The sequence below is a fragment of the Salvia hispanica genome, chromosome 5, assembly GCF_029641045.1.
Source record: "Salvia hispanica isolate PSC_SH4W2 chromosome 5, Shi_PSC_v1, whole genome shotgun sequence".
Taxonomy (NCBI): domain Eukaryota; kingdom Viridiplantae; phylum Streptophyta; class Magnoliopsida; order Lamiales; family Lamiaceae; genus Salvia; species Salvia hispanica.
This window is the reverse complement of record NC_142696.1, coordinates 33,817,113-33,889,201: the sequence shown is the minus strand read 5'-3', so window position 1 is coordinate 33,889,201 and position 72,089 is coordinate 33,817,113. Positions and strand designations below refer to the sequence as shown.

General features: G+C 38.6%; 3 protein-coding genes across 3 annotated transcripts in view; 1 reads left to right on the top strand and 2 right to left on the bottom strand.

Moving 5' to 3' along the window:
- LOC125191203 (zinc finger CCCH domain-containing protein 20-like) overlaps positions 1–704 on the bottom strand; it is a 1,320-nt gene extending 616 nt beyond the window's left edge. Inside the window, exon 1 of the mRNA XM_048088712.2 lies at positions 1–704. This exon is cut by the window's left edge and continues 616 nt beyond it. Within this exon, the coding sequence (XP_047944669.1) occupies positions 1–639 (639 nt within the window). The 5' untranslated portion in view covers positions 640–704.
- Positions 705–16,729: 16,025 nt separating this feature from the next.
- Positions 16,730–18,827, bottom strand: LOC148926694 (uncharacterized). Its single transcript, XM_089058305.1, has 3 exons — positions 18,288–18,827; positions 17,054–18,073; positions 16,730–16,819 (listed from the first exon to the last, which is right to left on the bottom strand). The coding sequence occupies exons 1-3, from the start codon at positions 18,825–18,827 to the stop codon at positions 16,730–16,732; spliced, it is 1,650 nt and encodes a 549-aa protein (XP_088914431.1).
- Positions 18,828–41,905: 23,078 nt separating this feature from the next.
- Positions 41,906–46,196, top strand: LOC148926693 (uncharacterized). Its single transcript, XM_089059218.1, has 3 exons — positions 41,906–42,028; positions 45,576–46,085; positions 46,167–46,196. Exons 1-3 carry the CDS (start codon positions 41,921–41,923, stop codon positions 46,194–46,196), a joined length of 648 nt encoding a protein of 215 aa, XP_088915344.1. The 5' UTR covers positions 41,906–41,920.
- Positions 46,197–72,089: the final 25,893 nt, after the last annotated feature.

Here is a 72,089-nt window from a genome sequence, read left to right as displayed (position 1 = left end):
CTGCAGCTGCCGCAGCGACGCCACCATCTCGCTCACCGTCGGCGACATCGGCGGCGACTCCGTCATCGGCGGGGAGACCGACTCCGGCGACGCGATGAAGGCGCGTGGGCTGAGGACGCGGAGCTGGTCGGGCGCGTGGGCGAAGAAGCAGACGCGGCGCTTGCAGGCCATCCCGTCCTTGCATGGCTGCGTGCGGTAACGCGCCGGGTGGAGCCAGCACTCGAAGACGCCGTGGGAGAACTCGCAGGCGTCGCCCTTCCGGCAGGTGCCCTTCCGGAACTCCGGGCAGGCGGTGCCGGAGTAGTGGAACTTGCGGGGGTCGCGGCGGCGGGCCTTCTCGCCCGGGTGGGCGAAGGGGCACTCGGTCCAGTCGTGGGAACGGCCGCGGGCGCACTTGCGGACCTTGAACTCGAACATGCGGAAGTTATCGCATGAGTGCGCGTCCACGGGAACGAAGTCTGCGCCGTCCGAATCAGCATCCGGAACGACGTCGCTTGAGTTGGAAGGTAAGTAGCGCTGCAGCGCCTTCAAGGAGTCGGTCTGGAAGAATAAAGAGTAGTCGTCGATTGCATTGATTGCGGTGGTCGGATCATCTGCCCACGGCGGAGTATGCCCAACGCTTCTCTCTCCTACCATCATTTCTTCTTCGTTTTTTTGGTGGTGGGAGATGAGGGTTTCTATTTTGTTGCTAATTGAAATGGAGTGGTTGAGTTTGTATATAAACTGCTCCAGAAGTGGGGCTAAACCGTGGTTAGGATATAACTGAACCATAGTTGGGTGAAAAAATCTCGGTTTAAAAATGGGGGATTCTTCAGTACGACGTCATTCGTGGACTAAACTAAGAAGGCGGAACGTGATATCGACACGTGTAGTTTACTTTAATTGGATTGGTCTGTGATTAATTATGTGGTTAATGAGAGATTAATTTTTGCAATTACTGTACTACTCCCTCCGTCCCCGATTAAGAGTTACACTTTTTCATTTCAGTCCGTTCCCAATTAAGAATCACACTTCATTTCTACCATAACTGATAGTAGGTCCCACATTCCACTAACTCACTTCACTCATATTTTATTATAAAATTAATATAAAAAAGTGGGCCTCACATTCCACTAACTTTTTCAACCAACTTTTTTTTACATTTCTTTAAATCCATGCCCGATCAAACTGTAACTGCTAATGGGCGGTGGAGGGTCATATAATGAATAGAAATGCATAAAGACTGTTTGGATGAAAGTGAAATTGAATTATTATCGCACTCGATTTGACATTATATGGGACCTTTCAAATAATGTGTTACTCTTTTACCCTTTATGTATTATCGTCTATGGAAATTGAAATATGTTCCTTTTCTTGTCGTGGTACGAATCTTTTAGTAGTAGTACACGGATTATATGAAATACAAAGACATTTAACTAAAAAAAATGCACTTAGGTGCGTTTCCTGTTAATAGAGAAGCAAAGGATTCTGAATAAAGCATCCAATGGAATGTTACTGTATTTGATGTGTAGCAAGACCAAAGTCGGCCAATTTAATACTTACCTCCGTCCTCCAAAATTTGCTACACTTTGATCCGACACGAATTTTAAGAAATGTAAAGGAAAGTGAGTTGAAAAAGTTGGTAGGATGTGGGTCCTACTTTAAAAGTATTAGTTTTATAATAAAATGTGAGTAGGAATGAGTTAGTGGAATATGGGGTCCACTACCAAAAATGGTAAAAGTGAAGTGTATCAAATTTTCAGGGACGAACCCAAATAGTAAACTGTATCAAATTTTCAGGGACGGAGGTAGTAGTTGAGGAAGACCTCGAGACTAATAAGATATTCTCAGGTTTTAAATCTGTATGCACAATGCGTTTACCACGAAAATACATGACTACTTCAGCAATGATGCAGGTGATGATGTGGTTGAAATATGATACATGAAGAAATATGGAGAGATAAATCATGAACTAAGGATTATATTATCAAAAAAAACCAATTATGCTTAGACTTCCTGAAATTCTTCATAACTATTATGAACACAAAATTTGTTGTGATTTATATGAAGATTTTATTTTGAATGTCGTAAATACTGATAGAATCATAGAACGCCAAATCACAGCCATGAACCCTAATTTGGTCTAGTTCTACGGTTCTGCAATAAAGAGTGAATTTGAGTATAATGAAACTCTATATATGAATATTTCAAATATGACGTTTTAATGTTTGCAATCAAAATCAATTAGTTATGCTTTAACTTGATGTAAGCAAAATTTTCACCCATCCTACTAATTGGATTTTATTAGTAGTACAAGACAACAAACTACAAAAAATGCACTTAGGTGAATCCACCCGAGATATTTGAAACCAATCTTCCTCATCTCTCTCCTTGGATTTGAATCCATGCTATGCATTTAGCCAAATCAACAGGAGATGCAATTACAAACGCACCAATATTATATTTATAAATTATGATACTTACTAAAATATTAACATTTTTTTATATAAAATTATTTCTTGTATCTAATAGCATCTGATTATGGCTGAATGCAGAATAGTGATTCAAATCCTCTTTCTTTTCTATATGAAATGTATGTCACATCTCTTATCCCTCTATCCTTGGTATGCACAAAGCATATTGATGTCTTTTTGAGTTGTCTGTCCTCTTTACTTCATATACATGATCAGCTCGACTTACCACGAAGACGATGACATGTTAGAAAGAAACTCGTCTACTAGAGGGAGAATACTAGTTTATTTACTCATTTATTTGATTTTTTTTTATGATTTTGGCTTTAGTTTTGAATAATTTAAATAGATGGAGGGGGGGGGGGGGGGGGGGGGGGGAGGTTGTGTATAAAAACCAACTGAATATTGGCTCAAATAATATGATAAATTAAATATATAGGTTTGTCATAATTTTTTTGTGAGAGAAATTTTCCTAGACGACAAATACAAAATAACCAATTGTTCATTGGAAATGAAAATTAAAAGTTTGAGAGTAATCTGAAAATCGTAAAAATTCACAAATTCTTTTAGAGTGTACAAAATAAGGATATAGACAATGCACTTCGAATGTATCAAGTGCGTTAATTATATAAATATCTCCGAAGGAATTTAAAATTTGGGGTTATCAAATTTCAAGTGTTTTATTTTTACTATTTCTGATCTTTTATTCCCTTTTTGCTTTTTTTTTATAGTTATGATATTAGAGGGCATGTCAGTCTTTTCACCAAGAGTAAACTGCACAATATAGGATGTATATCTGTGGAACTTAGTAAAAATAAATTGCATTTGAGGTGTCTAAGAGCATCCGCAACGCTGCCTCGTTGCGGACTCGATCTCGTCTCGACGAGACGAGATGTCTCGACGCCCGACGCGTTCCGGCGAGGCAAGTCTCGAGCTCGTGAGACACGCGCCCGGCGCCACGTGGCGCGCGCGGGCTGCTGGCGTGACGCCCACTCGCCGACCCGCAAGTGGGCGTCGGATTTATGACGTCATAATTCAATTTTTTTTAAAAAAAATCAGATTTTTCAAAAAAAAAAAAATTAATTAAAATAAAAAACAGTAATATTACCGTTGAAGGTAATATTTTTAATTTTTTTTTTATATATATTCTATATATACTCTTCTCCATTCTCCATTTTACACACAAACACACATTTATTCTCTCATCTCTCTTTCTTTCCTCTCCAATCACTTCTATAAAATCATTCCTTTATTTTTTTCTTCTCCCAAATTTAATCAATTATGGATCCATTTGAGCAAATGCGTTGAATAATGGAAGAATCGCTAGAAGCAGATCGATGTAGGGAGGAGGAAGCCGCCGCGCCTCCTAGGCGACGCCGGACATACATCCACCATAACCGGGAGGAAGCCGCCGCAAGGTTGGAACGTGATTACTTCAGTCCGAACCCGGTGTGGGGAGATATCTACTTCCGTCGCCGTTTCCGTATGTCACGCCCGCTATTTTTGCATATCGCGAATACATTGGCGGCACGGGAAGAGTTCTTCAGAGAAGGGTTCGACGCTGTTGGCCGTCCTAGCCACACGACGCTCCAGAAATGTACTGCGGCGATCCGTCAGCTTGCTACTGGACAAACGGCGGTTGCGTTCGACGAATACCTGCACGTCGGAGAATCCACTGGGTGACTTTGTTTGTTGAACTTCTGCAAAGGCGTCCGGGCAGCCTTCACCGCCGAATTTCTGAAGAAGCCAACCACCGCAGATTGTCAGTTTCTGCTCCGTCTTCACGAACAAGTGCACGGATTCCCCGGGATGCTCGGGAGTGTCGATTGCATGCATTGGCAATGGAAGAATTGCCCTGTGGCGTTGAAGGGGTCATACACGAGCGGCCACAAAGGCACCCACCCCACCGTTATACTCGAGGCCATCGCCGACTACCGGCTATGGATTTGGCATGCGTATTTCGGGGTCCCCGGCTCGAACAACGACATCAACTTGCTCAACAACTCCGACCTCTTCGCTGAAGTTCTGAATGGTAAAGCGCCGGGCATCAACTTCGTCGCTAACAATCGCCAGTATAAAATGGGGTACTATCTTGCCGACGACATCTATCCGAAGTGGCCAACCTTCGTTAAGACGTTCAACAGGCCTACGGACGAAAAACAGTCTCTTTTTGCGCAGAAGCAAGAGTCTGCTCGCAAGGATGTGGAGAGAGCGTTCGGGGTTCTCCAAGCTCGATGGAACATTATCAAAGCCCCGGCTCGACAGTGGTTTATGGAGAATATGGTCGACATCATGTATACGTGCATAATCTTGCACAACATGATTGTCGCCGACGAAGGACCTGAGGTGGGAAATTGGTTCGACCCTGAAACCCCGGGAAGCTCAACCGCAAGTAGTCCGCCTCGAACGGGAGTACATCCGTCTTTGCAAGAGCGGTTGTCTATTCGGGCAAGGACACGTGATTCTACCGCCCACGCCCAACTCCAGGAGGATCTAATGGAGCACATTTGGGCAAAATTTGGCAACCATTAGATGATCATCACTAGAAAACTCCTTCTTCTGCTTCTTTGCCTCCATTTTTTTTTTATTTGAGTTTAAGTGTGCAATTTGTAATTTCTAGTTTTTTAATTATGTCTTTTTTTTATTTTTTTAGGTATTTTAAAGTGTAATTTTATTTTATTTATAATGAAGTGTGTTTTTTATTAATTGAATTTGTTGGAATTAAAAATAAAAAATGGGGAATGAATAGTTAAGAGATGGTTAAGAGATGGAGGGTTGCAGGTGCTGTCTCTTAGTTAAGAGATGAGCTGAAAAGTACAGTGGGGCCCATGAATAGTGAAGAGATGAGACGGTTAAGAGACGGATAAGAGATAGCGTTGCGGATGGCCTAAACAATATATTTTAATTCATTTGATGTACTTTTTTACAATATTTTCTTTCTCATTTGCCTTTTTTTCTAAAAGCATTATTGACCTTTTTTTTTGTCACATTCTCTCTATTTCTTAACACGTTAAAAAAAATATGTCACATAAAATAGGATAGAGGGAGTACTTAATTAAATTATTTTTTTGTTCTATGTTTCATTTAGTGTTTAAATTAATTTTTTGTTCTATGTTTCATTTAGTGTTTTAAATATTAATTATTTGAAATTATAACTAATATTTTTAAGAAAGATAAATGAATTAAATGAGAAAGAATGAAAATAGAGAAAAGATAAAGATGAGAATAAAAATCATAAATATATTGAAGGAGTACGAAGGGATGAGAGGTATAACTCATAAATAAATTAAAAAGAACCAAACAAATAATTTAGATATACCAAAATACGCCATAAATAAAAAAAAAGTAAAGAAAAGGTATAAGAATGTGTCAAAATAATAAAACAATACCTCATTTTATGTTATGAAACATTGTTATTTCGACAAGAAATTTTATGTAGTATTGTTTTGTGAATTAATGAATAGAGAAAAAATTAAGAGAGATGAAAATATAAAAATGACGTTGTTTTTATTTTAAAATACATTTTATTTTTAATGAGACTATCCAACATGAAAAAATAATTTACTTTTAATGGGACGTAGATAGTATCAAGTATTGACCTAGATATAAGAATTTGTCTATCTAAAAATCCTAGAAGTATTGACCTAGATATAAGAATTTGTCTATCTAAAAATCCTAGAAAGTTAAATTAAGGTATAGCTCAATAATAGAGCACAACGATTTTTAAGCCGGTCGGTCCTACTTCAATAGATGCAAGAAGAAACATTTATTTGTTTAGTTATTATTTTAACCATAATAAGCATAAAGAGTGTCCACGTACAACTTATTTAGGTTGCCACTTATAAAGGCATGTGCCCAAATCCAACATGTAGATAGCAGAATCTATATCTTTACCGGCTCTAGCACCAAACTTTATAGTTCCATATTTATGGTACATTAAGGTTCTTTTTGCACAACCTAGCTAGTCCTATTCTCGATAGAGCGATGCATTCAGCTATAATATGGAGTAATATAATTTCAATTTATATAAAAATCAATTTATTAGAAGTAGTTTAGTAGAATATTTAACTCGATAGTGTACATAAAATATCTTTATTCTCAAGTTTCCGGATGAATATTGTGAATGTTAATCTCTTTGTTTAGTACTCCCTCGCTAAGATGACACATTGCTTAGCCGGCACGGGGTTTTAGGAGTTATTGGTTAAAGTGTTTAATTGAAGAGAGAGAAGGTGAGTGTAAGTATTAAAGTAGAGAGATAAAGAAAGATGTATATTTTAATAGGAGAGATAAAAGTGGTTGAGTGTATTAATTGGAGAGAGAAAGTTACCAAAAAAGGAAATGTGTCATCTTAGTTGGGACAAATTAAAAAGAAAAACGTATCATCTTAAGCGGGACGGAGGGAGTATAAGAGAGCAAAATCGGAGCTAGACGAATAATCGAATTTGGAATCATTAAATCTTTGTCGATTTGGTTTAATTCAACCGAATAATGTTGCAAGATAAAACAAAACGTAGATAACTCGAACATCAATTCAAATTGATGAAAAAAAAGAAAGACATACTACTATATGAATATCGTGATTAATAGTAATTGTTTATAGGGGTAACAAATTGTGGGAGTTTTAGTTGTTAAATCTAATAAAGCCTAACCTTTACTTCAAGGGTTGAATCTTTATCGAGCCAATCTAATAACTATCCAATCCAATGAGGCATAACCCATACTCGACATGGATCTGTTAAGTACATTCTAATATTAATTGATAAGACGTGATAACAACACAAACTTGATTTTCATGATTAAAACTCGAAATTAAACCATCAAACTTAATTCGCACTACTAAACCAATTTTTTTCCCTAATTAACATAATAAAAACCCAATTTACATAATTTAAACCCTATTTACTTAATTTGAACCTCATTTGCACAAATTAAATCCCATTTATACAAAGCTAGACAATAAATTTAGATTATATTTTTTAAAAAAAAATATTTAAGTAAAAATACTCCATCTGTCCCATAAAAATAAATATTTTTGGGATAACATGAGTTTTAATGGATAATTGGTAAAACATGAGAGATAGAAATAAATAATTGTTGGAGTATTGTCAATGGAGAATGAACCCCTTTTAGAGAAACAAAATTATTAAAACAAAATAGAAGTAGATTATTTTTATGGGATGTACCAAAATATAAACATCGTCTATTTTTATGGAACTGATGAAGTGTTAATTTTTAGCAGATTATACTCAAACTCAACCCAAAACTACCAGTTTTCTAAGGAGTCAACTCGAGAATGACATAAACTCAATAAACCTTGACCTAAATTCATTAATTTTGTGTATATATATGTCGAGTTTTCGTATCGGATAAAAAATTATCAATTCTAAATTTTCAAACCTAGTATTCTCAAAGCAACTTCACCTAAAGTAGAAAGTGATATTACCATCCAACTTACTCTCTCTAATAAAATTGTGGGATGATGATTGTGTGCAGCACGACAAAATCGTTAAAATAATGTCCAAGGGTTACTTCATGATTACCAACCTAGTGCCGGGTGGAAGAAGGAATTCGAAAAAGTTGAGGGGCATCGCGTGGAATAATTGGCCTAAAAAGGGGGCATGCTGGGTTAAATAAGGAGAAGCTGAGGGGCGTTGTGGGGAGAATTGGTCAAAAATAGGGGTACTCGGTGGGATTAGAAAAGGAATTAAAGAGAAGTTTGAGGGGGGAGAAAGATTGGTCAAAAATGGTTAAGGGGGAGTGGGTGTCACGTGATAAATCGAGGAGGAATGTTGCCAGTAAAGGAGGGGACACATGCAAAACGACACAACAATAAATGGGGGTGGTCCGATGTGACGCCGTACGATGAGGCATCCCACGTATCCCTTCGCCCACGTGACGCCTCTCTTCTTTAAGGCTCATGGGTGGGCCCCATTTTTATTTCCACGGTCCTGGCAATCTCCACTTGTCCAACACCGTACGCCTCGTGCCCCTCGCCCCCACCCATTTCGGGACACCTTGCAGCTTCTAATTATAGTTTTCTTGTTTTACCTCTTTTAGCATGTGGCGTAGGTAAACTTCATTTTCTAATTTCAATATTCGTGCTTTTAAATCATTAATATAAGATCTTGCTTCTTTTGGGAACAAAGATTTTGAAATGTTTTTAGAACGCTTTGGCAGTATGTGGTTTAATGTTAATGACTATTTAAAAAATTTAATTAATTGGAATTATTTTACACTTCAACCTAATAATTATCTGTTCTAGTCTAACTGACATATTTTATTTTTGTAATACTCCATATTAAATGACATATTTTTAAAATAAAATATTATTATTATTATCTTTTTACACTTAACTCACGTAACAATTCTTAGAATAAGACAGATAGAATAATAATGTTAAATGAAGTTTTTGTTTCTTGTTGTTCTCTTTTCTTTTCATTCTCGGATCTTTGTTTATTGTGACCAAGCAATCAACAAATTCATAAATAATGGTTAATTAACAACAAATAGGCACGAAAGTTGGGAGATGCAAAGGCCAATGCTGCTCCGATGGAAAGTGGGAAGAAGTATTTAACAGAGAGGAGAACTATGTAATGGTGATATGATTTGTTGGGGGTTTCAAAAGGCCTAGGGATGGTAACATGCATTGAGTTGGACTCTTCTAGGAGAGAATCGCGATTAAGACAATCTACGCAAGTGAAGTCATTGCTGGGAATGGTAATTTGTTGAACTTTCACATTTACCATTCTTAGTTGTCTTTGAGCATTTTCTTTTAAATAAAAACATAATAATTCTCTCCCTATTCTATAGAAGATTTCTATATCTTTCATAATAGGAGATTGTATGAAATGATGTTTTATGTATTAAATGTAGAGAAAAAATAATATTTTATTTTGAAAAATGAAGTATATTTACTAAGATAGACCAAAAGAAAAATGAACTATTTTTATTTGAACAGGAAGAACTACTTTTTATAAACACAGATTTTTTGAAATCACACTGCTTTTCTTTCTTAAAAAACGTCATATGTACTATATATATCCTCTATTCGGGCAGGATCTCCTGCTTTGCACAATAGAGACGGTGGCTTATACACACACACAATAATTTAAAAAAAAAATTAAAAAAGAGAAAACAATATCTATGTTTGGTTCTTTGAAAGCTATGTTTCAAAGCACAGCCCCTACTGTGCATAGCAAGGGATCTTGGCCTCTCTATTCATCCGGAATGCTATGGTTTGAGCAGCCAATAAAGAATTACTACTATAAACTTAAAAGGTCCCAATCTTATACTCCAAACTAAGATTTATTCCACATGTTTGAAGACTTCATGCTTTTATCAGATAAAAATTTACTACTACCTCGTCCAAAAAATAAATAAATTATAAATATATGAGTTTTAATGCGCAATTGATAAAGTAAGAGAGGGGACGGAGGCGATGAAATAGTATTACTATATTATGTGATCCATATTTAAAATAATGTGCCGGGTTAGTATAAAATGATAAAATTTATTTATTATTTATGGGCAGATGTAATATTACTTGGTTAATTTTTTATTTAAATAAATTGTAAAACCATCTCCAACCATATTCCAAAAATGAATTTTTGGTGTAGAAATTTTCTCCAACCATACACCAAACTCAAATCCATTTTTGGTGTTTTTTGTGAAACAACACCAAATATGGTGTCACTATAAAAAAAAATTTAGACAAAAACTCAAAAATGGTGTAAATTTTGAATTTGGTGTAAATTATTGAAGCAAAATTACTTTTTAGTATGATGTATACTCAAAAAATAAATTTAAGTTTGGTGTAACGATGGGAGATGTCGAAGCACTTCTTTTACTCTTTCAGTCCTTGCGCGTATGCTGATAACGACAGGTTGTGCTCTGCTAAACAAAAACATATAGTATTTGCTTGCTGCTGCTTCGCCTATCTTTTGGAAGATGTCGTCACATATTTATCTGTTTAGAACTAATAAAATTTTATACTTCAGACTATGATTTTCAATAATTTGGATACTGACGCTTGAGATATATGTTGTGTTGTAGACAACTAGAACTCCATATATTATTCTCTCTTAAAGAATCATTTTGCTATTTTTCAATTTAAAGAAACATTTACTTTATTTAAATTTTCTCTTAACACTCGTATTTCTCTTAAAAATACAGCCTTCATATAATAACGGTTACATCATTTATATTGTAATATGATTTCACTTATTTTAGTTAATGGTGTACCGTTTCAATAATTATTGAGAACAATTGGTTACAACTTACATCACGTTAGATCAGCGGTTCCTAAATTATATATTAATGCATTTACAATCTTTACATCTCTACAACTTGTCCACTCCCTCCATCTCACAAGAATATGCAATTTCAGTTAGACATGAATTCTAATAAACAAATGATAAAGTAAAAGAAAAGCAAAAAGAAAAAGTAACTAAAGTATTGTTAGTGGAAAATGAGTTTACCTCATTAGAGATAAACGAATTTCTAAATTAAGAAAGTGCATATTATTGGGACAAACTAAAAATAAAATAGTGCATATTTTTATGGTCGGAGGCAGTATTGTATAGATGACGTAACCGTTTCAATAATTATAGAGAAAAATTGGTTACACCATGTTTGATCAGTGGTTCCTAATATATACTCCCTTCGTTCGTGGAATGTTGGCCAATTTTGCTATTTCGGTCCGTCTTTAAAATATTGTCCACTTTGCTTTTTTTCTATTTTTGGTAAATGAACCATATTTTCCACTAACTCATTACACTCACATTCTAATATAAAACTAATATATAAATATGAATCTACATTCCATTAACTATTTTATCTCACTTTTCTTCACATTTCTTAAAACCGTTGTTAAATATAGAAAATACTTCGTGAACGTAAGTACTGCCTAAATTACATGCTCACAACTGGCCTTTTTTATTGTATAGACTGCACTTAGGCCATAATATAGGTTGCACTTTATTCATTTACATCAATGCAACATGCATCATTATTTTTGCATGTGGATCGAACACCAACAATGCCACATACTTCATTCACATTCGAAAATACACTTAAAATTATATACTAGCATTTCTTTCGACATTATTTATGTATATTAACTTATGATATTTTTATTGCAATACCTGTTTCTATCTAATGCAGCCGCTATAATATTATAAAGATTGCTTATGTTTATTGCAATAGCAGATCGTACGGAATGCAGACTCTATAATGTTGCAATAAACTACGAAGTAATCAACATTGAAATAATATAATATATCCAAAAGTAGCGAAAAATCAACTTACCTATGAAAAAAATGAATGGCACGCTTCAAAATTAGGATATGGTATAACCGGATGGAAGTAGATTACATCAATAATCTTTCTTGGTTAATTCAATTATATATACATCTTTTTCTAAATTGCCACATGACAAATGCTGGCTTATATAAGAAAATGCAAAAAACTGAAGTTCGAAAAGTAGTATAATATCCATCTCATCTATACATCAAAACTCTAGCAAAATAGCGAAATAAATTAAGTTATGGAGGGCCCTGAATTTCCTATCTTCTTCAATAATATAATATGTTATACATATATTCAACTATAATGACCAAAAACAAATTGAGTTGCTTTTAATTACCTCAAGGTGAATCAGGGGATGCTGTGGGAAAATATCGGCGAACACACTTAGAAAAATTTTCGACAATGAAGAGTATAAAATCGAAAAAAGTTTACATACTAATAGATCTAATTAACATCAAATTTTTCTTCAAAGTTTTAGTTGGGCGGTAATGAAACAACCAAAGTATCCTTAAATTTACTGTTAAAGTTTCTAAATCTGGTTGTCTTGTATCGTCTTGGTAATAATCATGTCTGATCATTTATATAAGTCGGATAACCCTCCCCTATCTATTAAGGGGTGGATCCATATGAAGTGGAGTATTGTCTCAACTCCAATTAGTTTGAGATCTTTTGAGAGTGTCCCAAAAATTCATCCGCGTGGACTCAAAGGCTTTGGATGAGTAAGGGAAGTTGGAAGCTATATATAAGGGTTGTTCAGCTTCAATTAGTTTGAGGCCTCTGGATAGTGATCCAAAAACAAATCCATGCGAACAAACTTAATTCAAAACGAATAATATCAAACTAATATACAGTCGACTGTCGTAACACGACGTTCATTCCAGCCACAACCACACATTAAAATCTCTAAATCTTTCTAATGGTAAATTTGTAATTGTAACAGGATCGATACTATAGGATGACTTTTTGTAGTGGGTTATTTTCTATCTTGACTAAGATAGCAAGAGAATATGATGAAATTCTAAGCCATGGCGTGATTTCTTATACTTTATATTGTCCAGTGATAAAATTTAACCCATAATATATTGTCATAATCACAATCACCAAGAAGTAATATCAAATGACTAGGGATCTGTCTACGTTGATGGGATTTGGAAAATCTTGGGGCAGTTTCGACTGATAGTGAAATCCAATAAACAAACAAATAATGTGTGGTCATTTTCAATAGCTCCTATTTCATACATAGTACGTTTAAAAAACAAAATCTGAACCTAAATTAGAAATCCAAATTGTGAGCACAAACCTAATTGCAACAAGGCTTTCAGGTCAAACTAAGTAGTAAGTATTATATATATATGCCTCAAATATCTTAAATAAGCAATTTTTTTTTTTAAAAAAAGAAAAAGTATTCTGGAAGTTTTCTTGGTATGTATTATTGTATCATAACATGTCATGTCGCAATCTATTCTGGTTATCTATGTTTGTTTACTGATAGTAAAATGTTAACAATATCTTTGTAAAAATGAAGTTAGGTAATTTGATTTATACATAATAGTGTAATCAGCTAAAGTCATTATATAATGAACTTCCCGTTCAATCAAAAGAAATCATAAACTTTCTCCAGAACCTTAGAAAATCAACGAGGCCACTAATAAAATTTGGTGAATATTATTAGTCATGAAAAAGTAAAAGCTAGGCACAATCTCCCCGTTTGGCCAAAATATAGTTACAAATATCTCGTACTCTTACGTAAATTTTAGTCATGGTTACATATGGCTGGTCTCATTACATATCTCGCACTACATACATTGATTTTAAAGCATTTATATCATTTTTTTTCTTTGATATATACAGTATAAAAATGCAAATTTAATAATATTTTTTCAAAGGGTAAAAGTTACGCGTGCACTAAATTCTATAGTTAATAGTATAGGATAAGGTTAAATACGAAAATGCGCAGTGAAACAGGATGTTAGAGACGGCCATGACATGACAATACTATTGTTTCTTTTCTTTTATTTTCTTTTGTTTTTTGATTTGCAGAATAAGAGGATTGTGTAGATTCAATGGCAACCCCATTATTATAAGAGACACAATTCCGTTACGTAGGTTCGAGTCCGGTCTAGCTAGTGAGTTAACACTACAAAAAAATCACTGTTTCCCGACCAAAAATAGCAAGACCTTCATATGTGCTCGGAATATAGCGAGCACTTTATCTTGTGCTCGGCAAATTTCCGAGCACACCTAACTGTGCTCGGCAATGTAAAAAAATGATGTATTAACTTGCGAGAATTGCAATCACAGGCAATGTGATCGATTTTGGTAATTTACTTGTGCTCGGATAATCCCGAGCACCTTAAAAGTGGTTGGAATACTGTGCTCGGCATTTTCTAAGCACAAAGATGGTGCTCGGAACTATTACTTAATAATATTGATATTATATGTTCAAAATAAATTTTAATATTTATGGTGAATGATCCACAAATTTTATGAGATGTTGCTAAAAAAATATTGATATATATTAACAAAAAATATTAACATGCCTTAAATTATTATTGTTATAGAATAATTATTAATTATTTTTTTATAATTCCCCGAGCACATACACGACGCTCGGCATTGTCCAAGCACAAAGATGGTGCTCGGAACCATTACTTAATAATATTGATATTATATGTTCAAAATAAATTTTAATATTTATGGTTAATGATCCACAAATTTTTATATATGCAAATTTTCTGAGATGTTGCTAAAAGAATATTGATATGTTCTAACACAAAATATTGACATGTTTTAAATTATTATTGTTGTAGAATAATTATTAATTAATTTTTTATAATTCCCGAGCACATTCACGGTGCTCGGCATTTTCCAAGCACAAAGATGGTGCTCGGAACCGTTACTTAATAATATTGATATTAAGTGTTCAAAATATATTCAAAGTATGCAATGCAAATTGTTGATAATTTTTTTTTGGTAAGGCGAGCACCATATATACGCCCGGAGTAGTCCGACCACTAAAAATGTGCTCGGCTATAAAAAAGACTTGTTTAATTACTAAAAGTATGAAAAAAAAAGACTTGTTTAATTGTTGATTGTCCAACCACAACAAATGTGCTAGCCATATAAAAAAGAGACATGTGAAAAAATATTTTTACGTGAAATTATTCAATAATAAATGTGCTAGCACATTTATTATACAAAATGTGCAAGTCATATAAAAAGTATATTTTTTCACATGTCTTTTTTTATATGGCTAGCACATTTGCTATTTTTATATAAATAAAGAGTGAACTAGATAAAAAGTGCTTAATGTTTTCAAAAGTTATATTGCAGGCCTTTAGAGAAAAAAAATACCTCCACATAATCCTACTCTTTTACATAATCACAAATCAGATATTTGTAGCCATTATATTGCCCAAATGCCTTCAGGGGCATTTTAGTCAAATAAGAAAAAGCTGTACACCTACTCCACTGTCTTGCAGCAGACCTACACTCTGCAATGTCATCATATTTGAAATTTCCCAAATTTCGGACGATATACATTTCGTTTTTGACAGCAGACCTACACTCTGTAATGCTTCATAATTTTCACTCTTAAATCATTTCATATTTGACACTACAAACATAATTCCCTCCGCAGACCAACCCTACCGACGGTATACAGCTTGGGTATGCCTCTCTCTCTCTCTCGACGATTTTTGAAATTGCTGTAAACCTACCGTTGATTACTCGCTTATTCATCCATAGCACGGTAAGCGTACATCACAAATTAGGTAAGTTCCAACGTGACCGGTAAAATGTCGGATGGTTTTTGTGTTTTCCTGCAGCTGATTTTGGTTGTATTCAGTTCAAATTAGGGTTTGTGTGTATCGGTAAAATGTAGTATGTTTTTTGTGTGTTCCTGCAGCTGATTTTGGTTGTGTTCATTTCAATTTAGGGGTTTATGTGTGTTAGGCTGTGTCGTTCTAATTTTTGGGCAAATTGCTGAATTTTGGGTTTTATTTTTCAATTCAGATCCTATTGCAATGTTTTCTTCTAGTTCTCAATCTTATGGGTCAAGTTTCAATTGGAATTGGCCTCGTCCAGAGATTGGGAACTGTAATCATGATCTTGAGGCTGAGCTAGTGACATCTAGGACGGCTGCTAATCCTGGTCGACGGTACTATCGTTGTCCAATATGGAAGGAAGATGATTGCAGATTCTTTCGTTGGTTTGATGCGGGTCTATCGCCAAGCCAAGACACTTACTTCCAAAAAATCAAGGTCGAACGAGACAAGTTTGAAGAACAACTCTGATGCAAGAATATTGTGGAAGGTGTTCTTGAGGATAAATTGCGCATGAAAAGTGAGGAATGTGACGAGCTGAGGTTAAAATTGAGCATGAAGACTGAAGAGTGTGTAGGTCTTAAGTTAGAAATTGTTAAAACCACCAAAATGTCCCGAAATATGAAGATTGTAATTTTGTTGTTATAAGTTGTAATTATTTTCCTAATGTAATGGTAACACTTTTCTTCTTGAACTACTCGTGTTGTAATTATGAAGAGGGACACTTTTTAGTGAATAACACCCGATGTACAAAACCTTTTGTTGAATAACACCCGCAGGCACTAAATTAATCTCGAATGAAGTACAAAACGTTTGGTTGAATAACACCCCACGTACACGCTTAATCAATAAACATGGAAAATTGACGTCCCATAAGCATATACAAAAGTATAGCCTTAGAATACAGCCAAAAAAAGGCATAAGAGCTAGCCTTCACAAGAAAACAAGCAAGCATGATGAGTTGTACTGATCAGACAAAAAACATGATAGAATTCAATACTAACCTAAACCCCATGCCTTCCCATGCCACCTTACCATAGTCAAAAAACAATATCCAGCTTAATGTTTCACAAAAACCTTCAAAACTAACAAAAACCAACACCATTGTTTACAGTTTTCATGTTCCCAACACTTGATCACCCCGATTATTCAATCCTGATCCCTGCGACGGCCACAACGTTGCGGATGAGTCTTGGTCCTGGTCCGACGTGTGCCAACCCTTGGATCAGATGGGTTGGTCTACAACAAACAACAAAAAACAAACATGTCAAATTGAATGCCAATAGTTAGGTTAGGAAATGAAAAGTGATACATTGATATCGAATACTACCTCTTGATTTGGCTGCCTTACCCGACTTGTGCTAGGTCGTCCCCTACAAGGCCGATTGGTCTGTAAGTGACAAACAAAACCATTAAAACCGTTAAAATACTGACCAGTGGGTAGGGAATTCATATAATCGTACTGAATAGTACCTCTTGGTTTTGAACTCTGTCACCGCCATCCGTCGTGGGTGGCTGACTGGGTTGTGAATTCTGTCCTACTTCGGTTCGATCTTCTACACGGGGATCATTGATGCATGTTCTCCTGTTATGGCCATCTTGTCCGCACCGACGAAATCTGAGTATAAAGGTTCGTCGTAGTGACTCAGATCCATCCTCGTGATGACGAACCTGAGGCTCTTCACGCCTCACTTTCTTTGGCCGTCCGCACTGTCGCCTCGTCCTTGGGGGCGCCAGTTCAAATCCAACACTAGAAGTCTTGGACCAATTATCCATCCTATTGATTGGGTATAAGACATTCTCGTACAGAATCGACATTGTGGATCGTAAATAATACCGGGAGACATAGTCTGCTACATCCTTCCCATTTTTGTTGATTGTCGCGATAACGTGAGTGAATGGGATCCCAGTCAACTGCCATGATCTGCACGAGCAAGTAAAATCACGCATGTTGACTACATACTGGGCAGACGGTCCAGTCACCTGGTACGAATCCTCTCCATTCCATGTTGCTCTCCAAGAAGAAGCCATGTCGTACAGCTTATCCACAATCTCTTTGACAACAGGCGGCAGAGCATGATCGTATATCTTGACCCACTGGCCTCTAATCTGAATCCTCTCCATTTGACTCGTCCGGATCTCCTCCAACATGGTTATAATGGCCAACTCTCGAGCAATTGCTATCTTTGAATTAAAGGTCTCGCAGATATTGTTCAAGATAACATCACAACAAACATGTGAGGAGAAATACGCCTTCACCCATTTTTCTTTTGGAGCAACACCGAGCAGGTATTGATGTGCTTGGGGATATATAATCCTCAACGCCTCCATCCGCTCCACATACTGTTCGTGGGTTGTACTTGATGCAAGCTCCCACAATAGTTCCTTAAAGTTCTCCTCAATGAATCTCTTCTTGAAGTTGTTGTATATATGCTGGACACAGATGCGATGTTCGCTCTGTGGGAAATCCTCGACGATGACTTTTGCAAGACCCTACCAAATTCATGGAACACATCACCCATTAGCACATACATGAGTAATCCCAACACACAACACCCAGTAGCACATGTATAATCCTCTACAAACGACAAAATCTATAATCACAAACGAACTATTTCATCTATATGCCAAATCGCAGTTAACGTATTCATTATTTAAATATCACAATTAGAGTATATAATTTCTACTGAAATTACATTACTCGTACCTTATGTTGATCAGACATGAAGACGTATCTTGGGGCATTATCGTGTATGTGAAGGTCCTCTGATAGGTAGTCGAGAAACCATTTCCACTGTGCGTATTTCTCGGCCTCAGTCACCGCCCACGCAATAGGCCACCAACCATTGTTTGGATCAATCCTCATGGCCGTCATAAGTTGTCCCATGTACATACCTCTCAAGAAACAAGCATCTAAGAAGATAATTGGACGGCAGAAACGCATCCAACCAGATTTCAAAGGCCCGAGGCAACAATAAAACCTCAAGAATCTGGGGCCTACCAATTCAGGCTCCCTGAAGTTCTTGTAGTGTAAATGCACACTCGAATCAGGGTGTGTCCGTTCCAATTCTGACTTGTAGTAGAACAATCGTCGGTATTGGAGTCCTGTCTTGCCAAAGATACCCTCTAATGCCATGTCTCTTGCGCGATACGCCTTTATCCTACCAACTTTCAGCCCGAACTCCTCATCCACACACTGCCGTATAGCTGCCAATGGAATGTGGGGATTTGCTTTGATTTTCTCCATGTAACCCGCAGCTAGCCACTTGGACGTGAGCCATCTCTGCTCCAACACTTGCGAGCACGTGTGAGCATGATCTCTATGAATATTCATTACCACATAATCGGTATTGTTGTGGGTTTTAATCTTCCTTTCATACACATACCACTCACATGCTTTGCCTTTACAAATGGCACGAAGTCTCTTCCCATCATTGTTTATGACATCCGCACGTCGTCTGGTCATTATGGCGTACTGGCGCATGACCTCATAGAAGAAATCGCGATCCTTAAAAATATCACCAGGTTTCCAACATGGAAGCTCATCGGTCAGCTTGAATGGAGTGTACTTTAAACCCTTTTTCTTGAACCCCTCTAAATCTTCAAGATCTTGTAGATCTTGTAGCTCATCCACTGTTTCTTGCTCACATAGTGGGTTTTTATCCTTCAAATTCCGTTGTTCCACAACAGGGGAGTACTTTCGGTGTTTCTTTGCCCATGCATTGCCCTCACCATTCAGCTCTCCAGTACCTTCTTGTTCGGTGTCTGCATCCGCACTTCGCTACTGTTCCGGTTGTTGCTGACATATGCTCTGGTAATAAGATGTAAATAGCTGCTCATCTCGACACATGCTTGCCAAGGAGATAAAATGCCCAACCCCATCCTCATCATCAGTCTCACATCACTCGTTATGCAGATGACATCCGCCGGGAACATACTCGAACGATGGACAATAAACATCATCTTGGACAACTTGATCGGGTACTTCTCCTGCAGTTGGATGGGCTTCTTCTGAAACTACACCAGTTGGAGCTGACTCTTGCACAGAGGTGTGAACTTCGTCCGTGAACAGTTCATGGGTAATGTCCTCAAGAATCGGGATAAATGAACTGTCAACCCGAATGTCCGCTTGTAGTTCACATTCACCGTCCATCACCGGTTGGTACACCTCTTCAAGTACATTCACACCCACAGTTTCATCTTCAGGGCATGACGAACCAATTACCTCCTACGCAATACAAAAGTGAATCAATACACTGGGTCCACATGCTCAACACAACCAAACAAAATACTAAATAACAAACGGGGTACTACATCATTTATGGAAATCACAACTGACAAACGGGTAACTAACATCAATCATTGTGAATCACAAATCACAAACGGGGTACTATGATATGAATCATTTAATATCACAACAAATTACCTCTTGCACGTGTGCATGGAGGTCTTCTCCTCCAACTTGTCCAACATCTGCCATAGGTTCAACGACATCTGGTATTGGTTGTTGTACAGCTTCAACAACTTCTGTTATTGATTATCTAACGGCTGCCATCACTTCGACCGAAGACACTACTTCGGATGGTACTGCTTCGGATGGTACGACGTCGGATACTACTGCTTCTGAGGAAACCTCTGCAAAGACTTTCTCCAAATTTTGACGTGCTACCTCGTCGTCCCTTTTCCACTTAGCACGGGCATCTTCCAGACTTTTTACAATATATTCATCGAACACAACGTCCTTATCATACCACCCAATCATCAGAGGCTTATTGTTTACTACCTTCTGCTCCTGCATCCTATTCCTCGGTGGAACCTTCTGCTCCTGCATCCTCTTCCTCGGTGGAACCTTTGGGACAGTTGGTTCAACTTCAGCTTCTTCAATCTCTTCAATAATAACTCCTATGGATTTCCGTGTCTTGAATTTGAGAAGCGCTTGCGCTTCCTCTTCCATCTTTTTCAGTATAGCAGCAGCTCGGGTTATCTCCAAAACGTATATGTGAACTAGCTTTGTGCTAGTAGCAGCAACCTTGAGGAATTCGATGAGGTGCTCATCGTCAACAATGGGCATCAATGGACCTCCTATTAGTTTGCCCTCACAGCCAGGACTATACTTTGGATGAACGTAATAAAACTCGCATATTGTCTTCCTATCATACTTCAACTTAAGTACCATACTAGACAAGTCTATCAGGGCGAATTGGTTAATGTCGCAGTCGTTAAAGAAAGTCACATAACCACCAACATACTTCTTCTCATCTTTGGCCCCGAAGAACGAACCACCATGATGGAAAACAACCGAAAACTTCCCAGGAGCCTCCCCTGTTATTCAAAATCAGACAAAATTAAACTTGTGGCAAAATTAGACAACATTACACTTGTGAAAAAATCAGACAACTTTAAACTTGTGACAAAATTAGACAACATTAAATAACCTAACCTAACTAACATAATTCAGATATGGATCTAAATTACCAACAAATTTCGGAACCCTAAATCACAAACTGAGACTATGTATCAGTGAAATTTTGTGATTTTGAAAATTTTTGAAAAATTCAGAACTCAATCTTACTGTATTCTTCTTCGGGATGGAAAAAATCTAGTTCAGGATCTCTGACATCTCAAGTCTCTTTATCCACATCGATGACCTCCGGTCCATGTCTACGCGGCGGCGCAGACGATGATGAACGTGATGACGAGGCCGATGTCGGTGGTGTTGGCGTTGGCGATGATGGCGATGGCGAAGGTGCGGGACATTTTTTACGCCGACCCTCAGTTCTCGAGGAGGAAGCACCGGCGGACCCACCTCGCTTCCATTTTGGGGCCATTCATGCAATAGACTTCAAGGACGAAGGGAGGGTTTACAACAGATACTGAGTTTGAGTAGATAGGTGGGAGTGAAGTGGTATGAAGGGAAAGATTGTAAATTGTAGAGACCGCAAAATGTGAATATTTTAGAATGAATTCAAATTCTCATTCTAAGTGTATATGTGGAAGAAGACGGAAGACGAAATGGCGCTGCACAAAACGTCCAATCGCTCGCGTCATGAAAGTAGATGGCGCAGCGCATGCAGGCCACCAATGTCAGACGGTGGGTTGAAATGACTAGAATGCCCTTTTAGGGCTCAAGGGCAATATAGACCGAAAAAACACGATTTGTGATTATGTAAAAGGGTAGGGTTATGTGGAGGTATTTTTTTTCCCTAGGGGCCTGCAGTGTAATGAAGCTACTTGGGATGTGACAGTACAAGTGTAGTGTGTGTGCAGTGTTGCGATATTCAAATAAGGCAGGTTCCCCAGATCCAGCAAGTCCACTAGATCACTTGGTCTAGGAACTCGTAGGTTGTGTGGAATCCCGGTCGTCGGACACACAAGTACTTCCCCGCTTCAAAAACCCTCAACCACTTTACTAAACCTAGTATAGGGAAGTAGGGATCGATCCCACAGAGAAGGATGCGTAAGACTCGTAATCAAGGATTTGGGAGTGTTTTTGGTGTTGGCTGCTGCACACCATCCCACAACTTCTTTGTCAATCGAACGGCTCAACTCCGAGTTATCAATCTATTCCTGTATCAATTCTGTCTCAAGATATTCTTGGACTAAAGGGTTAATAACATCAATAGCATAGAGATTCTCAACATCTAAAGGTCTTTTCATCCCCTCATCTATGCTAAAGGTATATTTTTCCCCATTATAGTCCAAGCAAATTGTTCCATCAAACACATCGATAATGGTCTTAGCCGTACGCAAAAATGGCCTCCCCAAAAGTACCCCACTGGACTCAGCAGACTCATTATCATTCATCTTGATCACGTAAAAATCAGCAGGATATAGAAACTCATGCACCTTGACTATAATATTTTCCAACACTCCTTCAGGGCAAATGCAAGTTCTATCTGCTAGCTGGATTACTACTTTGGTATCAACCATTCTTACCCAAGTTAACCTTTTATAGATTGAAAGAGGCAAAACATTTATTGACGCCCCTAGATCACACATGGCATGCTCAACCTTGATATCCCCTAAAGAAATGGGTAATGTAAACATACCTGGGTCCGTGCATTTTGAGGGCATCCTTCTTTTTTGTATCACAACAGACACAGTTTCTCCAATCACAATCTTCCCATCTAGTTTGGTTTTCCCTGCAATAAACTCCTTGATGAACTTACTGAAGGTGGGCATTTTCAAGGCTTGCAAGAATGGCAAGTTGATTTCCAACTTGCTGAAAATCTCCATGAGATCCTCTGTGTCATCCTTTATCTTCTTCGCCTCCCCTCAATATGGAAATAGTTTTGCTCGCTTTACTGCATTTGTGGAAGTACCAGCCTGGGTTTCATCAACTGCTTTGTTTCCTTCCCTGCTTACTTCCTCAGGTTCGGGGTCTAGGAAGAACGGGTCCCTTGGTCGAGGTAGAGATCCCCCTAAATCTTCCTTCTGGGGGTCTCTCTGAACAATGATCTCCCTTGGTTCAGCGCCTCCTTCTTGCTGTTTCTGACTCTGTTTCCCTTCTTTGGCTTGCATAGGCGCTTCCTCATCAGCTCCCAACGTTGGCCCTTCGTAACCCCGCCCAGATCTCAAAGTGATTTGACTAATATTTGCCCGGTCTGGTGGTTTGACGGTAGCAGGAAGTTTACCTTCATTCCTTCGCATCTCGTTCAAAGATACTGCGATCTGGGAAAGTTGTTTTGCCATCATGTCCATGGCGGCTTTTTGCTCTGACTAAGCATCTTGTAACTTGTGCACCATGTCATTGTTGGAATGTAGGTTACCTTGCATGGACTGCTGTGAATTTACCAAATCATGGACCATGTCATCCAAACTCCGTTGTGGTCTGAAGTTGAATTGACCAAAATTTTGTCCTTGACCTTGGTTCTGTCGAAAATTTCCTTGATGATTGTTGTATTGGTTACTCGACCCTTGATTGTTGTACTGGCCACCAGACCCTTGATTCCCTTGATGGTTCTGTTGGGAATTCTGAAAATTGCCTTGGTTATTCCTTTGGTGAGGTGGCACATAGGAGTTTCCTGGGTTGTTTTGATTTTTGTTTCCCCAATTAGCTTGATCCTGATTCCTGTATCCCAGCTGCAATTGTCCTTCTTGTCCCTTCCCTGGCCAATTGGACTGCCTCTCCGGAGGGTGTGCAAAATTCGTGAGCTGCAAGGGAGGTGGCTGGCTTTGATCATGGTCAGTCCATCTGAAGTTTGGGTGAGTCCTCCATGGAGCGTCCCTCTGTCTCCCTTGATTCCAACTTCCATCGGGATTCCAACTTCCCATCGAACTTGCTTGAGCGTGGCACTCTCCTTCGTAGGGTTGACTGTAGTATGGTTGCAGTTGCCTTTCCTCTTGACCAAGGGATTTCTCATTTTCCATTGGAGCATGCGGATTGCATTTCTCGATCGCACTTAGCAAGGCCTTTTCCAGTTTATCGATCCTATCTTCCACCTTCTTGTCTTCTTGATCCATCACTGCATTAGCTGATCCTCTCCTCAATATGCTTCGCGGGTTATCATAGGCCTTCTTTGCCTCAATCAATCTCCCCAGCGTTTCCCTGGCTTCACTTGCTTTGTTCTTAGTAAAATTTCCCCCGCTCGAGGAGTTCATCAAGTCCTTTGATTCAGGGTTTGCACCTTCATAGAACAAATAGTAAGTCTCCGCTTCTATCATCCTGTGGTTTGGACAAGCATCCAGCAGCCCCTTGAAGCGGGACCAATAAGAACTTAGGGACTCATCGTATTCTTGTTTGCACTCCTGAATCTCCTTCTTCAAGGCATTCGTCTTATTAGATGGAAAAAAGTAATCCAAAAATTCCAGTTTAAAATCCTTCCACGTGTTGATCGAGTCCGGTGGAAGCCTCAGCAGCCAAGTGTTCGCCTCTCGTTTGAGAGCAAACGGAATTGCTCGAAGACGGTAGTCCTCTTCTGTTGCCTCGTTGGGTCGCTTCTGAATGCTGCATAGTTTACTTAACTCGTTCAGAAATTCATAAGGGCATTCATTCCTACGCCCAGAGAAAGTAGGTAGAACTCCAAGCACATTTGTCTTGATGTCGATCAACCTCCGTCGTGGATTCGAGACTATAGCATGAGCGGGTTCACCGTCAAGATGTGCGGTGAGCGACCCTATTTCCGGATCGGGGTCTAGTAGATGAGCCATATCTGGGTCCTTCTCCTCCTCGGTCTCGGAATGCTCTGGTTCGGTTGATGTCCCTGGATTCTCCTCTGTCGATGAATTCCACTCCTTTTCACTTTCTGACTCGAACGGGAATGGATCTTCCGTTCTCAATCCTGATCTAGTAGTGATGGTAGATGTAGATTGCTTGATTCGCCACTCGTACTGGCCACTCCCTGATCCAGATGAACTTTCCCAACTTCCAGATTGGAAGCCCGCTTTCATAAACTGTCAGGGAGAAAGAAAATAACAAAAATTAGAATATTTACACCAAATCCTTAATAACAGCAAACGCCATCCTTCCCCGGAAACGGCGCCACTTGAAGCTACTTGGGATGTGACAGTACAAGTGTAGTGTGTGTGCAGTGTTGCGATATTCAAATAAGGCAGGTTCCCCAGATCCAGCAAGTCCACTAGATCACTTGGTCTAGGAACTCGTAGGTTGTGCGGAATCCCGGTCGTCGGACACACAAGTACTTCCCCGCTTCAAAAACCCTCAACCACTTTACTAAACTAGTATAGGGAAGTAGGGATCGATCCCACAGAGAAGGATGCGTAAGACTCGTAATCAAGGATTTGGGAGTGTTTTTGGTGTTGGCTGCTGCCACGCATTTTCTTGGGTTGAGGAAAATTAAAATTAACTTGACTTGGGAATATTAGAAAGAAACTTAACCTAACAGCTAGACCTAGGAGATAATTCTACGGTGGGACCACATCTAAGAACAAGCAGAGTACGACTGGAAAGTGGCAGAATAACTAACTCTCGTACTAACTGACAGTGACATCGTCTTCTACAACCAAATTCGCATAAAACTTCTTGAGAAAACACATAAGCAAATCAAAAACAGGGCTACTAACTTGAAATCAAATCTATGCATAAATAACGAAGAACTTAACAGATCTGCATACCTAGACGAAGTGAAATAGAAAACAAAGGAAAAAAAACAAGTCTATCAACTACTACTGTTTCTTTCACACGCCAAAACCAACTTCAGACGCTAAATCCACTCCGGATCCAAGCGTCCGACACGGACTCCAAACAGAAGAAATTCTCCATCACGTCAGATTTACAAATTTAAGCTCCGAACACTCAATCAACCACAGATCTGTCACCAAATTCCACATCAAACACCTCAATAACGAAATAAGCAGAGATCGACATAACAATTTAAGAATTACGCTAACAGCAGAGAGATCTAAGCAAAATAACTTGAAATTAAACAGCTAAACTCAGATCCATGAGCGATAAGCAGTTAAACATCATCAACATCAAAGTCGACTCCCAAAAGTGAAGTTCGACGGTGGAAACTAGCAAAAACAGCTGAAATTAAAAACAATTGTATCTTCGCCCTCACTAGGACGGTGTTACCAAACTCGAGATCTTTAGAAGTACCCCCCCTATCACGATTATCCCCAGAATTTTTCCCAAGTGTGTGTGTAAATGTATGAGCTAAGAAGAGTAAAAACTATCTCTTGCACTGTATGCTCCTCTCTATTTGTAGGCGTTTTAGTGGGTCCAGCGAGAAATTGATAATGACTTTGTTGCCCTCAGCTGTAGACTCCCTTTATCACGCCAATTTCCTCGTAATTCCTGCTCATTTCGTTCCATTCTCCTGCTAGACCATCTCCTCCATAACTTCCTCGATCTAGCCAATTTCTTCACACACCTGGCTTAGTAAACGTGTTAGACCCAGCAAATTATAACATTACTTTGCACATACCGATGCATGAAATTAGTCTTATCATGTAACTTTTGAAAACGTTAGAGACTTTTTATGTAGTTCACTCATAAATAAATCATAAAAAGTATAATTTTTCACATGTCTTTTTTTATTATTATGTGAAATTATTCAATAACAATAATGTCAAGCCTTTTTTCTTGAGATTGGTATTTATATTTTTTTATGAATACGAGCACTGTATTTGTGCTCGGATAAAGCCGAGCACATTATTTGTGCTTGGAAAATCTGCATTGCGAAATGTTTGAGTACCCTTAATTTAGTCGCAATGTTTTGAATAGGGCTGGGTAAATATACCGAAAAAACGGTATATCGATCGTATCGTATTGAAAAATATCGAATTTTCGGTATGCCAAAATTTTCGGTACGATACAATACCGTATCGTAAGTTTTCGATACGATAACGATATGGATTTTCTTATACCACAGTATACCGTTTTATATCGAATATACGATATATATCGATATTATCGGTATACCGAAATATATCGAAAATCAATACGTATTGAATTATCGATACATACCGTTTATACTAATTGTAATAATAATATAATTTATTTTTTTTAAGTTTAAAAGTTCAAAATCATAAATAGATAAACATTTAATTAAGTTATATATTCAAAAAATATTAATAAGAAACACTAATATCATAAATAGATATCCATTTAATTTCGATATACTGTTCAGAATGGTATACTGAAGTTCGGTGCGATATACCGAAATTTCGAAAGGATAACAATATTGTTATTATCCATATTGAAATTTCGGTATACCGAAACTTTCGATACGGTAATGATATGAAATTCTTTCATATCGATATTTTCGATACGATAATGATATGAAATTTTTGGTACAATATACCGTATCGACCCATCCCTAGTTTTTAATGAAAATTAGTCAAATTTCGAAGGAACTATTGCGAGCACATTTAAAGTGCTTGGAATATCTATATTTCAACCTACCACCGTAAGTGTGCTCTGCGTATAAAGAAAATTATTCTTATAATTAACAATAGTAATCCCTTCGTCATATGACGTGTACGAAGTTAAATGGAGTACTAAAAATTTAATTTGCGTTTTAACTCTCCACCGCCGGTCTTTCTATCCTTGTTCCGCCGCTGCTCTCCGCATTTCGGTAACGACGCACGCAATCGAACACCGCTGCCGCCGATATCCGCTTTTGTCCACTGCTGCCGCCGATCTCCGATTATCTCCACTGCCGCTGCCAATCTCCGATTTTCTTCACCGCCGCCGCCGATCTCCGATTTTCTCCACCGCCTGTTTCTCTCAAGCTTCAAGGTAACCCTAATTTCCTACTACTAGTTTCCCTTTGAGTATCTGTTTTTGGTATCAGAATGCCTATACTGATGAAGATTGCAATATTACGCATGAGTTAGTAAAATTGATTATGTTAAACTGAGATTAGGGATTCAATTCGATTTATTCTGCTTGTTTTTTCTTGATTGGAAAATGTGGAATGCTCTTTCTCTCTCATGCAGGAGGTATATACAGCTACGGATTCAATCACAGTAATATATTACTGTGATTGTTCAGTCTAATCTTCTGAAATAGGTATATCATTATAAGAGACAATTGATGCGTATTTTAGAGTATCTGATTCAGTTCACACAAATTATCAAGTGTAATTAATTAACTCTAACAATACTACAATACTGCAAGATTACAATGTCGTAGTAGTATTTCAAGTGTCGATCCACAGGGATGTAAAGATTGTTTAAACTTAAGAGCATATAAAAGCATACAAAGATTTGATTCTTGATTTCTGAAAGTTAATGACAAAATAAAGCAACAAGTTAACTAAAGAAAGTCTATTCAAATGAGAAAATATGCCACTCCAAGTTGCTCACTAGGCTTGTATTGTTCTACACCTATACAACGAAACATATGAAGGGATTAAAACATCAACCTAATCACATACACTGAACATGTACACGATGAGTAGTTCACAATTAGCTGAACACATAACCTATGAACCAATTTTCAATATTTATAAACTCCTGCGGAAGCGCTGGAGAAATAAGCATCTACTATGATTACCTACTTAATCCACTATCAAATTATCCTCTGAACAATTCTAATTCAATAGCATACCAACAATCAAACATTCCTAAACTATGTTAAAGAGACAATAGCAAAGGAAAGAACAACACTACATTATTAGCCAAAAACATAGTGTATAAATATTAAGCACATTGTTGGTAACAACAAACACATGAGTTCAAAGGTGTAGAAACATCCATACAAAAGCCTAGATTACAACTTGGAGCAACATAGAGAGTTTAGCCTAAACACATGGAGGAATTTGCAACAAAAATCATAGGAAACATGCTCTCGTTGAGTGGAATTGGGGTTTGGAGACGGATCGTCGGAATGTTGGCCGGAATTTCTTCCTTTTATTCTTCCTCCTCTCTTTCTCTCTTTTCCTCTCCCTTTTCTCGTGTCTGAATATCTCTGAATGTCCTCCAAAACCGCCCCAGAAATCAATTTGAAACCTAAAATTTGGCAGTTTTCGAGAAAAACGCCCGACCGGGCAAAATGGTGCCCACCCGGGCGTTTTTAATGCCAATCCGGGCGTTTCCACTGTCCCCGAGCGTTTTTAATGCTGAAAAGCGCCCAACCCGGGCGTTTTTGCCGGTTTTGACTGCTTCGCGCAACCTTCTTCAAATAGCCATAACTTCTTCATCTGAGCTCCGATTGAGGCGTGCAATATACCCACGCGAAGATATTTCAAAGGCGAAGATAATGGTGGTAAGATAAAATAATTTGGACACCATATTGATAGGCAACAAACAGTTTCAATCAGACCCTACTCCACATGTACATCTATTAACTAATATATAATAATCAAACCTTAATGATCAATTGATAGATGATTTAAATATACAAAATAGGAGAAAACTTAGAGTATAATTAGTATCATTTGATTCACATCAAAAATATCCGTCCATTTTTTAGTTTGAAGTACATCTGATATTTGTAGTTTGTTGGGAAAGGATTGGCTTATTTCATGGATAGAGATGAATTTAACTACCTTTTTATTAGCATTTGGCATTGACTCATTTCATGGATAAGGATGAATTTAACTACCTTTATTATTAACTCAATTTCGAAGATCTTGGGCTTATGTTGATTTGGAATACTTGTAGGTCTATATGGTAGCTACCGAGCATCGTACATTGTAAGCTTCCTTTCCATGTTACTTATTTGGTCTCTTTATTTATAGATTTCGACTTATACTGTTATTTTTCATTTCTGTGTGTATTTGTTCCCTAAGTTGATTTGTGTGGTTTTAGATATTTCGGAATGATGACTTTATTTCTAAATTTTGCTGGTTATTTTGTGTTTCCGCCTAGAAGTAAGTAATAGTATTCATTATCATCATGCAGAGTTACAAGTTACAACGCCTTGAGTTTGATGACTTAGTTACTGGTTGGGTAGATTATTGGTGAAATATCTGTGGCTGGTGCAAGATACAAAATCCATGAAATTTGTTGGCTCTATTGTTATAAGCTTGACTGTAAGTTTACCACTCAGAATTGGTGAATTTGTCTTATAAGTCACTAAATGTGTCTTTGACTAACTGTCTTTATCTAATGATGGAAGATAGATTACAGCATAACATTGGGCAACATGGTTATTGAAGCTGGGAAAAAACGGTATTGTCCCTGCTGATGCAACAACCTTCAAGTATCTCCAGGTAGTGTGGCATGACTTTGTCATACCCTGTAATCTCAGCTGCATTTTTTTCAGTCATGACCATGGGGCCTAATATTTACCGGTTTCTTCTTAGGACAAGACATCGGTTCCTTATGAACCAGTTTATAGTGATGGACAAGCAAGGTAGCACTTTATCACATTCCATGCAAGTTTGCCATAACTACTTCTTTTTACTTGCTTTTGTTTGAGTTTGTTTTGTGTGGAAGCTCTGTTGGGGTTTGTATACTAAAAGATGCTTCGAGCGTACATGCCTTTGTATAGTCAGCTCATGCATGTATACAAGAAATGTCTCATCCACTTGTTTACCTAATTATGAGAATAAATAATATAATATAATGGTTTCCATGTGTTCACCAGTAGGGGACTTGACCAGATCTAGTAAGAAGAAAAACGTATTCACAACCTAGATAGGCTTTGGCTACCTATTGGTACGGTTGCGGTGTTTGTGATAATTCTCTCTTACCTAAGAAGAGATTAGTAACACCGGTGTGGTAAAGTATTGAAATGATCTAATACGAAATGTATTCTTTATTGCTATCTACTGTAAGAATATATTTCAGAAAGTTTAGTATTTTCTAGTCTATGATATTAATATCAATATTGTTTATTTAATCAAACGCCACTTTGACTTATCAACATGGGAGAGTTTATACGTAACTCAAACATGATATCTTGGGGGGTAGTAATTGAATAACATAAAGTTATTGGAATATTATTTCATAGAATTCGCGTGCCCAGTGTGGTATGATTAAATCCCTAAAGAGGTGTTTGAAAAAGGAATTTATTATTCAGAAATCTGCGCAATTGGAATTTATTCCACGAATAATAAATAAAGTTTCAAACTAGAAAACTCTTCGAAGAATTAATTTAATTCAAGTCACATAGCAGACAAAGAATTAAATTGATGGATTAAGATAATCTTAAATACGGAAAATATTGTAAAATAAAATGGGCCCAAGTTATTTGTAATTTGGTGATTTAGATGGGAGTGCAATATTATTCTTTAGTGGAACAAAATAATATTCCATTGATAATATATTAAATCATGGGTTATTTGAGTTAATTAGATATTTATCTAATGAGTGAGCCCAACATCTAGGTCATTCCATGGATCCCCATCCTAGCCCAATAAAGTCAAAGCTTATAAATAGTGAAGAGATGGGAAACCCTAGAATACACTACACCACAACCCAACACAACACAACACACAAAACCCTAACCCTAGCTGCCTAGAAAATGACGTATCTCTCTCTCCTCCTTGTCTCGATTTTCGTGCCTAGCACGTGGGAGAATTAGGATTTTGATCTGTGTTCTTGTTATATCCTAATTCATAGGATTAGATCAAGACAATCTCGTGTTTGTGATTGGTTTTCCCTAGATCTCATATCACTTTTATTTGGTTGTTCAAGATCCTCCCACAGAGATAAATAATCAAGGACAAAGGAATAGTATGGAAGACTCATGGTCGATAAACCAAGGATCTCCGGGTGGTGCAGCTAGCAACTTCGATCCTTTGACGGCTCAAGTGGTAATAATCAAGATCTACATCAAATTGCATGATTATGTGTTTTTGATGTGTTATATCTATAGGTCTATGTTAATTCCATGTAATTGGAATTGAATGCATAATCACCTAAATAGATCCGTTAAGGACCTGTTTATTTTCCGTGTTTTTCGTTGCGGTTGTCCCAACAAGCTCCTCATCATGGGACTTGATTTGAGATACATGTGTGCTAGCAGAGCTCTCTCTCTCTAATTTTGATTAGATTTTTCTCGGAGTACAAATTTGATATCACAAAGTTGGAGCCTTGGTGTCCAAGGTGAGCAGTTAATTTTCTGAAAAGTGTTAGCCATAAGTATCATTGTAAGAGAATCTGATATAGCTTAAGAGCTATAGATGTGTAGAGAAAGTCTCTCTTCACATGTCCTACTTATAGTTTATTGTCATAGGCGGTTAATCCACCATCGTTAGCTTCTTTGTCATAGGTGATTACGTGGTTGTCCCTTGTGCTGGAATGCATGCATTTTTCGGCTGTGCTTTTTATGGTGGTTGGGCCCGGCTCGTGATAGCTGATGCCTTCCTCCTCATCATGTACGTCTGGCTGGCATTACGGGACACTGAAGAGATACAGATTGAGATGCATAGCAAGGTTTTGCTGGCTTGAATTCTAGGTCTTGACCCAAGCTTAGTACTTGTCCAAGTCCTTTGTATTGAAATTCTTAAATTTTTAGCATTTCAATTCAATTCACTGTAAAAAAAAATCACTCAATTCAATATAATGCAATTTCAGTTTTGTTTACTTTATTGATTTAATTAATATTAATTTAAAAAATATAATAAACTAAAATAATTTATTAATTATTCATCGAATAAAAATATAGAAAAATAGTACTTCCTCTGTCCCCCATTAGGAGTCACACTTCCGTTTCTGCACCCGTTTTATAAAAATGATAATAAATAGTTAAAGTGGGGAAATGGTAAAGTAAGAGAGAGAATAATGTAAGATAGGTGCAGAAACGGAAGTATGACTCCTAATGGGGATAGAGGGAGTAATATTTTTAGAAACCAGAATTCCGAGCACCTGGGTATGTGCTTGGCTTTTTCCGAGCACCTGAGTATGTGCTCGCCATGTTCCAAAATCTGAAATTCATGCAAGTGCTCGGAATATTACGAGCACCTGGGTATGTGCTCGCATTTTTCGAGCACAATCGGGTGCTCGAATGTCCGAGCACATGAGTATGTGCTCGCCATGTTCCAAAATCTGAAAATCATGTAAGTGCTCGGAATATTACAAGCACTTGGGTATGTGCTCGGCAGTTTTCGAGCACAATCGGGTGCTCGGATGTCCGAGCACTCTATGTGCTCGTATAAAAATTCCGACCTAGCAAATACTGAGCACTCTCAGTGCTAGAAAAGTGCTTGGTATATCACGATTTTCTGAGCATTTTGCTTTATATTTCTGAGCACTTGGTGCTCGGCAAAGCTTGTTTTTTTTTGTAGTGTAAATAGAATTGAAATAAAGTAGATAATTGATGAAAAATAAAAGTAGATAATTGATGAAAACAAAATAAGAAAGAAAATATAATATAATAGATCGAGTGTAGATATTGCCTACAATTATGGAAATGACTTAAAGTTGTACGCAACGACTCAGCATTAATGATCATTACAAATTAAATGTGTTTGTGTAATTTACTGAAGTGTGTTACTCATTCTCAATTTCAAAAGAAAATAAAGTGATCCATTTTCAAAAGCAAATAGATGCATGGATCTCTTTTAAGAAGTTTGCCCATAGCTATTTAATTATTTTTATATTTTTTTACTGATTAGATGAGTGATCAAGGTTAGGTTTCTCTTTTTTTTTGGTGCAATTAGGTTTGTCTTTTTAGTTTATACTACTACCTACAGAACTCATATTTTTAACCGAAAAATGTCATAAACCTTGCACGAAAATGGCTCTCTTCATATATTGAGATCTTATATAGAAACACTATTTTTTTCATCTTTGTACTCCCTCCAAAATGAAAATACTCTTATTTCCATTTTGCTACATCCACGTAATAATGTTTACATTTTAAGGTAATAAAGTAGTACTCCCTTCGTCCCAAGGAAGATGACTCCTTTCTTGGGCGGCACGAGATTTTATGCAACTTTATTTTATGTGTTAAGTGGAGAGAGTAAAGTAAGAGAGATAGATAAAGTAGAGATAAAGAGGTTTCTATTTTTAGTAATGGGTCATCTTAGTTAGGACAAACTAAAAAGGAAAGTGGGTCATCTTTAATGGGACGGAGGGAGTAACTTTTTATTTTTTAGCTTCATTCACACTTAATATTTTTATAAAAAAATAATAATCATACACTATAAAGTAGACACATTTATCCCTTGTAGAAACATTTCTTGCACTGAAAATAATCTCAAACTTTTTAGAAACATGTAGCCACCCTTGGATTAAACAAACCTCATCCCAAAATTTGATGCTGTACTAGTTTTCCAAACAAATGAATCAGTCCAAAATACGTACAAAATTGATTTGATATGGGATTGATCTATTTTGGTTAGTTTTAATTCCTTCGTCCCACTTAATTTGACCTAGTATTCCATTTTGGGTCGACCCATATAATTTGTTTAATTTCATTTTTATCATTTTTGGTAGTGGACCACATATTCCATTAACTCATTCATATTCACATTTTATTATAAAACTAATACTTTAAAAGTAGAATCTACATCCCACCAACTTTTTCAACTGACTTTCCATTAGATTTCTTAAAACCCGTGCCGGGTTAAAGTGTCCCAAATTATATGAGACGAAGGGAGTATATATTTTCGTGCATTTCCATTTGTAACAGAGCATACTACAAATTCAAGTATTAGTCGTATTTCCTAGGAAGAAAATGAAACTTAAATTTATGAATATCAACTTAAAATTAATTTAGAATGTTGTTTATATGTAGAAACACAAAATTCGTAGTGAGTAAATCACAGTCACAATCACAATCACAAAATTAATAGAAGGCGACTTTATAAATTGATATAGTGAATTGGTTTACTGATACAATGTCATTTATAACAAATCACAATCACTATGATTTGATTTTTCAAACTTCCCCTCAATTTTGGGGCATGAAAAAAATTGATGACAGTTTTGACAAAATGCAAAGTGACTTTGACAAGAAGATAGATTATGATCGTTTAATTTCAGTGTGGATAGGGATATCTCTGCATAGGGATTTATTCACATTTAACACCGTGAAATTCAAATTGACATTGAAAATTATTATAATCAATTTGTACAAATGTGATGATGCTAGATGGTCATATTATATGACTGACCATAATCCAGTCCATTTTCATTTTTTAAATAAAACAGGACCCATTTTGTGTTGATTTAGTTAAATATAGGATCCTAGCTACAAGAACACAATATTAAGTTGACACTTGACATCGAAACTATATATCCTACAAACTTAAATAACATGAAAATGTGCACCATAGCATATAGTTTTCTTTTTTGCAATCAAAGACTGGACACTAAAACTTCAGATGCAATGAGAAAAATAGAGATACAATCCAACTAGATTAAAAAAATTTCTATAAAAAAGTGGAGTAATTTATGACAAGTCATCTTACTATTTCGTACCTGTAAGTTTTAAAAATGGTTTGACTTATAAAAATTAAAGAATCCTAATATATACTCCTATACAGATCTATGTTGTTGATTGTGTATCACTGGAAAATGTCATGTTCGCTCATTCGTCGCTCGCTGACGTCATCCTGAAGATGATAAAAATCGATTTGTTTTAATTCTTTTATTTGTGTGTGGATATGTAGAAACAAATTATGAAAAGTGTAGTTTTTTTAAAAATATGTATCTAGATTTCACATAAGTTTCATGAATACAAATATTCATTTAAATAATATAACTTCTCAAAACATTTATTATATATCTATCCCCCAATTAATTTTATGCCGTTTCAAGGGTGCCACCAATTTAGTTTATCGCTACTTGAAACCATATAAATTATTTAGGACTAGGATAGATGTCTGATGAATGTTTTGAGAAGTTTTATGATTTAAATGATTACTTGTCGCCTTCGAAACTTTTGTGACGAAACATTTCTATAAATATTACGGTTGATGACATAGCTGTAAATATACCTTTAGACATAAACATTAAATTAAAATAGCTTGACAAAGGCTTAGGCCTATATGTTTAGATTTGTACGTGGCGATGGGAACGAGATTGATTGATTGAATAAGCTTGGACTTTGATTTCATGATATTTAATATTAGAAGCCCAACAAATGCGTCTTTAAATTTTCTATTAAGCCCCATAGTATTCGATTGGGCATTTACTCAATGGGGCTATACTATTGTCCCCGTCCTTACCAAATTGTTCATTTTATATTTTAATTCTAGCAAAAGAGTATTCAAAATATATTTAATTTTGAAAATATAATTTATAATATTATTAATACATCTAAAATATACTCCACTGTACATAATTTATGCAAGTTTCCATTAACTTTAAAAAAATTAAAGTGTTATCACACATTACAAATTTCACATTTTACATTTCATATTTTGGGTGTTATTTGAAGGCTGAAATGGGCTATGTGTAACAGTACATCATTGTTGGCCCATTGCTCTACAATTTCTTGTTTTGTTGAACTAAATGTTTAACTTGGGGTGGATTTTAAATTTAACTTTAGTAATCACAGTTCGAAAGTTGCACTATATATATAATACCACAGTTAGAGTGTCAACATAACACTAATAATATCCGCTAGATCCTTTATATAGACGCACAAGATTAATTTTCAGAAACAGAGTATGGATTGCTTGTTAGTGTATCATATACTCCATCCGTCCCAGATAATTCGTCCCATTTCCTTTTTTACACTCATTTTGCAAAAATAATAATAAATAGTTAAAGTGGAGAGAAAGTAAAGTAAAAGAGATAATAATGTAGAGAATAGTCTTATCTACATTATTGTTTCTCTTATTTTACTTTCTCTCAACTTTACCTATTTATTATTATTTTTGCAAAATGAGTGTGAAAAATGAACTGGGACGAATTATCTGGGACGGAGGGAGTAATGCTTATTTAGGTATTTTAGGAATTACAAAATATTTAAACTGCCACATATTTGGTATATCCCACTAACATAGGGCGTTTTTTTTTCCAGAATCAATTTTATGATTTTCAGCGTCCTTCTCTCTCCCCACTACTCGATTAATCTCCCACCAACAATTCCTAAAACCTAATCGCCTTCTAAGTCGTCCCTCTCTGTACTCCATTACTCCAACTTCGACATTGTTGATTGCGTCTGGTGAAGGGGGCACTGTCTACAAGTCATAGCTGGTTATCCGACGCTATTGATTCCTACTCCAGCGCGAGAGGGTTAGATGTAGATTTGATTTTCTGATCAAATATATGATAATCTATGTATGCAATATTTTGATTGGTTATTACTTCTAATGGATGGGTAATTGCTGCTTCAGTTTGGCCATTTATGAATTGTTTGTTGCTTATTCGTGTATTGCTTGATATTAGCTTGATAATAGCATTATAATTGCTTGATATACATATTGTTATTTCCATGCTTGTTATGCCTTAGTACTCGCTTGCTCTATGGTTGCTACATTTTGGATATGTAATTGCTTGCTGAGAAGTTGCTAGTTAATACGTTATTATCTAATTACTTTGTAGTTGCTAAATTTAGGGAATAAAAAGAATGACATTTCTGTGCTTAATAATATATGACATATTGCTTGTTTATAATTTATAGGATGCTTGCTGTATAATTGACAAATGTGGGTTCTTATCCCAGATTGCTTGACTCATGTTTGATTAAGTGACTTTTGCTTGGTATGCCTGTTAATTGTTCAATATAATTAATTAGATTGGTAATTGCTTGATCAGTACTTTAGAATTGTTTGATACAATTAATTGGATTGATAATTGCTTGTTCAGTATTTTAGCATTGCTTGTCCAATGTGTTAGAATTGCTTGATAAACGTATTGCTTGTTCGGTGTGTTATAATTGCTTGATAAGCATTAAAAATGTGGTTCAAAAGACAATTATTGTTCAGTGTGTTATAATGGCTGGGAATGTGCTTGTTAATACATTAGTATTTAGTTATTTCGAATTGTATGCCCATTGGAATTGCTTGATAAATGTATTGCTTGTTCAGCGTGGTAGAATTTCTTAATAAATCGGTTGCTTGTTCAGAGTGTTCGAATTGCTTGTTCAGCTTGGTAGAATTTCTTAATAAGCAAGTTGCTTGTTCAGAGTGTTCGAATTGCTTGTTCAGTATATTAGAATTGCTTGTTCAAACTTATTAATTGCTCCTTTAATGTTCGATTTAATAAAGCATTGAAAATGTGTGAAAAGACATGTGTATAAATTGCTTACTAATGGATGGGAATGTGCATGATAAGTGTAATGGTTTACATCGTGCAACACATGACACAATTAAAAATGGCTAAGAGAGAAAGGCAACTGCAGGCTCTGCAGAAGAGGACTCTCGAAGGAAATCTACAGAAGCTCAAAAGAAGTTCGTGGATGACGTAATGAGTACGACAATACGCCACTATGAAGAGACGCAAAAGAAAGGACGTGTTGATGTTGAAAAGATGGTTGCAGAGTATCCCGAACCTTGAATAGTGAATGATATTGTTTTAGGACAATGAACGTCACTGTGTTTTGTATTAAATTTTTTAAAATAAACTAATTCTTGATGGTCGATGATGGTTGGTGTCTTTTGGAGTATATATTGATGGTTTTTGGATTTCTATTTTGTTCGGTGTAGACATTGAATGTTAAACACGCATAAGACATGATTTATATTGGTAAACAAATTTTGACACATTGGTAAGCAAAACAAACTCTTGTAGCAAATTCTAATACATTGGCAAGCAAATTGCAATACGAATTCTGAATTGATTATAAAAAGAGTGAACTGCATGAAATACCCCTAACATTTGCGGTTGTTACACCAGTGACCCCTAACAAAAGAAAATACCACCATACGGGTCTAACATTTCATACAATCACAAATCAAATTTTTTCGGACCAAAACGCCCTCAGGCCCTTAAAGGGCATTCTCATCACTTACGCATACTGCTCTGACGCCGCCTCTGCGTGCACTACAACATGCACTGTTGCTGCTGACACACTAGGCGTGATATGACACAAAATGTCATATCTTTCATCCTCTCTCTCCCTCGCCGGTTCGCTTTCCTACACCCCACATGTACCAAGACTTGCATTGAAATATTTCTAAAATTAATCTTCCCTCCAAATCACATTTCTGATTTATTTTGCGCTCTCTTCTCTCTCTACTCCATTTCACTCCATTTCACTCCATTTTCTCCATTTCTTTCAACCCATTTTCGTTCCATTTGAGTCGCGGTTTTCATCTAGCCGATTTCATCATGCCGCCGAAACGGAACCGATGTGGTTCCTCTGGAGCGTCGTCCTCTCGGAACCGAGGTGGTACCTCTGGAGCGTCGTCCTCTCGGAACCGAGGTGGTACCTCTTGAGCGTCATCCTCTCGGAACCGAGGTGGTACCTCTGGAGCGTCATCCTCTCGGAACCGAGGTGGTACCTCTGGAGAGTCGTCCACCCGGAGTCGCTCACAGCAAAAAATGTAATCTAGCAGTGCACCGCGACCGAAACCTGTGATAGTCGACCTAGACCCAGAGACATGGGACATCTGAGATCCTGAGTTGGATTTCTTTGTCCCAGAAATAGAATACAGTAAGTTTTCTTCTAAAATTTCACAAATCGTTCACTAAATTTCACAACTCATTCCTTGGATTCAAGCTGTGATTTAGGGTTCCGAAAAAGAGAATTTTGGGAATTTGTTTTGATGCCGTGGCATTTGGTGAAATTGGTTTAATTTTGAAATATATTTTTTTATTTGAACTCCGTAACCCTAAACCCTAACAGAGGTTCATGCTTTAATTTTGAATTTTTTGGTTGTTAACTCCCTAAACCCTTACAGAGGACTATCCCGAGAGGTTCTCGGTTGCTTTACACCACCGGGGTGCGATCTGCGAAATCAATAAACAGAAGAAGTATTGTGGGGGTCTGTTGACATTCTTTGACTTTTGCAACATAACCTGGTTTTGACTTCTTGGATCTCTCAAGTATGGTGCTCAAGTTGAAGTATGATATGAAGGCTGTTTGTGAGTTTTATTACTACCATCCGAAGTACAGTGATGAGTGTATGGGCATTGACATAGGAGGCCCGTTGATGCCCCTTATTGAGGAACCACATCTAACTGGTTTTCTCCAAGTGGCGGCTACTAGCAGAAAGCTAGTTCACATTTACATCGTCGAGACTACGCGGGCGGCCGCCATACTGAAGCAGCGGAAGGAAGAAGCGGAGGAGTATCTCAAATATCATAAAGCTTGCCAAAAATTCGGAGTGGTCATTGAAGAGATAGAAGAACCTGATCTAGTTGTGCCAAGGTGATAAGGCTAATTTCATGCATCGGTAATGTGCGAAAAATGTTATAATTTGCTGGGTCTAACACGTTTCCTAAGCCAGGTGTGTGAAGAAAATCGCTAGATCAAGGATGTACTGAAGGAGATGGTCTAGCGAAGGAAAGGAACGAAGTGAGCAGGATTTACAAGGAAAATTGGCGTGACAGAGGAGTCTACAGCTGAGGGCAACAAAGTCTTATCTATACCTCGCTGGGCCCACTCAAACGCCTATATATATAGAAGAGCATGCAACGCAAAAGAGAGAGTTTTTTTTTACTCTTCTTAGCTCACACACTTTACACACACTTGGGAATGGATCTGGGGTGGTCGTGATCGGAAGGGTACTTTCTAGAAAATCTCGTGTTTGGCAACACCGTCCGAGTGAGGGCGAAGATACAATTACCTTTAATTTCAGTTGTTTTGCTACCGTTGAACTTCACTTTTGGGAGTCGATCTTGATGTTGATGATGCTTAATTGTTTTACCGTTCGTGGATCTGCGTTTAGCGGTTAAATTTCAAGTCATTTTGCATAGATCTCTCTGCTGTTAGCTTATTTCTTCAATTGTTATGTCGATCTCTGTTTATTTTGATGTTGAGGTGTTTGATGTGGAATTTGGTGACAGATCTGTGGTTGTTTGAGTATTCGGAGTTATTTTTTTTAAAAAAATCTGACGTGATGGAGAGTTTCTGCTGTTTGGAGTTCATGTCGGACGCTTGGATCCGGAGTGGATTTAGCGTCTGAGGTTGGATTCGGCGTGTGGAAAGATAGTAGTTCGATAGATCTTGTTTTTTTTCTTCTTGGTTTCTATTTTACTTCGTCTAGGGTATGCAGATCTGTTAAGTTCTTCGTTTATTATGCATAAATTGTTGGGGTTTGTATACTAAAAGATGCTTCGAGCGTACATGCCTTTGTACAGTCAGCTTGTGCATGTATACGAGAAACGCCACATCCACTTGTTTACCTATTTATGAGAATAAATAATATAATATAAATGGTTTATTATTGAAATATGATAAACAAGTCTAAGGCTTTTTACTAAGAAGGTCAAGTAGGGAAATTCGATGAATCTCCTCATGAGTTTTCCAGTAGGGGACTTGGCCAGATCTAGTAAGAAGAAAAACGTATTCACAACCTAGATAGGCTTTGGCTACCTATTGGAACGGTTGCGGTGTTTGTGATAATTCTCTCTTACCTAAGATGAGATTAGTAACACCGGTGTGGTAAAGCACTGAAAGGATCTAATCCGAAATGTATTCTTTATTGCTATCTACTGAAAGAATATATTTCAAGAAAGTTTAGTATTTTCTAGTCTATGATATTAATATCAATATTGTTTATTCAATCAAACGCCACTTTGACTTATCAATACGTGAGAGTTTGTACGTAACTCAAGTTCATGATATCTTGGGTGGTAGTAATTGAATAACATGAAGGTATTGGAATATTATTTCATAGAATTCGCGTGCTCCGTGTGGTATGATTAAATCCCTAAAAGGGTGATCCCCAATGAGGTGATTGAAAGAGGAATTTATTATTCAGAAATCTGCGCAGTTGGAATTTATTCCACGAATAATAAATAAAGTTTCAAACTAGAAAAACTCTTTGGAGAATCAATTTAATTCTAGTCACATAGCAGACAAAAGAATTAAATTGACGGATCAAGATAATCTGTTTGATTGTTCGAGATCCGCCCACACGGATGAGTAATCAAGGACTAGGGAATAGGTTGGAAGATTCACGGTCGATAAACCAAAGATCTCCGGGTGGTGCAGCTAGCAACTTCGATCCTATGATGGATCAAAATGAGGTAACAATCAAATCTACATCGAATATGCATGATTATGTGTTTATTTGATGTTATATCTATAGATCTATGTAAATTGCATTAAATTGGAGTCGAATGCATAATCACCTAAATAGATCCGAACTAGGACCTGTTTGGTTTCCGTGTCTTCCGCTGCGGTAGTCCCAACAACTGGTATCAGAGCCAATTTTTAGGCTCTAATTATGTATTTGATTAATTGAATTTTTCGAAAATTATAGTGTTAAAACTTAGGATTTTCGAAAATAATGCAATATGTGTTGGATCTATGTTTTTCTTGATTTTATTTTTGGATCTATGATATGATGTTCTAGATCGATGAAAGAATATTATGAATCTTGAATTTTATTCAAGTTTTTCACAAAAATATTCTAGATCTATGATGAACATCATTAGATCTATATATTCTAAGTAATATGTACTAGATTATATGTTTGTTGATTACATATATGTATGTGTTTAAGTGAATATATGTTTTTGAATCAAGAAATAAAGTGGTCCATGATTGAATACTTGGATCGATGAAAGAATATTATGAATCTCGAATTTTATTTGAGTTTTTCACAAGAATATTCTAGATCTAAGCAAGTATTTATTAGATCTATAGTTTTATGTTCTTAATATGCTAGATCTATTTAAATTGCTAAATGCTTGATATTTAAATATGCATATTTGATATGAACATAAAAGATTGTTACATATTAAGAAACGATTAATTGAGATTTAAGATCGCGGTCAAGCGAAGCGACCGCGATGAATCAAGTTGATTAAAATTGAAAAACGAATAAATGAATGCAAGGGTTTAAACCCTAGATGTGTTCAAGAACCGGGCTGCCTTCATCGGGGATCGCCGATCCAGATCTGGTGAGAAAATACGGCGGTGGCTACGGCTGGTCGGAGGAGTCAGCGACAGCGGCGGGCAGCAGCTCCGGCAGCCGCTGCATCGTCTTCGGACAGCAGCACCGGGCAGCGGCTGCACAGCCGTGTGTCGGCAGCGGCGATCAGCTCCAGAACGCAGCAGCAGCGGCGTCGTCGTCTTCGGGCGACGGCGGGCAGCAGCAGCGGCGTCGTCGTCTTCGGGCGGCGGCGGGAGGCAGTCAGCGGGCGGCGGAAACGCTGCAGTGACAGCAGCCCTTGCTCCGGGCAGTGGCGACGCTCGCAGCAGCAAAAGCAGCTGCGTCGTCGGCGAACAGCAGCTCCGAAGGACAGCGGCGGCCCTGACTTCGGTTAGGGCAGCAGCCGCGGTGTTCTAGACAACGGAGCAGCAGAGACGGCGGCGGTCAGCAGGCGGCGGCTGCTCCAGTGGGAGCGGCAGAGGCAGCGCCGCTGCAGTGGGAGCAGCGGCGGTAGTCGCGGGAGGCGGTGGAGGTCGGGCGCGGCAGCAGCGGCTGCCGCGAGGCCCGTGGCGGCCCAAACCCTAATTAGGGTTTTGGGTTGCGTCGTTGCGTCGTCTCGCTCTTCGTTTTTCATGTTTTCGTTTCTTAAGACGCAAGCTATTTATAATTGTGGTTTAAAATCCTAAACCTAGAATAATTAAAATATCTTGTGATAATTAGAATGATTTTGCAATTAAGTCAAGATTCTAATTTAAAAGAGAATATTTGTCTTCTTTAAATATTGCCAATTGGAATAATTAGTCAAATAATTTATTTAATTTGTTAATTAGTTGATTTTGGTGGATTGTGTCCATCTAGATAATATCATGGTAATTAACATAAGGAAATTCAATATTTGATTGATCTATTTTTTTTGGCTTTTCCTTAATTGGATGGAATTTTAAAGAATATTCTCTTAATATGCTTTCATGTTTTGATTTTAAGGTTTAATTGAAAATTGTCTATATTTTAATTGGTGCATTATGGAATTATTTCCTAGATATATACCTAAGGAAAAGACATGAGTTTTTCAATTGCATTAAACCTTCAAATTTTTCGAAAATTACACATATAATAATTTGATGGATTTTATTTGGAATCCTATTCCTAGTTTGAATTTTGTCTTTAGTATGATGTAGGTGAATTTTATTTCATCTAGATAACATCGGTTTAATTAAAGAAGTGAAAAATTCATTTGGCATTAACATGCTACTTAAATCCTAAATTATTAAAGTGTTAAATGATTAATTGGATTTTAATTGGAATTCAATTCCTAGTTTAATTTGGATATTATCTTTAATTTTGATGAAGGTGAATTTGTTTCATCTAGATAACATCAAATGTGATTTAAAGGTATGAAAATTCATAAAGCATTAATTTTGCTATTAAAATCCTTAATTATTTATTAAGTTGAATTTTGTCTTTAATTTTGATGAAGGTGAATTTTATTTCATCTAGAAAACATCATTTTGAATTAAAGATGTAATAAGATTCTTCTTGTCATGTGATTTTATGAAAGCTATGAGAAATTTTAGTTCTCAAATTTAATTGGTGTGTTTTAAATGGATTTAGTCTTAATTGGATAAATGCGGATTTATATATCCAAGTGGGCATTTTAAATTGAGACTTAGCTAATCTTTTATGATATACACCTAGACATTAATTTTAGGATAATGATGGATTAATTCTATCTAAGTAAATCCTAATAGTATTAAAAGGTGATTCTAATAATCAAGATACGTTATTTTAACTAATAATGTATGATTGTTTAAGATTGGACTTAAAGTCTAGATAATCTTGTTTATGTGAAGATAGAATTTTAATTCTATCTATTTATTTTAGATGCTTAATTAAATGATCAAGTTTCGTCATTATGTTTATGTGAACCTCTTGTAAATGTGTTTACATATTTTATTGATGAATGATGGATATTTAATTTGAGTTATGATTTTATTTGTTAAAATCTAGTTTAACTCGTGCATCGCCTATGTACTTATTGCCTTGCATGCATAGCTAGTACATGTTTAATTATTCTTTGAATGTGGGTACCTGCCTTATCTGCTTAAGTGATAATTAAACTATTAAAACCACCAACAAGAAAATATGACGCGATAATTACAACACGTTTGTATATGGCCTCCATAAAATTGGTCTTAGTGCGAAGTAGTGACCGGCCTGTCTTTACGGGAGGAACATTACCAGTTCGTAAGTTTTGACTTCTCTAGATAAAGGTTATTAAAATCGTAAAATTAGTTTTTCAGTAATACCGCGATTGGTCTTTACCGGAGCAATATTGCTGCGAAATTATAAGGATTGCATTTTAATAATGCTTAGAGGGAGCTATAGGAGGAGGTGCTTGTCCGGTTCGACCTTTCTTTAGAGGAGTTCACGCACAAGTAAAGAATCCTTAGTGCTTAATTTTATGGTTATACGCTTTTAGCATTGTTAGTCAGCCATGCCATTCTTATGGTCTCTGGACTATCTGTCGACATTGTGGCCAGTAAAAATAATGGATTTCTTGCATGAATAAGACTCGGCTTCCTAGTAGAAGAACGTTTGTGCTTGATTTTTGTGGATGTAAAATTGATGAATTATTTTGTGGTTATTTGCAATTCTTTGAAATTTTACATGTTTATATTATTGGTATTTATTCTCAGCTTGAACGAAAGATGATTGATACTTGGGATATTTACTATGCCATACTTAGTTCGAGGAAGCATGACTCTGAATTATTTAAGGAATGGAAAAGTAAACTTGATGTTGATCGTTTGATCAATGACTTGAGATTGATCCTCAGCAAGGATCGTCCACCCACATACCATCTACAAGGAGAGGACAAAGAGTTTCGTGATCAGTGGCATACCGCGGAATGTCATCTCAAGGGCTTCATTTTGGCCAGTGTTGGCAATGCCCTTGAGAGGTTTGACAAACCCATTAGGCCGTTGGTCAACAAGCCCACGTGGTTTGAAGAAAAGTCCTCTAAGATAAGAGCTGGTATCGCTGTGAAGCATTTAAGGCATGAGGTGTTTGAAGAGGGCCAAGACGTGGGGGTATATGCCCTAGTCATGCTTGGCTACTTCAATAAACTTCACTTGTCGGGGGGGAAAGTTGACCCAGAAACCCAACAGATAATGATCCTTGATGGGCTTCCAGATAGCTTTAATGAAGTCAGAAATGAAATTTTGTTTAGCGACAAAAAGTTTTCGTTTTTGGAGCTTTATAACAAGCTTGTGATTGCTCAAACAAAGATGAAAAGAAGGGGTGGACTTTCGAGATGACCATGTCCAAGTCAGAAGAGTTTATTTTTGCTTTTATGTTTACATTGTTGAATTTTAAGAGTTTTTGATATTGTTTGGTTTTGATATCATATGGATTATTGATATGGAATTTTATTCCTAGTTTATCAATTATGTTTTTGGATTATCGATGTCATTTTATAATGCTTACATTATTAGATAAATGAAGTTTTGATTATCCAATTATTTATGACATCAAATGTAACATGGTTAATATCAAAATGTTTACTTGTGATTAAATTTGTTGATTCAATTATTATGAAGTTTTCTTCTAGAAATATTGATTATTAAGTTTCTTTAATCCTTAAGTATTTTGAACCATTATTTTGTTGATGAATCAATAGAACATTAATGTTCGACATGGATTCCAAACAAAATAAAATGATCTTATGATCGCGTTTGTTCAAATAAAGGTGTAAGAAAAATAATCACAATAATTGATTACAAGACAAGTAAATTAAATTCAACTAGAAACAAGATAAGTATTTATTATAAATACTAGAAATTCTTGTATAGTAAATATAGTGTGCACATTAAATTTATTTTAATGTTCCAAGCCAAGAGTTGACTATTTGATTAGTTATTGTTTTATTTAATTTGTTGTGAAAGTGATAATTAAAATAGTGGGAGCTTTTCTTAAATGAATGATTAAATTCTAAGTGTTTAATAAGAGCTTCATAGCTCATTTTATTAAACTAGGATGAATTTAACTCCAAGCACTATTTAAATTGTTTTAATAGCCTTAAAGAATATTGAGACTAGTATTTTTTCTACTTTTAAAAGTGGGAGCTAAATTTTGTCTCATAGAATATTCATAAATGGAATTAAGGTAATGTTTGATAGAGTTAAAAGGGTTCACACCCTAGAATGAAAGAAGTGATGAATTGCACACTTTCTAAGACTCTAATAACATTAAAAGACATTTCCAAGTTAGCTATTAAAATTAGAATTGCTTTTGGATTTCCAAAGAAAGTATTTCTAAAGATCACAACAAATGGTTAAATAAATGAACTCTTGGAATTTATGACTATAAAACAAAGAATGCAATCATTCGGTTTTATTTTGTCATAAGGACTAATTTTCAATTAGTCATTGTGATGAGGTAATTATGTTCGTGCATAAATTTACATCACAAGTTATTTAGCAAGGATAATACCAAGATTGGTATTATATAATTAAAGTTTTGGGAATCATATTCGACATGATTAAAACTTTATATATTGCTATAGGTATTCTACTTTAATTAGTAGAAATTCAGAAGGATTAAAATAATGGATTTTGATAGAGGAATATGTATAAGTGCACTTAAGAAAGGCACATAAAATTATTCCACTAGATCAAAGGGCCTAGAAATATTTTGATCAAATAATCATGCTCCTTAGCAAGAATTAAGGTTATAAATTACAAGTATATTTCGTTTTATGTACTCTAGCAAACTATGTTGGTAGATTCTTTTTTAAAGAATTATAGTTTTGAGTACATAATGGTCAAAGCTTGCTTTGAGTATAAGTGGGAGAAAATGTGTGTGAATGTGTAGCACAAGGCCAATAAAGCGGTTGGTATACTCGAAAGCATCCTTTGAGTATAAGTGGGAGATTGTTGGGGTTTGTATACTAAAAGATGCTTCGAGCGTACATGCCTTTGTACAGTCAGCTTGTGCATGTATACGAGAAACGCCACATCCACTTGTTTACCTATTTATGAGAATAAATAATATAATATAAATGGTTTATTATTGAAATATGATAAACAAGTCTAAGGCTTTTTACTAAGAAGGTCAAGTAGGGAAATTCGATGAATCTCCTCATGAGTTTTCCAGTAGGGGACTTGGCCAGATCTAGTAAGAAGAAAAACGTATTCACAACCTAGATAGGCTTTGGCTACCTATTGGAACGGTTGCGGTGTTTGTGATAATTCTCTCTTACCTAAGATGAGATTAGTAACACCGGTGTGGTAAAGCACTGAAAGGATCTAATCCGAAATGTATTCTTTATTGCTATCTACTGAAAGAATATATATTTCAAGAAAGTTTAGTATTTTCTAGTCTATGATATTAATATCAATATTGTTTATTCAATCAAACGCCACTTTGACTTATCAATATGTGAGAGTTTGTACGTAACTCAAGTTCATGATATCTTGGGTGGTAGTAATTGAATAACATGAAGGTATTGGAATATTATTTCATAGAATTCGCGTGCTCAGTGTGGTATGATTAAATCCCTAAAAGGGTGATCCCCAATGAGGTGTTTGAAAGAGGAATTTATTATTCAGAAATCTGCGCAGTTGGAATTTATTCCACGAATAATAAATAAAGTTTCAAACTAGAAAAACTCTTTGGAGAATCAATTTAATTCTAGTCACATAGCAGACAAAAGAATTTAATTGACGGATCAAGATAATCTTAAACGCGGGAAATATTATAAAATAAAATGGACCCAAGTTATTTGTAATTTGGTGATTTAAGTGGGAGTGCAATATTATTCTTTAGTGGAATAAAATAATATTCCATTGATAATATATTAAATCATGGGTCATTTGATTTAATTAGTAATTTATCTAATGGGTGAGCCCAACACTTAAGTCATTCCATGGATCCCCAACCTAGCCTAACAAGTCCATTATAAATAGTGATGAGATGTGGAAACACCACACACCACAAGTTACACCCTAAACCCTAACCCTAGCCGCTGATCACTCGGCCTCTCTCTCTCCTTCTTGCATCGATTTTCGAGCCATAGAACAAGGAGATCTAGGGTTTTGGTTTGTTCTAGTCTTGTTCATTCTAATCCATAGAATTGAATCGAGATAGATAGATTGGTGTAGTGTTCTTCCTAGATCTCATCAAGACTATTTTGATTGTTCGAGATCCGCCCACACGGATGAGTAATCAAGGACTAGGGAATAGGTTGGAAGATCCACGGTCGATAAACCAAGGATCTCCGGGTGGTGCAGCTAGCAACTTCGATCCTATGATGGATCAAAATGAGGTAACAATCGAATCTACATCGAATATGCATGATTATGTGTTTATTTGATGTTATATCTATAGATCTATGTAAATTGCATGAAATTGGAGTCGAATGCATAATCACCTAAATAGATCCGAACTAGGACCTGTTTGGTTTCCGTGTCTTCCGCTGCGGTAGTCCCAACATAAATTTGATTTCAAGTCAGTAGCTCTGTTTTTATTTTGCTCATGCTGCTTTTCTTAAGAAGTTTTACGCAATTTTGGTTGTAGAAGACGATATCACTGTCAGTCGGTACGAGAGTTAGTTATTCTGCCAACTTTTCAGTCGTACCTTGCTTTTTCAGACATGGTCCCCACAGTAGGTTTATTTCCTAGGTCTAGCTGTTAGTTTAAGAATTTTTAAAAGTTTCCAAGTCAAGTTAATTTTGATTTTCCTCAACCCAAGAAAATGCGTGGCAGCAGCCAACACCAAAAACACTCCCAAATCCTTGAACATGAGTATTACGCATCCTTCTCTGTGGGATCGATCCCTACTTCCCTATACTAGGTTTAGTAAAGTGGTTGAGGGTTTTTGAAAGAAAAAGTGCTCTGTGTGTCCGACGACCGGGATTCCTCGCGACCCACTTGTTCCTAGACCGAGTGATCTGGTGGACTTGCTGGATCTAGGGAACCTGCTATTTCCTATTTGAACACGCGTAGACCAGAGAACCTTTCAAGTGGCGCCGTTGCCGGGGATGGATGGCGTTTGTTGTTATTTCATTTAAGGATTTGGTGTAAATATTTTAATTTCTGTTATTTCCTTTTCCCTTGACAGTTTATGAGAGCAGGCTTCCAATCTGGAAGTTGGCCAGTACGAGTGGCGAGTCAAGGAATCTACATCTACCATCACCACTAGATCAGGATTGAGAACGGAGGATCCATTCCCGTTCGAGTCAGAGAGTGAAAAGGAGTGGAATTCGTCGACCGAGGAGAACCCAGGATCGTCAACAGAACCAGAGCATTCCGAGACCGAGGAGGAGGAAGACCCGAATATGGCCCATCTAGTAGATCCCGATCCGGAGATAGGGTCGCTCACTACTCATCTTGACGGTGAACCCGCTCACGCTATAGTCTCGAACCCACGCCGGAGGTCAATCGACATCAAAACAAATGTGCTCGGAGTTCTGCCCACGTTCTCTGGACGGAGGAACGAATGCCCTTATGAGTTTTTAAATGAATTCAGCAAATTGTGTAGCATTCAGAAGCGACCTAATGAGGCGACGGAGGAGGACTACCGTCTGCGTGCAATACCGTTAGCCCTCAAAGGGGAGGCGAACACTTGACTACTAAGGCTTCCGCCGGACTCGATCAATACGTGGAAGGATTTCAAACTAGAATTTCTGGACTATTTTTTCCCATCCAACAAGACGAACGCTCTGAAAAAAGAGATCCAGGAGTGCAAGCCGGAGTATGATGAGTCCCTTAGTTCTTACTGGTCTTGGTTCAAGGGATTGCTGGATGCTTGTCCTAATCATCGGATGATCGAGGCGGAAACTTATTATCTGTTTTATGAAGGTGCAAACCCCGAATCAAAGGACCTGATGAATTCTTCGAGCGGGGGGAATTTTACTAAGAACAAAGCAAGTGAAGCCAGGGAAACGCTGGGGAGATTAATTGAGGCAAAGAAGGCTTATGATAACCCGAGGAGCATCTTGAGAAGGGGATCGGTCAACGCAGCAACGGAGCAAACTGATAAGAAGGTGGAAGATAGGGTAGACCAATTGAAGAAAGCACTGTTGAATGCGATTGAAAAATACAACCCCCACGCTCCATCAAGGAGTGAGAAATCTCCGGGTCCGGAGGAAAGACAGATTCAGCCTTATTATGGTCAACCTAGCGAAGAGGAGTGCCATGCCCAGGCGAATTCGATGGGAAGTTGGAACTAAGGAAGACAGAAGGACGCACCGTGGAGGACTCATCCTAATTTTCGATGGAGTGAAAATGACTAGAATCAATCGCCCTCGCAGCAAATCACGAATTACACACCCCCCAGAGAGGCAACATAACTGGTCAGGAAGGAATCAAGAAGGCCAGCTGCAAGCGGAATATAGGAATCAAGACAACACAAATTGGGGGAATAGGAATCAGAATAACCAAAACAATTCGGGAAACTCCTATGTGCCACCTCACCAAAGGAATAACCAAGGCAATTTTCAGAATTCCCAACAGAACCACCAAGGAAATCAAGGGTCTGGTGGCCAGTACAATAATCAAGGGTCGAATAACCAATACAACAATCATCAAGGCAATTGTCGACAGAACCAAGGTCAAGGACAAAATTTTGGTCAATTCAACTTCAGACCACAACGGAGTTTGGATGACATGGTCCATGATCTGGTAAATTCACAGCAGTTCATGCAAGGTAACCTACATTCCAACAATGACATGGTGCACAAGTTGCAAGATGCTCAGTCTGAACAAAAAGCCGCCATGGACATGATGGCGAAACAACTTTCCCAGATCGCAGTTTCCTTGAATGAGATGCGAGGGAATGAAGGCAAACTTCCTGCTACCGTCAAACCGCCAGACCGAGCAAACATTAGTCAAATCACCTTGAGATCTGGGCGGGGTTATGAAGGGCCGACGTTGGAAACTGAAGAGGAAGGCACTAGACCAAGGGAGATCCTTATTTAGGACCACCTCCAGAAGGGAGACTTAGGGGGATCCCTACCTCGATCAAGGGACCCGTTCTTCCTAGACCCCGAACCTGAGGAAGTAAGTAAGGAAGGAAACAAAGCAGTTGATGAAACCCAGGCTGGGACTTCCACAAATGCAGTAAAACGAGCAAAACCATTTCCATATCGAGGGGAGGCGAAGAAGAAAAAAGATGATACAGAGGATCTCATGGAGATTTTCAGCAAGTTGGAAATCAACTTGCCATTCTTGCAAGCCTTGAAAATACCCGCCTTCAGTAAGTTCATCAAGGAGTTTATTGCAGGGAAAACCAAGCTAGATGGGAAGATTGTGATTGGAGAAACTGTGTCTGCTGTGATACAGAAAAGAAGGATGCCCTCGAAATACACCGACCCAGGTATGTTCACATTACCCATCTCTTTAGGGGATATCAAAGTTGAGCATGCCATGTGTGATCTAGGGGCATCAATAAATGTTTTGCCACTTTCGATCTATAAGAAGTTAACTGGCGTAAGAATGGTTGCTACCAAGGTAGTGATCCAGCTAGCAGATAGAACTTGCATTTGCCCTGAAGGAGTGTTGGAAAATATTATAGTCAAAGTGCATGAATTTCTATATCCTGTTGATTTTTACGTGATCAAGATGAATGATAATGAGTCTGCTGAGTCTAGTGGGGTACTTTTAGGGAGGCCACTTTTGCGTACGGCTAAGACCATTATCGATGTGTTTGATGGAACAATTTGCTTGGACTATAATGGGGAAAAATATACCTTTAGCATAGATGAGGGGATGAAAAGACCTTTAGATGTTGAGAATCTCTACACTATTGATGTTATTAACCCTTTAGTCCAAGAATATCTTGAGACAGAATTGATACAGGAACAAATCGACAACTCGGAGTTGAGCCATTCGATTGACAAAGAAGTTGTGGGATGGTGTGCAGCAGTGAACACAGAAGAATTGACAGATGAAGAGCTCACAGAGGCCATTATGGAATTCTGCAGAAGCCCGGAATCAGCTAGGTCCAAGGGATCAGCTTATGTGGCCAGCTTGGAAAAATCTCCTGGGTAGGGGAAAGAGACTTTACCGGAAATTTCAGACAAAAATCCCTTGCCCCAGGAGACGAATGGAACGAAAAAAGAGCTGAAAACACTTCCACCAGGCCTTAAGTACGCTTACTTGGAGGAGGACGAGACATTTCCAGTAATAGTCAATAGCAACTTGACCAAGGAACAAGAGAAGGAGTTGTTGGAGGTCATCAAAAGGAACAAAAAGGCAATAGGATGGACTCTCTCAGATTTGGTGGGAATAAGTCCGGATCTTTGCATGCACCACATCCGTTAAGAAGAAAGTGCAATGGCTCATCGAGATGCACAACGGAAGCTGAACCCGAACATGCGAGAGGAGGTCCTAAAGGAGGTATTGAAGTTGCTTGCTTTAGGAATCATTTACTCCATTCCTGACAGTGAGTGGGTCAGCCCTGTCCATATGGTGCCAAAGAAGTCTGGGATACAAGTTGTCAAAAATGAGAAGAATGAATTGGTACCCACCAGATTAGTGACAGGATGGAGGATGTGCATCGACTACAGGAAGTTGAACGAAGCCACAAAGAAGGCTCATTTTCCTTTACCTTTCATTGATCAGATGCTGGAGAGATTGGCAGGCAAACAGTATTTTTGTTTCCTTGATGGATACAGCGGCTATTTCCAAATCTACGTTAATCTAGAGGATCAAGAGAAGACCACATTCACGTGCCCTTTTGGTACATATGCATACCGAAGAATGCCATTTGGATTGTGTAATGCACCGGGGACTTTTCAACGATGTATGATGAGCATTTTTTCGGATCTGTTGGAAGTATGCATTGAGATATTCATGGACGATTTCACCGTTTATGGGAACTCATTTGATACTTGTTTAGCCAGCCTTGATCTAGTGTTGCAGAGATGCCAGGAAAAGCATTTAGTGTTGAACTTCGAGAAGTGCCACTTCATGGTGACTGAAGGCATTGTCCTGGGTCACGTGGTTTCTGAGAGGGGTATCCAGGTAGACAAGGCAAAGGTGGATGTGATATCAAAATTACCATACCCCACGAACCAAAAAGAGGTAAGAGGATTCATAGGCCATGCAGGGTTCTATAGGAGGTTCATAAAGGATTTTGCAAAAATCGCTCAACCACTCACTCGGTTGTTACAAAATGATGTGGAATTCGTCTTTGACGAAGGATTCGAGAGGGCGTTCCAGCTGCTTAAGGACAGGTTAGTATCAGCACCAATAATCAGGGCACCAGACTGGAACCATCCTTTCGAGATAATGTGTGATGCAAACGATTTCGCTTGGGAGCCGTCTTAGGACAAAAAATTGATGGAAAAAGCTATGTGATTTTCTATGCTTCCAAAACACTAAATCAAGCTCAGAAGAATTATGACACCACGGAGAAGGAAATGTTAGCCATCGTGTATTCCTTTGAAAAATTCCGACCCTACCTTCTTGGGTCAAGGGTTATAGTCTTCACAGATCACGCAGCGATAAAGTACTTACTGGCTAAGAAGGAGTCGAAGCCAAGGTTAATCCGTTGGGTGTTACTTTTACAGGAATTTGATTGGGAAGTACAAGATAAAAGAGGAACGGAGAATAGGGTAGCAGATCATTTGAGCAGAATCTTCCAAGGAGAAACAGAAGAGGCCATACTCGATGCCTTTCCCGAGGAACATTTTTACCTTTTGGAGAAATTTCCTAGACCACCTGACTGGGAAGCAGTTTTGGCCTTGACCGGTGTAGGGGAATCGGATTAGGGGAAGCGCACGCTGAATGCAGAACCGTGGTTTGCTGATCTAGCCAACTACTTGGTCACGGGAGAGATGCCAATTTGGGATGATCCTTACCTGTGGAAAATGTGCTCAGATCAAGTGATTAGGCGCTGCATTCCCGAATGGGAACAAAGAGATGTGTTAAATCATTGCCACACGTTAGCATGTGGAGGCCACTTTGGGCCAAGGAAAACAGCGAGGAAGGTTCTAGACAGCTGATTTTATTGGCCAACATTGAATAAGGATGCTTTTGAGTTCTGCCAGTGTTGTGAGAGATGCCAGCAGACGGGGGGGGGGGGATTTCAAGGAGAGATGAGATGCCTCTGATCCCAGTGATCGTGTGCGAAATTTTTGATGTGTGGGGAATGGACTTTATGGGACCGGTCCGTCATCCTGTGGGAATACTTACATATTGGTTGCAGTGGATTATGTATATAAGTGGATAGAAGCTAAGGCCACCACAACTTGCGAATCGAAGGAGGTGGCGAAATTTCTCAAGGATAATATTTTCAATAGATACGGAGTTCCTAGAGCCATCATCTCAGACCAAGGAACACATTTCTGTAATTGCACCATTGAGGCTTTGATGAAGAAAATGTACACCATCGAGTGTCAACTCCTTACCATCCTCAGTCGATATTGGAGAAAACAGTTAATCCGTCAAGGAAGGACTGGAGCAAAAGACTCGGGGACGCATTGTGGGCCTATAGAACTGCTTTTAAAACGCCTATTGGAATGTCACCTTACAGACTTGTGTTTGGTAAGATGTGTCACTTACCTGTGGGTATCGAACACAAGGCGTACTGGGCAGTGAAAGAAATGAACATGAAGCCGATAGCTTGCGAAGAAGAGAGGAAGTTACAATTGCAAGAGTTGGAGGAACTTCGGCTGGAGTCGTTTGAGTCTGCCATGTGGTACAAAGAAAGAACGAAGTTATGGCATGATAAAAACCTCCGGGTTAAGGAACTTCATGTGGGACAGAAGGTGCTCATTTTTCAGTCTCGGCTTAAGCTAATGCCAGGGAAACTGAAGTCTAAATGGATCGGCCCATACACCATCGTTGGCATCCGAGCAAATGGAGCAGTGGAGATCCAGGGAAGTACTCCAAACTCTGTTCCTTTCCTTGTAAACGGTCATAGAGTGAAAGTCTATAGGGATAATTCCGAGTTGTGTGTTGTGGGCGAGATTCCACTACACACACTCCCTATTATTGCCTAAAAGGACGGGGGTAATTTCCGATGAATTCCTGGGTCAAGGAGTAAGTTAATAATTTTGAAAATTCAAAACTGAACCAGGGAATCTCGGAAATACAACACGGATGTAAATAGTTTAATTGTTTTCTTTTAAAAAAATAAAAAAATAAAAAATAAAATATATATATATATATATATATATATATATTTTCGAAGCACCAGACTCCAAGGGGAACCGATATTTTATGCCCTAACCTCGACCTAGGGGTCTGGAACCCTCATTTTCTTTATTTTGTAGGGCATGGTCGAGGGAATTAGCCAGGAGGAGAATCTGAAGGAAGGAGTCAAGGAGGGAAAAGATATTTCGAATTTCAAATTCTGGCCGATAATTATGGGAGACGTACGGTTGCTTACATCACGCCTGCAACCACACCATATTTTCACCAGAAAAGCAACCGTCGTCCTTCTCTCTCCAGTCATTCCTAATTAGATGAAATTTTTGTTTGCTCTTCCTTCTCTCTTAATTCATTTTCTCTCTCTAAAAACGGACGAAACCCTAACCAAAAATTGCCCAGTTGTTTTCATTTTTTTTTTCAGATCTACACCGATGGACTCTACCAAGGGCACTGAGTATGACCCAACCTTGTTGGCCGAGTTGACACAGAAGGTGAGAAGTATAGAGAAAGCAAAGGAGGTGTATGCCCTATTGGCCGCCAGTTTAATGCCGTCTGCGCCGACTGCACTGTCACTGACAATTCCGGCAGATTCGGCTGCGAAATCGGCGAATCTCTCTGAAGAAGGATCGCGAGTCGCTACACCACCGCATGCAGAAACCGCTTCGCAAGAGGCGGAGGAAGAGGAGGCATTACACAAACAGTCGGAGGATGGTGAACCGACTCATGACGAGATCTTGGTGGAGACAGAAGGGAAAGAAACTGAGAGCCCTATTACTGTTGAAATTCGTGAGGGGGAAACCCCTATTTCTGTTGAAGTTCGTGAGGGGGAAATCCCTGTGTTAGATGAAGTTGCGGAGGGGGTAACCCCTATGGTGGAGAGAGTGGCTGAGGGGGAAACCCCTGTGTTTGAGAAGACTACTAAGGGGGAAACCCCTACTTTAGAAGATGTCAGGGGGGAGAACCCCATTTATATCGAGGGGGCAACCCCTATGTTGGCTAGTGAGGGGGAAACCCCAGAGAAGCTTTCTGCAGAGTCAGATCTACATTCAACGGAAGTACCGGAGCCCGAGGAAGGGCTGAAACTGATCGTGGACCTGGTTGAAGATCAGGAAGAAAGTGAGCCCAAGGTTGATGAGAGGGCAGAACGGAGGCGCACCAGGAGGAGCCTCCTTGATGAGGTCGATGACTTAGTGCCTGACGCAACAAAGGTAGAGGAGCGCCGCTTGGCCAAGGAAAGGGCTAGGAAGGGAAAGGCGGCGGCGACTTCATCCACCTGGTCCAGGAAAGCTCCCTCTGTCCAGGAGGTCGAGGAGACCCTTTCCCCTGTACCCGAGGAACCCTCTGTCGAGGAACATGACGAGCCCACCCCTGACCCTGATAGTGAGTCTGAGGAAATGGAAGAAGAGCCTGTTCCCGGACGTCCGGTAGTTTGGCTAACTAAAGACTTGTTGGAGGAGATGAGGCAGTTTGACGACCAGAAGAGGATCGCAGTGTATAAGGAACGATGTAGCGCCGGGAAGATGGCCAAGTCAGGAAAACAGTACAGCAAGAGGGAGCTCAAGACGATTGCATGTGGTAAAGAATTCCGCGCCTATATCCGAGCAATAGGATTTGAGTGGCTGTTGCAGCACAACCAAGAGAGGGTACCAGTGGATTTAGCAAGGGAGTTTTTCTCCACTTTTCATTTGAAGAATACCACTGACCTGGACGCGGATTCTATCACATTCAGGCTTTTCAATCAGGAGTACGAATTGAGCATTAGGGAGTGGTCCCTACGGATGGGGTTGTTTACCCAGGAAGAAGATGAAGAGGGGGCATGGAACGACAGGATGGTCGGGATGCCAAAGAACACACCTGGATTCAAGGTCCAAACATCATGGGAACTGGTTACGCACCCTAAGTCAGGGGCGTTTAAATCCAGCTACTCCGAAGCTTCCCACATCGACAACCGGGTCCTCCGTTTTGCTCAAACATTTGTCAGCTATAATTTGATGGGCAGTGCAAACTCAGCTCTCACCACTACCGACCTCTACTTCACATGGTGCATGGCGAAGGGTGTTAAGGTACACCTCGGATACTGGTTGGCGCAGGCGTGCCACCAAATGACGAGCAACCCGGGGCGTCATATGTACACCTGCCACCTCATCGGCGCTTACCTCCAGAGAAATATAGACATGAGAATTGCCAAGGCCGCTCCGCTAGTAGTCATGTGTGAGCCCCCAGAGGTGTTTAGTGTTGATTATTTCTTCAACAAGGGGTTGCTGCAGACTCAAGGCACCAGGACTCTCTTCTATTCGTTGGGTGACAAGGTGAAAGCAAAGCCGGAGGAAGCCGAGGAAGCCATGCCGAGTGAAGAGGTTGAAGAGCTGCGCAAGGAAGTCCAGGACGTGAAAAAGGAGATGCAGATGATGAGGAGAGAAATGATAAAGGAGCTCGGTGGGATAAGGAAGGAATTGATGGGAAATCGGGAGGAAGTACAGACCCTGAGGGGAAATATTGCTGATTTGGCGGAGAAGTGTGCCAAACAGAATGATAGGATGACGGAAGCGGTGGAGCTGTCAATGAAAATGTTGAAGTGGATGCAGCAGACGCTCCCCTTGATCCAGTAGAGGACAACTCCTGGGTCCAGCAGTGAAGTCAGGCAGCCCACTCAGAGCAGTCCCTCCGTCAAGCGACCACAGCAGTCGCTCCAGTTGATCTCCCCGACCATTCCCGTGCAAGTTCCAGCCGCACCAAAATCAAAGTCTATCGTGAGAAAGCCAGTACCTAAACAAACAACACAGGAGGAAGAAGAGCTGGAGCAGCCAGCCAAGAAGAAAGTGAAAGTGACCCGACCCGGAATCCCACCCCAGTCTGGCTCTCGAGGGAGCCAGCCCCAGAAGTGACCAATCATCTCTTGACCAAGTAACTTTTATTTGCCGTTCTTTTTGTTTTTTTTTCATTTACCTGTTATATATGTGTTTAATATTTGTTATATCTTCTCCCACTTAGCCCACTGCGTGGTCTAAGTGTGAGAAGTTTGTGTTTTCTGTTGTTGTGTTTGTTTTCCTATGTTTTCTGTGTTTCTTCTCCCACTTAGCCCATTGCTTGGTCTAAGTGTGAGAAGTTTTATTATTTTGTTTTATTATTTTGCATTGATCTCTCTGTTCCCCCCTTCACGACTATGGCTTAGGGACAAGCTTGAGTGAAGTGGGAGGGGGAGAGGAGTCAATGCATTACCCGTGTTGCATATTAAGAGTCTGTTAGTCTTAAGTGTTGTCACATGAGCCTGTGGATATAATACGGCATGATCCCCTTAGTGAAAGTAATTGAAGATAGGAGGCATTTCAACTTAGAAGCTTTTTCCTTAAATAAGCCTAGTTAATTTGAGTGAAGCAAGAACGACGGAGAATGCCTCTACTTACTTAGTTGTGAAGCCCTACTATATAGTGAGTTATAAACCTCAGATAACTTTGAGCTAACACTGAATGCTTAGGGAGAAGAGCTATGAAGGAGAAAAATTGGGAATTGGGTTATGAAGGTGTAAGCTGGACGAAGTCCAGGGAAAGGCGTTATAAGCTGGACGAAGTCCAGAAGAAAGGAGAAATGGAGGAATAAGCTGGACAAAGTCCAGAGGAAAATTTATAAAAAAAAAATTATAAAAAAAAATAAAGAAGAGAGAAGAAGGAGAAAAGAAAAAAAAATAGAAAAGAGGAGGAATAAGCTGGACGAAGTCCAGGGGGGGAAAATGGTCTAAAAACAGGAATGATAATAGCCTGACCCAGGAAGGAGAAACTCTCATAACCCAACGCTTCAGTGGTGTTGCATTAACTTAAGAGAGAATCGATCCTAACATCCCTGGTGAGGAATGAGTGATCGAGTGAACCCAACAATTGGGTAAGTAGAAAGCTATCTTGACAAGCTGACAGATTGGCTAGGTAAAGGAAGGGAAAGGGCCTATTTGGAGAAGTGCAAACTATTGGATTGACCTTAATCTTGTGGGGACAGATGCCTAAAATTGAAACTAGCTCATGTATATGTGTTTTACGTGTTTGTATGATTTTCTTATATTTTCTTAGTTTTTCTTGTGTCTAGGTCTAGGAGTCGGTCAAGAGATAACCTCGCTTGAAATTTGCCTTATTCTTTTTCTTTTCTTGTCTTTATACTTGAGGACAAGTATGGTTTAAGTGTGAGCAGTTTGATAAGGCTAATTTCATGCATCGGTAATGTGAGAAAAATGTTATAATTTGCTGGGTCTAACACGTTTCCTAAGCCAGGTGTGTGAAGAAAATCGCTAGATCAAGGAAGTACTGAAGGAGATGGTCTAGCGAAGGAAAGGAACAAAGTGAGCAGGATTTACAAGGAAAATTGGCGTGACAGAGGAGTCTATAGCTGAGGGCAACAAAGTCTTATCTATACCTCGCTGGGCCCACTCAAACGCCTATATATATAGAAGAGCATGCAACGCAAAAGAGAGAGTTTTTTTTTACTCTTCTTAGCTCACACACTTTACACACACTTGGGAATGGATCTGGGGTGGTCGTGATCGGAAGGGTACTTTCTAGAAAATCTCGTGTTTGGCAACACCGTCCGAGTGAGGGCGAAGATACAATTACCTTTAATTTCAGTTGTTTTGCTACCGTTGAACTTCACTTTTGGGAGTCGATCTTGATGTTGATGATGCTTAATTGTTTTACCGTTCGTGGATCTGCGTTTAGCGGTTAAATTTCAAGTCATTTTGCATAGATCTCTCTGCTGTTAGCTTATTTCTTCAATTGTTATGTCGATCTCTGTTTATTTTGATGTTGAGGTGTTTGATGTGGAATTTGGTGACAGATCTGTGGTTGTTTGAGTATTCAGAGTTATTTTTTTTTAAAAAATCTGACGTGATGGAGAGTTTCTGCTGTTTGGAGTTCATGTCGGACGCTTGGATCCGGAGTGGATTTAGCGTCTGAGGTTGGATTCGACGTGTGGAAAGATAGTAGTTCGATAGATCTTGTTTTTTTTCTTCTTGGTTTCTATTTTATTTCGTCTAGGGTATGCAGATCTGTTAAGTTCTTCGTTTATTATGCATAAATTTGATTTCAAGTCAGTAGCTCTGTTTTTATTTTGCTCATGCTGCTTTTCTTAAGAAGTTTTACGCAATTTTGGTTGTAGAAGACGATATCACTGTCAGTCGGTACGAGAGTTAGTTATTCTGCCAACTTTTCAGTCGTACCTTGCTTTTTCAGACATGGTCCCCATAGTAGGTTTATTTCCTAGGTCTAGCTGTTAGTTTAAGAATTTTTAAAAGTTTCCAAGTCAAGTTAATTTTGATTTTCCTCAACCCAAGAAAATGCGTGGCAGCAGCCAACACCAAAAACACTCCCAAATCCTTGAACATGAGTATTACGCATCCTTCTCTGTGGGATCGATCCCTACTTCCCTATACTAGGTTTAGTAAAGTGGTTGAGGGTTTTTGAAAGAAAAAGTGCTCTGTGTGTCCGACGACCGGGATTCCTCGCGACCCACGAGTTCCTAGACCGAGTGATCTGGTGGACTTGCTGGATCTAGGGAACCTGCTATTTCCTATTTGAACACGCGTAGACCAGAGAACCTTTCACAAGGCCTCCTAAACGGAAAAGGAATAGGGAGCAGCATGATGAGGGAAATGGGAAGAAGTAGCAGGATCAGGGAAAGGGGAAGCCATTGATGATTGAGTGGTACCCACGGGATATTGAGTTCGAACAATATCTTACCGAGAAGTTTAAAAGAAGCCCATCGGCAATGGAAAAATGATGATGAGGCTGCTGCCACTAAGAAATTGATGGAAGAGGAGGCTGCTAAGAATTCGATGGACGCTTTTGATTCATGTAGTAGTGAAAAAGGAGCCCAACTGGTTGATGTTGAAGACAATGGTGCATCAGTTGAAGTTGTGATATGATAAGGCTAATTTCATGCATTGGTTATGGGGATAAATTCTGTGATTTCCTGGATCTAACAAGATTTTACAATCCAAGTGTGTAGAGAAACCGCCAGCCCCAGGAAAAAGACGAAGATTACCTGGAGGAAGAAGTTGGCGGGAGAAGTGAGCAGAAGAGGGAAGAGTTGCTAGACGAAGGAGCATCCAAACGGAGGGCAAAATGGGAATCAAAAGAATAGTCTAGAAGCTCTACCTACTATAAATAAGAGCACGCGTTCAACATGAAAAAAAAATCATCCTTTCTCAACATCGGCTCTTAGCTTAGCTTTTCCATTTTCTCTACACACACTTTGAGGGAAATCATCTTGGTGGGTTCACGTTTCTGATTCAGTTGTGGTGTAACACCGTCTCCACGGAGGCGAAGATACAATCGTTTATTTTGCTTTCTATTTACATTTCGGATTTCTCGAGTCTTCGCTGTTCGAAGCTCGGTCGCATTTTGTTAAAATCTCGTTGGATATTGTACTATTTTGTTATGGGATTTACATTTCTGTTCTGTTTTATGTTGTCTTTACATTTTCTCTTGCTTTCGATGCTTGTTGATGTTTGATCTGATGTTGGAGTTTGAATTGCGCTGAGAATTGTAGTTGGTTGGTTGGCCGGCCTTGTTTGGATCTGCGAAGATTGGAGATGGAAATGGTGTTTGATTGTTGTGGATGGCTTGGATCCGGAGTGGAAGAAGCGTCCGATGTCTGGATCTGTTCACGTATGCATGGTTATGATAATTAATTTCTGTTTACGTGTTTACCTCGTTTAGTAATCGTAGATCTGTTTTAGTTTCAGTAGTTCTTTGTGTCAATCGGTTCAATTTCGTTTGCCCTGTTTCGATCCTTGTTTCCTCTGTTTTTCATCGGTTATTTCGTGATAAAAGTTAGAGAAGATGATGTCGCTCTTAGTTAGCCCTTTAGTTGGTTAATCTGCAGCTTTTTTCCGCCGTACTATGCCGTTTTGGGAATTAAATCTCAACCCCGAATATTGCGTGGCAGCAGCCAAAATTAGTTTCCAAATCTTTCAGCATGTTTACTTACGCATCTATCTCTGTGGATTCGATCCATACTTCCTGTACTAACCTTTTTTTTTGCATAGCGGGTTGAGGGTTTTGAAAATCTAAGGAAGTGATTGTGTGCCCAACGACAGGTAACCCAAAGATTCTCTGAGTTCCTAGACCCTGTGTCTAGTGGATTCTCTGGATTGGGAGATTTTTAATTCAAACACACCTCGCTGACTCATCGCTCTTCATGATACAAGAAGACGTGCATGCATGCGTGCCAGAGGTATAATAATATCTGTGATTACTTACTTAAAATTGGGGGTTGTTGTGATTCATTCTTTAATGTTATGTGGATTGTAATGTAGGATGTCCCATTATCAAGAGATGAATCAGAACCAAGGGATGTACAATATGAGGTTGAAGCCATGGAAGAAGTTAGTGTAGTTGAAGGAGATGGTGAAGCTTGCATATCAGAGGTTGCAACAAAACATAGTTGCAACAATTGCAACTACGCTTTTTATGTATATATTTGGTGTTTGGTATTCGGTTCTGATTTATTCAAAGGCCGCCAGTGGCAGATGTGTTGGAGTTTGTATACTAGATATCACCTTTCGAGTGATTGAATACTGTTAAAACTCTCATTTTATTTTCCAAAGGAATAAACAGATTATTTTTGTCATAATGTTATGTTTTACATTTAATGGATGTTTATTACATGTTTAAATGTATAAGTAACTTAACAAAGTCTAAGTCTTTGTTTTAGTAGACCGGTTGTGGGCGTCGTTCACTTTAAGGTAACACGGTCAGTTCTAAACAAAGAAAAAGAAGAATTTCACAACCTAGATAGGCTTAGACTACCTATCGTGAAAGGTTGCAACGCCAGTCCGATTATTTCTAAGCCTTACTGAAATAAGATGACGCTGGTGTGGTATAGCACTGAATGAATCTAACAGCGAGACAGTCTTTATGCTATCTACTGAAAGACCAGGTCTTGTAAATGATTATTTCTTAATCAATGTACATTAGCATTGAGCATACCGTATTGATTATGCACTACTTTGACTTACCAAATGGTGCGGGTTTTTCGCAACCCAATAAGCCTGGTATATTGGGTAGTGGTGATTAATATCTAGCGGTGCTAGGATTGCTATTATGTTGAATCGTGCGCGAGGTGAGTCTCGTTTGATAACATCCTCAAGAGAAGCTTGAAATAAGGTTTTATTATTCGGAACCTAGCTAGTTGGAGTTTAATTACTCTATAATAATAAATAAGATTTTCTTGCTAAGTCCTCTCTTGGAATAAATAAGATATTAATTAATTAAGTCCATAGCAGATAATAATTAATTAATGGATGTTTCTATCTTAAGCGCGGGAAATAAATATCAAGTAATGGAAACCCGAAGTACTTACAATTTCGGATTTGGATGGGGAGTGCAATATTACTTCTATAGTGGCTGCTCGTAATATTCCAATTATAAGCTTATGTTAAATTGGGTTTAATTTAATTAGTAAAAAGCTAATTGGAGGAGCCCATATCCAAAGCCTTCCATAGATCCCTGTCTGGGCCCAATATGTGACTTATTATAAATATGAGAATAAAGGAGACAAAAAATACAATTATTTTCTTCCAAAATTTTTGTCCCCCTCTCTTCTTGGAAGAGGGACAATTTTTCTTCTCCTCCGTGGGAAAGAATTTCGGTTGAAGCCCGCACTCTCGAGTGTGTGTGTGTTAATACTGTGTGCATAGAAAGGAATAACAAGTCTCCTAGGTCTAGTGAATCCACTAGATCACAAGGTCTAGGAACTCACGGATCGTTGGTGTAACGCCCCACTTTTTCAAACCCTAATTTTTCGGGTTATAAAATTTTTGCATTAAATGCCTTAAATGCTATGATATGTGAATTATTTGATGAGTAATAAATTGCATAGTGTCTATGTGACCTAATTGCATATGTGAATTTTAATTGAGTTGAATAGTCAACTTGTTGAAATGTTGACGTGGCTATTGAATAGTCAAAGATGTGGAAAAATGACGTGGCCGTTGAAAGGTCAATGCGATGAGAAAATGAAGTGAAAGTGAAGAGATGATTGATTTGGAATATGTGAATATTTTGATGCGGAGAAATATAATTGTGGGGAAATTATTATTTATTTTCCTAAGGGATGAGTGAGAATTAAATAGGAACATATTTGTTATGTGGAATTTTCGGCCAATATATATATTGGAGAAGAAATAATATTATTCTTGGATTTAATTATCTGTTTGGGATAATTATCCAAATTAAATCCAAAGTCCAAATACTCTATAATTCCTACATGGAATTTTCGAAATTTTCACCTTGGATATTCATGAGATTTTCGAAAATCTCATCTAGAAAGGAGGGAGGATTTATTTGTTATTTTATTTGACCTCTTATTTATTCTATTCCATGAATAAATATAAATATGCTAAAATATCCTAGCATATCTTGCCAAATCTAAGAAGATCTTACCATATCCTAATTAAATTAGGATTTGAATTTATTCCTTGTTGGAAGAGGAAAATACACGCCACTTTTGGCTATAATTGGGGAGATTTAATTATTTATTCTTGCTCCGTGATATATTATTCTACTCCGTGAAATATTCAAATGAAATCATAGGCTAATTATTTAAGCCTAATTTTCGAAAATCCTCTTACTTCTCAACAAATTTAACGCCACTCCCCCATATTCTCTACCAAATCTCCCAAATCTTTATTTAATTAATTATTGGGATATTATTATTTGTGACTCTATAAATAGGAGAGAAACCCTAACCCTAGAGATCACAAAACCGGCGCCTCCCACTCCCAAAAAATTTTCGAAATTCTTCTCTCCCACATTCTCCAAGTTTTCTTCAAGTTTTCTTCAAGATTTCTTCATCAATTGAGAAGAATTCAAGTGAAATTCAAGAGATTATTGAAGAATCAAGACTAATTCCTTGGTTCTACCGTTCGTTCTTTTGGAAAAGGTACTTTAATTATTGATCTCATCTTCTTCTACCGATTAATCGGTATTCTTGAGTCCACATGCATTTAGATGAGTGAAGGGGAAATAAATTGATGAAATTGGGATGCATAGATGTGTGTGTGAAAACGTGTGTGTGTGTGCGTGATCGTGTGTGTGTGTGTGCACGCTTCGATCGGCGTGCACAATTGTTGTGCTCGTGTGCATGTGTTGTGTGTGTGGAACACTCATGCGTGATACGAATTATTGGTGATTTTGGAATGATTATTTAAATAAAAATGGTATGTTAATCATACATTGATTTTGATTGATGATTTTGAAAATAATCGATGGGGAAAAAGGGAAACGTGAGATCATGCATAATTTTGAAATCCATGATTGAAACTGATTTGTGATACGCCTAATTTAAAGGTGATACTTCGCGCTCTCAGCGTGATAAACGAGGAGAAGAGAATTCTATCGAGCTAAACCTACGAGGTGGGCTTTCTTTTAAAATAAGGACATTGTCCTAAAATGATATTGATGAGAATGAAAGATGTGTTATCATGCCTTGATTTATTTTGTCGTGCCTATCCCTCGTGGCTATGCCACTATTGTTATAATCGAATTCGGATCCTTGTAGAGCCGCAAACTCTACTTGGGTTAGTGTACACCAATGTTAGACCGAGTGCTGGCGTACGGGTCGGCCGGTCTAGTGACCTGGATTGCGGCCGCAGTCCTTGTCATGTAGAATGAGGATATGGTAAACGTCTATGAGAAAAATGGTTGCGCGACCGTGATATTTGAGAAAGAAGATATTTTGGTGCCTCGGGTCTTTCTAAAGTTAAAACCCCGATGGACACTTGAAAATGGCATGATAATGACTATATTTGTGATAAAACTGTTTTCGGCAATGAGCCCATTGAGTATGATTATCGTACTCAGCCCTGCATGTGTTTTCCTTATGTGCAGGTTGAGTGGTGACGAGCGGGCGGCGGTGTTGAGTAGAGAATAATAAGATGATCTGTTGGTATTTTAAGGTGTCGTTGTGTCCTCATACATAGCCTCACTTCTTTCTTGGTCGCTTCCGCTATGCTATGCTATTTTAATAAAAATTTATGATCTTTTGTTGGGATAAATGCTGTTATTTCGTGGGTATATTTTGGGTATAGAACACTTGGAAATATTTTGGAACCTTTGCTACTTTGGAGCATTTATGGTGATAGCCTTTTATTGGATTTCTTTGCTAAAGCATTATTTCTTTTCCTATTAAATTGTTCATTAAATGCTTTGGTGAAAATCTCTTTTCAAATGGAACCCTAGCCTATGATCTTTGATGCATTTAAGTCTGTTTAGATAACGATCGCCGCATTTATTATACCCTAGATGGGCGGGTCGTTACAGTTGGAAGATCTCGGCCGTCGGACACACAGAATATCGCTTCAAAAACCCTCAACCACTTATACTAAAATTAGCACAGGGAATTAGGGATCGATCCCACAGAGATGAATGCGTAATTAAGCATGCTCAAGGATTCGGGACTATTTTTGGGTTGGCTGCTGCCACGCATTTTTGGGTTGAGGAAATTAAACTAACTTGAGTGAAATCTGCTACGCTAACAGCTAGATCTAGGCAGAACAGAAATCATGCATGTAAACTGGAAAACGAGACAATCACTGGATCTAAGAAACTATTTCTAAATTACCTGGACCTGAGAAATAAAGTGACGGTGGGGACCATTTGCTGAAAAGGTAAAGTACGGATGAAAAGCTGGAAAACAACTAACTAAAGTACTAACTAAGCAGATCGTAAACGATTTGCATAAAAAATTCAGTAAAAACAGAGATGGAACGTGAATCGGAAACGAAGCAGACTGGATTTAAAGCAATTTAACGAAGAACAATTAAAAACTAAGCAGATCTACGGCTACTAGACGGAGTAAATTGAAAAGAGAGCAAAAGAGTTCGAAATCCATGCACAACTTGATTCCCCTGTTCAGATCCAACCTCAGATGCTAAATCCACTCCGGATCCAAGCATCCGACACAAACTCCGACCAAAAGTATATCCATAACTTCAGATTCAACAAACAACCACCGATCAACAACAACAATTCAGATCCACAACGTCTTCCCCAGATCAAGCACAGAATTATCCAAAACAGAGATTAACATTCAACTGCCGAAATAAACTTCAAACAAAAAACCAGAATCATAAATCAACACAAGATAACACCAACATGACAAAAACTAAAGGCATAGATAACCGATGAGTAGCAACAACCAAATCGACTTCCAAAATAATGAAGTTCGACGGAATAAAAGTGCGAAAAGCTGAATTGAAAGTAGATTGTATCTTCGCCCTCCGAGAGGACGGTGTTACACTGACTTTCGCCGAAGATGAACCCCTTAGAAACCCTAAACTACCCCAGAATTCCCATTTTACCTAGTGTGTGTGAGTGTGTGTGAGCTAAGAGCAAAAATCATGTCTTCTGGCGTGTGTTGCATGCTTCTTTATTTATAGGCGTTGAAGTGGGTCCAGCGAGGTATGAATAGTCTTTGTTGCCCTCAGCTATTGACTTCCTTCTTCTAGCCATTCTTTTCCCTTCAGTTCTGCTCACTTTCCTTCATTTTCCTTTGCTAGTCCATTGTCTCCAGCTCTTCCTGGATCTAGCGTCTTCTTCACACACCTGGCTTAAAAATTGCGTTAGAACCAGCAAAATAAAGTGTTTTCTCACCACATAACTGATGCATGAAATTAGCCTTATCAAACTGCTCACACTTAAACCATGCTTGTCCTCACGTATAAAGACAAGAAAAAGAATAAGGCGAATTTCAAAGCACGGTTATCCCCTGACCGACTCCTTAGACTCTAAACAGACTCCTAGACCTAGACACAACTAATGCACAGATAACAACACTTAAAAATAAAAACACATAGACACATATGCCTGAACTAGCTTTAACTTTTAGGCAACCGTCCCCACAAGATCAAGGTCAATTCAACAGGCTGCACTTCTCCAAATTGGCCCCTTCCCTTCTTCTACCTAATCAATCTATCAGTTCGTCAAGATAGCCTTTTACTTCCCCAATTGTTGGATTCACTCGATCGCTCATTCCTCACCAGGGATGTTAGGATCGATTCTCTCCTAAGTTATTGCCATACCACTGAATCGTCGGGTTATGAGAGTTTTCTCCTTTTATACTTCTTTTTCCCCTTTTTACTGGGTCAGGTTACTATTGTTTCCTGCCCTTAGACATATTCCCTCTGCACTTCGTCCAGCTTATACCTCCTTTTTTTTCAGCATTTTTTTCTTTTTTTCTTTTTTTTTTCTCTGGACTTTGTCCAGCTTGTTCCTCAATTTCCCTCTTCTCTCCTCTGGACTTTGTCCAGCTTATAACTCCTTTACCTGGACTTCGTCCAGCTTATACCTTCATAACCCAATTCCCCTTTTTTTTTCTCCGTCATGACTCTTTTCCCTAAGCATTCAGTGGCGGCCCCTTTACATGTGTTAGCTCAAAGTTATTTATGGCTTATAACTCACTCTTATAGTGGGGCTTCACAACTAAGTAAGCTAAGGCATCCTCTATCGTTCTCACTTCGTCCAAATTGACTTGGCTTATTAAAGGAAAAGGCTTCTAAGTTGAAATACATCCTATCTTCAATTACTTTCACTAAGGAGATCATGCCATATTATATTCACCAGCTCATGCGACGCAAACAAAACCTAGACTTAACGACTCATAACATGCTGACAACTACACGTATTGACTCCCCTCCCCCTCCCACTTCACTCAAGCTTGTCCCCAAGCCATCGTCGTGAAGGGGGGAAAAGGGTAGTCAGTTCAACACACAATAAACAATTTATACAAATAAAAACTTCTCACACTTAGCCCGAGCATCGGGCTAAGTGGGAGAAGACACAAATAAAACAAAACAGATAAACTTCTCACACTTAGACCCAGCAACGGGCTAAGTGGGAGAAGACACAATAAAAACAGAAAATAGAAACTTCTCCACCCTTAGACCAAGTATTGGGCTAAGTGGGAGAAGACAAATACATATAGTAAATAACAAACAAAACATAGACAAAAACAAAGACAATCTGGCTCCCTCGAGAGCCAAATTGGGGTGGGATTCCGGATCGGGTCATCTTCACTTTCTTTTTCGCCGGCAGCTCCAGCTCTTTCTCCTCTTCCTCTGGTTCATCAGACACTGGCTTCTTTAACATCATGGACTTTGACCTGGATAGAATTGACACTGGCTTAGACGCGGACGGGTAACCATTTGCTTGAGCAGGTGCGGTGGTCGCTGGACGGAGGGACTGTTCTAGCCTGGTTGCTTGACCTCGCTGCTGGACCCAGGAATTGCCTTTGACTGGGTCAAGGGGAGTGTCTTCTCCAACCATTTCAACATTTTCATTACAAGCTCCACAGCCTCCGTCATCCGCTCGTTCTGTTTGGCGGACTTCACTGCCAGGTCCGCAATATTTCCCCGCAGGGTCTTCACCTCTTCATGGTTACCACTCAGCTCTTTCCTTATCCCTCCGAGTTCTTTCACTATTTCTTTCCTCATCACCTGCATATCTCTCCTCACATCCTGGACATCCTTTCTCAGCTCCTCGACCTCTTCACTCGGCATAGCCTCCTCAGCCTCCGCCTTCACCTTGTCTCCTACCGTGTAGAAGAAAGTTTGTTTGCCGTGAGCTTGGAGTAACCCCTTGTTGAAAAAGTACTCAACGCTGAAAACTTTCGGGGGTTCGCACATCACGACCAAAGGAACGGTTTTGGCTATCTTCATTTCAATGTTCCGCTGGAGGTAGGCGCCTAGGAGATGGCAGGTATACATATGTCGAGCAGGGTTGCTGGTCATTTGATGACATGCTTGAGCCAGCCAATAGCCTAGATGCACCTTAACGCCTTTTGCCATGCACCAAGTGAAATAAAGGTCGGTTGTCGTCAGAGCTGAATTTGCAGTTCCCATTAAGTTGTAGCTGATAAACGTCTGAGCAAAACGGAGGATTCTGCCCTCGATGTGAGAAGCCTTGGAGTAGCTTGACTTGAACGCCCCTGCCTTTGAGTGAGTGATTAGTTCCCATAATGCTTGTACTTTGAAACCTGGCGTATTCTTCGGCACGCCGATCATCCTCTCGTTCCATATTCCTTCATCATCCTCAGCCTGGGTAAACAACCCCATCTTCAAAGACCATTTCCGGATGCTCATCTCGTGTTCTTCATTGAAAAGCCTGAATGTTATGGAGTCCGCGTCGAGGTCAGAGGTATTCTTTAATCGGAATGTTGAGAAAAAATCCCGTGCTAGGTCCACCGGCACCTTCTCCTGGCTGTGCTTTAGCAACCACTCCAAACCTATTGAATAGATACATGCGCGGAAGTCCTCATCGCATGCAAACATCCGAAGCTCCTTGGGACTGTACTGCTTGCCAGACTTAGCCATTTTTCCTGCACTGCATCTCTCTTTGTACGCCGTGCCTCGTTTCTGATCGTCGAAACGCCTAATCGACTCCAGCAGTTCCTTAGTTAGCCACACCTCCGGGCGCCCCTGGATAAACTCCTCTTCAGATTCTCCCAGCTCGGAATCGGACCCAGGAGTAGGCTTGTCTTGTTCCTCGGTAGAGGGAGCTTTGGTCACTGGGGAAGGGTCTCCTCAACCTCCTTGACGGAGGGAGCTTTCCTCGACCGTGTTGACCCGGTTGCAGCTGCTTTTCCTTTTCTCGCCCTTTCCTTGACCAGGCGACTCTCCTCTGCCACTTCTGCTTCAGTCCCTCGGGCAGGGAACTCCTTCTTCTCGGAATAGACCAAGTCAACTACTTCGTCAAGCAGACTCCGCTTGGCCCTTCTCCTCTCTGCTCTTTCGTCCACCCGGGGTGCCTCTTCTTCCTGGTCGTCCACCAGGTCCACAATCAGATTTAGCCCTTCCTCAACGGGCTCCGGTACTCCAGTAGTGTATAGATCTGTCTCTTCCACAAGTTTGATGGGGTTTGGTGCCCCTTGAACAGCGGAAGACTTGTACAAAACAAATAAATCAGACGTAGGATCTATTTGACCGATTATGCGATTAATCAATTCACATGTTAAACAGATAATTGCATGCTAGAACGCAAATAATTCATGCTCAAAGAAATTAAATCCTAAAA

Coding starts and splice junctions, on each gene's coding strand:
- LOC148926693 (XM_089059218.1), top strand. CDS start 41,921: ATGAGTAATCAAGGACTAGGGAATAGGTTGGAAGATTCACGGTCGATA. Junction 42,029..45,575: donor CTATGATGGATCAAAATGAG/GTAACAATCAAA, acceptor ATTTATTCTCAG/CTTGAACGAAAGATGATTGA. Junction 46,086..46,166: donor TTCCAGATAGCTTTAATGAA/GTCAGAAATGAA, acceptor GCTCAAACAAAG/ATGAAAAGAAGGGGTGGACT.
- LOC148926694 (XM_089058305.1), bottom strand. CDS start 18,827: ATGGAGAAAATCAAAGCAAATCCCCACATTCCATTGGCAGCTATACGG. Junction 18,074..18,287: donor TCATGTCTGATCAACATAAG/GTACGAGTAATG, acceptor TGAATTTGGTAG/GGTCTTGCAAAAGTCATCGT. Junction 16,820..17,053: donor ACAGAGTTCAAAACCAAGAG/GTACTATTCAGT, acceptor TGTTTGTTGTAG/ACCAACCCATCTGATCCAAG.